Genomic DNA, 72,089 nt, shown 5'->3' on the forward strand with positions numbered 1-72,089 from the left:
ATCACACTGGGCCCATCCGCCCCGGGTTGTGCACTGTCTGATCTGACTGGGCCCCCGGGTTACACACTGTCTGATCTCACTGGGCCCCTGAGTTACACACTGTCTGATCTCACTGAGCCCTCCGGTTACAAACTGTCTGATCTCACTGGGCCCCCGGGTGATACACTCTCTGATCTTACTGGGCCCACCCCTGGGTTACTCTCTGTCTGATCTCACTCGGCCCACCCCCTGGTTACACACTGTCTGATCTCACTGGGCCCCAGTGTTTCACACTGTCTGATCTCACTGGGACCACCCCCGGATTACACACTCTCTGATCTCACTGGGACCACCCCCGGGTGACACACTGTCTGATCTCACTGGGGCCACCTCCGGGTTACATACTATCTGATCTCACTGGGACTCCGGGTTACACACTGTCTGAGATCACTGAGCCCTCCGGTTACAAACTGTCTGATCTCACTGGGCCCCCGGGTTACAAACTGTCTGATCTCACTGGGAACCTGGGTTACACACTGTCTGATCTCACTGGGACCACCCCCGGTTTGCACACTGTCTGAGCTCACTGGGCCCCCGGGTTACACACTGTCTGATCTCACAGGGCCCACCCCCGGGTTACACACTGTCTGATCTCACTGGGCCCCAGGTTACACACTATCTGATCTCACTGGGACCCCAGTTTTCTCACTGTCTGATCTCACTGGACACACCCCCGGGTTACATACTATCTGATCTCACTGCGCCCAGCCCCGCTCTACACACTGTCTGATCTCACTCAGCCCCCGGGTTGCATCCTGTCTGATCTCACTGGGTCCACCCCCGGGTTGCACACTGTCTGATCTCACTGGGCCCCCGGGTTACTCAGTGTCTGTTTCCACTGGGCCCCTGGGTTACACACTGTCTGAACTCACTGGGTCCACCACCGGTTTACACACTGTCTGATCTCACTGGACCCCCGGGTTACACACTGTCTGATCTCATTGGGCCTCCAGGTTACACACTGTTTGTTCGCACTGGGCCCACCCCCAGGTGACACACTGTCTGATCCCACTGGGCCCACACCTGGGTTACACAGTGCCTGATCTCACTGGGCTCGCGGGTTACACACTGTCTCATCACACTGGGCCCATCCGCCCCGGTTTGTGCACTGTCTGATCTGACTGGGCCCCCGGGTTACACACTGTCTGATCTCACTGGGCCCCCGGGTTACACACTGTCTCATCTCACTGGGCCCCCGGGTTACACACTGTCTCATCTCACTGGGCCCTTCCGCCCCGCGTTGCACACTGTCTGATCTCACTGGGCCCCAGGTTACACACTGTCTGATCTCACTGGGACCCCAGTTTTCTCACTGTCTGATCTCACTGGACACACCCCCGGGTTACATACTATCTGATCTCACTGCGCCCAGCCCCGCTCTACACACTGTCTGATCTCACTCAGCCCCCGGGTGCATCCTGTCTGATCTCACTGGGTCCACCCCCGGGTTACACACTGTCTGATCTCACTGGGCCCCCGGGTTACTCAGTGTCTGTTTCCACTGGGCCCCCGGGTTACACACTGTCTGATCTCACTGGGCCCACCCCCGGATTCCACACTTTCTGATCTCACTTGGCCCCCGGGTTACACAGTGTCTGTTTTCACTGGGCCCCTGGGTTACACACTGTCTGAACTCACTGGGCTCACCCCCGGTTTACACACTGTCTGATCTCACTGGACCCCCGGGTTACACACTGTCTGATCTCATTGGGCCTCCGGGTTAGACACTGTTTGTTCGCACTGAGCCCACCCCCGGGTTACACACTGTCTGATCTCACTGGGCCCCCGGGTTACACACTGTCTGAACTCACTGGGTCCTGGGTTACACACTGTATGATCTCACTGGGCCCCCAGGTTACACGCTGCCTGATCTCACTGGGCCCCCGGGTTACACACTGTCTCATCTCACTGGGCCCCCGGGTTACACACTGTCTCATCTCACTGGGCCCCCGGGTTACACACTGTCTCATCTCACTGGGCCCTTCCGCCCCGCGTTGCACACTGTCTGATCTCACTGGGCCCCAGGTTACACACTGTCTGATCTCACTGGGACCCCAGTTTTCTCACTGTCTGATCTCACTGGACACACCCCCGGGTTACATACTATCTGATCTCACTGCGCCCAGCCCCGCTCTACACACTGTCTGATCTCACTCAGCCCCCGGGTGCATCCTGTCTGATCTCACTGGGTCCACCCCCGGGTTACACACTGTCTGATCTCACTGGGCCCCCAGTTTACAAACTGTCTGATCTCACTGGGCCCCCAGGTTACACACTGTCAGATCTCACTGGGCCCAGTCCCGGGTTATACACTGTCTGATCTCACTGGGCCCACCCCAGGATGACACACTGTCTGATCTCACTGGGCCCCCGGGTGACACACTCTCTGATGTCACTCGGCCCACCCCCTGGTTACACACTGTCTGATCTCACTGGGACCACCCCCGGATTAGACACTGTCTGATCTCACTGGGCCCCCGGGCTACACACTGTCTGATCTCACTTGGCCCACTCCTGGGTTACACACTGTCTGATCTCGCTGGGCCCAACACCGGGTTAGACACTGTCTGATCTCACTGGGCCCTCGGGTTACACTCTTTCTGATCTCACTGCGAACACCCCCGGGTTACACACTATCTGATCTCACTGGGCACCCGGGTTACACACTGTCTCATCTCACTGGACCCATTCGCCCCGGGTTACACTCTGTCTGATCTCACTGGGACTCCGGGTTACACAGTTTCTGATCTCACTGAGCCCTCCGGTTACAAACTGTCTGATCTCACTGGGCCCCCGGGTTACATAGTGTCTGATCTCACTGGGAACCTGGGTTACACACTGTCTGATCACACTGTGCCACCATCGGTTTACACACTATCTGATCTCACTGGGCCCCCGGGTTACACACTGTCTGATCTCACTGGGCCTCCGGGTTTAAACACTGTCTGATCTCACTGGGCACCCGGGTTACACACAATCTGATCTCACTGGGCCTCCGGGTTTAAACACTGTCTGATCTCACTGGGCCCCCATGTGACACAGTGTCTGTTTTCACTGTGATCCAGGGTTACACACTGTCTGATCTGATTGGACCCACCCCCGTGTTACACACTGTCTGATCTCACTGGGCCCACCATCTGTTTACACACTGTCTGATCTCACTGGGTCCCCGGGTTACACACTGTCTCATCTCACTGGGCCCCCGGGTTACACACTGTCTCATCTCACTGGGCCCAATCGCCCCGAATTACACACTGTCTGATCTCACTGCGCCCAGCCCCGGTTTACACACTATCTGATCTCACTGGGACTCCGGGTTACACAGTGTCTGTTCTCACTGGGTCCCCGGGTTACACACTGTCTGATCTCACTGGGCCCCCGGGTTACACACTGCCTGATCTCACTGTGGACCAGGGTTACACACTGCCTGATCTCACTGGGCTCCCGGGTTACACACTGTCTGATCTCACTGGGCCCCCGGGTTACACCCTGTCTGATCTCACTGGGCTCCCGGGTTACACACTGTCTGATCTCACTGGGTCCACCCCCGGTTTACACACTGTCTGATCTCACTGGACCCACGGGTTACACACTGTCTGTTTCCACTGGGCCCCCAGGTTACACACTGTCTGATCTCACTGGGCCCCCGGGTTACACACTGTCTGATCTCACTGGGTCCACCCCCGGTTTACACACTGTCTGATCTCACTGGACCCACGGGTTACACACTGTCTGATCTCACTGGGCTCCCGGGTTACACACTGTCTGATCTCACTGGGCTCCTGGGTTACACACTGTCTGATCTCACTTGGCCCCAGGTTACAAACTGTTTAATCTCACTGGGCCACCGTGTTACACACTGTCTGATCTCAATCGCCGCTGGGTTACACAACGTCTAATCTCACTGGCTCATCCTCCCCGGGTTACACACTGTCTGATCTCACTGGGACCCCAGTTTTCTCACTGTCTGATCTCACTGGACACACCCCCGGGTTACATACTATCTGATCTCACTGCGCCCAGCCCCGCTCTACACACTGTCTGATCTCACTCAGCCCCCGGGTGCATCCTGTCTGATCTCACTGGGTCCACCCCCGGGTTACACACTGTCTGATCTCACTGGGCCCCCGGGTTACTCAGTGTCTGTTTCCACTGGGCCCCCGGGTTACACACTGTCTGATCTCACTTGGCCCCCGGGTTACACAGTGTCTGTTTTCACTGGGCCCCTGGGTTACACACTGTCTGAACTCACTGGGCCCACCCCCGGTTTACACACTGTCTGATCTCACTGGACCCCCGGGTTACACACTGTCTGATCTCATTGGGCCTCCGGGTTAGACACTGTTTGTTCGCACTGAGCCCACCCCCGGGTTACACACTGTCTGATCTCACTGGGCCCCCGGGTTACACACTGTCTGAACTCACTGGGTCCTGGGTTACACACTGTATGATCTCACTGGGCCCCCAGGTTACACACTGCCTGATCTCACTGGGCCCCCGGGTTACACACTGTCTGATCTCACTGGGCCCCCGGGTTACACACTGTCTGATCTCACTGGGCCCCCAGTTTACAAACTGTCTGATCTCACTGGGCCCCCAGGTTACACACTGTCAGATCTCACTGGGCCCAGTCCCGGGTTATACACTGTCTGATCTCACTGGGCCCACCCCAGGATGACACACTGTCTGATCTCACTGGGACCACCCCCGGATTAGACACTGTCTGATCTCACTGGGCCCCCGGGCTACACACTGTCTGATCTCACTTGGCCCACTCCTGGGTTACACACTGTCTGATCTCGCTGGGCCCAACACCGGGTTAGACACTGTCTGATCTCACTGGGCCCTCGGGTTACACTCTTTCTGATCTCACTGCGAACACCCCCGGGTTACACACTATCTGATCTCACTGGGCACCCGGGTTACACACTGTCTCATCTCACTGGACCCATTCGCCCCGGGTTACACTCTGTCTGATCTCACTGGGACTCCGGGTTACACAGTTTCTGATCTCACTGAGCCCTCCGGTTACAAACTGTCTGATCTCACTGGGCCCCCGGGTTACATAGTGTCTGATCTCACTGGGAACCTGGGTTACACACTGTCTGATCACACTGTGCCACCATCGGTTTACACACTATCTGATCTCACTGGGCCCCCGGGTTACACACTGTCTGATCTCACTGGGCCTCCGGGTTTAAACACTGTCTGATCTCACTGGGCACCCGGGTTACACACAATCTGATCTCACTGGGCCTCCGGGTTTAAACACTGTCTGATCTCACTGGGCCCCCATGTGACACAGTGTCTGTTTTCACTGTGATCCAGGGTTACACACTGTCTGATCTGATTGGACCCACCCCCGTGTTACACACTGTCTGATCTCACTGGGCCCACCATCTGTTTACACACTGTCTGATCTCACTGGGTCCCCGGGTTACACACTGTCTCATCTCACTGGGCCCCCGGGTTACACACTGTCTCATCTCACTGGGCCCAATCGCCCCGAATTACACACTGTCTGATCTCACTGCGCCCAGCCCCGGTTTACACACTATCTGATCTCACTGGGACTCCGGGTTACACAGTGTCTGTTCTCACTGGGTCCCCGGGTTACACACTGTCTGATCTCACTGGGCCCCCGGGTTACACACTGCCTGATCTCACTGTGGACCAGGGTTACACACTGCCTGATCTCACTGGGCTCCCGGGTTACACACTGTCTGATCTCACTGGGCCCCCGGGTTACACCCTGTCTGATCTCACTGGGCTCCCGGGTTACACACTGTCTGATCTCACTGGGTCCACCCCCGGTTTACACACTGTCTGATCTCACTGGACCCACGGGTTACACACTGTCTGTTTCCACTGGGCCCCCAGGTTACACACTGTCTGATCTCACTGGGCCCCCGGGTTACACACTGTCTGATCTCACTGGGTCCACCCCCGGTTTACACACTGTCTGATCTCACTGGACCCACGGGTTACACACTGTCTGATCTCACTGGGCTCCCGGGTTACACACTGTCTGATCTCACTGGGCTCCTGGGTTACACACTGTCTGATCTCACTTGGCCCCAGGTTACAAACTGTTTAATCTCACTGGGCCACCGTGTTACACACTGTCTGATCTCAATCGCCGCTGGGTTACACAACGTCTAATCTCACTGGCTCATCCTCCCCGGGTTACACAGTTTCTGATCTCGCCGGGCCCATCCTCCCTGGGTTACACACTGTCAGATCTCACTGGGCCCAGTCCCGGGTTATACACTGTCTGATCTCACTGGGCCCACCCCCTGGTTACACACTGTCTGATCTCACTGGGACCACCCCCGGATTAGACACTGTCTGATCTCACTGGGCCCCCGGGCTACACACTGTCTGATCTCACTTGGCCCACTCCTGGGTTACACACTGTCTGATCTCGCTGGGCCCAACACCGGGTTAGACACTGTCTGATCTCACTGGGCCCTCGGGTTACACTCTTTCTGATCTCACTGCGAACACCCCCGGGTTACACACTATCTGATCTCACTGGGCCCCCGGGTTACACACTGTCTCATCTCACTGGACCCATTCGCCCCGGGTTACACTCTGTCTGATCTCACTGGGACTCCGGGTTACACAGTTTCTGATCTCACTGAGCCCTCCGGTTACAAACTGTCTGATCTCACTGGGCCCCCGGGTTACATAGTGTCTGATCTCACTGGGAACCTGGGTTACACACTGTCTGATCACACTGTGCCACCATCGGTTTACACACTATCTGATCTCACTGGGCCCCCGGGTTACACACTGTCTGATCTCACTGGGCCTCCGGGTTTAAACACTGTCTGATCTCACTGGGCACCCGGGTTACACACAATCTGATCTCACTGGGCCTCCGGGTTTAAACACTGTCTGATCTCACTGGGCCCCCATGTGACACAGTGTCTGTTTTCACTGTGATCCAGGGTTACACACTGTCTGATCTGACTGGGCCCATCCTCCCCGGGTTACACACTGTCTGATCTCACTGGGCCCCACGCCTGTTTATATACTGTCTGATCTCACTGGGCCCCCAGGTTACACACTGTCTGATCTCACTGGGCTCCCGGGTTACACAATGTCTGATCTCACTGGACCCACGGGTTACACACTGTCTGATCTCACTGGGCTCCCGGGTTACACACTGTCTGATCTCACTGGGCCACCGTGTTACACACTGTCTGATCTCAATCGCCCCTGGGTTACACAACGTCTAATCTCACTGGCTCATCCTCCCCGGGTTACACAGTTTCTGATCTCGCCGGGCCCATCCTCCCTGGGTTACACACTGTCTGATTTCACTGGGCCCGCGGGTTACACACTGTCTGATCTCACTGGGCCCATCCTCCCCGGGTTACACACTGTCTGATCTCACTGGGCCCCACGCCTGTTTATATACTGTCTGATCTCACTGGGCCCCCAGGTTACACACTGTCTGATCTCACTGGGCTCCCGGGTTACACAATGTCTGATCTCACTGGGCCTCCGGGTTATACACTGTCTGATCTCACTGGGCCCACGTGGTACACGCTGTCTGATCTCACTGGGCCCATTCTCCCGGTGTTACACAGTCTGATCTCACTGGGCCCCCGGCGTACACACTGTCTGATCTCACTGGGCTCCCGGGTTACACACTGTCTGATCTCACTGGGCCCCCGGGTTACACACTGTCTGATCTCACTGGGCCCCCCGCCGGGTTCTATACTGTCTGATCTCACTGGGCCCCCCGCCAGGTTATATACTGTCTGAACTCACTGGGCCCCATCCTGCACGGGGTTACACACTGTCTGATCTCACTGGGTCCATCCTCCCCTGGTTACACACTGTCTGTTCTCACGGCGCCCCCGGGTTACCCGCTGTCTGATCTCACTGGGCCCCCGGGTTACACACTGTCTGATGTTGATGGCGACCCCCCCACCGGGTCAAACACTGGGCCCCGGGTTACAAACTGTCGGATAACAGTGGAAACCCTGGTTACACACTGTCTGATATCACTGGGCCCCCAGGGTTACACACTGTTTGATCTCACTGGGCCCCCAGGTTACGCACTGTCTGATCTCATTGGGCCCATCATCCCCGGGTTACACACTGTCTGATCTCACTGGGCCCATCCTCCCCGGGTTACACAGTGTCTGGTCTCACTGGGCCCCCGGGTTATACACTGTCCGATCTCACTGGGCCCCCGGATTACACACTGTCTGATCTCACTGGGCTCCCGGGTTACACACTGTCTGATCTCACTGGGTCCCAAGGTTACAGTGTCTAATCTCACTCGGCCATCATCCCCGGTTTACACACCGTCTGATCTCACCGGGGCCCCGGGTTACACACTTTCTGATCTCACTGGGCCCACGGGTTACACACTGTCTGATCTCACCGGGGCCCCGGGTTACACACTTTCTGATCTCACTGTGCCCCCGGGTTACACTGTCTGATCGCACTGGGCCCCTGGATTACACACTGTCTGATCTCACTGGGCCCCCCGCCGGGTTACGCACTGTCTGATTTCACTGGGCCCACGGGTTACACACTGTCTGATCTCACTGGGCACATCATCCGCGGGTTACAAACTGCCTGATCTCACTGGACCCATCCTCCTCGGGTTACACACTGTCTGATCGCAGTGGGCCCCCGGGTTACACACTGTCTGATCTCACTGGACCCCCGGGTTACACACTGTCTGATCTCACTGGGCCCCCGGGTTACACACTGTCTGATCTCACTGGTTCCCCCGCGGGGTTATATACTGTCTGATTTCACTGGGCCCACGGGTTACACACTGTCTGATCTCACTGGGCACATCATCCGCGGGTTACAAACTGCCTGATCTCACTGGACCCATCCTCCTCGGGTTACACACTGTCTGATCGCAGTGGGCCCCCGGGTTACACACTGTCTGATCTCACTGGACCCCCGGGTTACACACTGTCTGATCTCACTGGGCCCCCGGGTTACACACTGTCTGATCTCACTGGTTCCCCCGCGGGGTTATATACTGTCTGATTTCACTAGTCCTCCGGGTTACACACTGTCTGATCTCACTGGGCCCACGCTGTCTGATCTCACTGGGCCCATTCTCCCGGTGTTACACAGTCTGATCTCACTGGGCCCCCGGCGTACGCACTGTCTGATCTCACTGGGCTCCCGGGTTACACACTGTCTGATCTCACTGGGCCCACGCTGTCTGATCTCACTGGGCCCATTCTCCCGGTGTTACACTGTCTGTTCTCACTGCGCCCCCGGGTTACCCGCTGTCTTATCTCACTGGGCCCCCGGGTTACACACTGTCTGATGTCGATGGCGACCCTCCCACCGGGTCAAACACTGGGCCCCGGGTTACAAACTGTCGGATAACAGTGGAAACCCTGGTTACACACTGTCTGATATCACTGGGCCCCCAGGGTTACACACTGTTTGATCTCACTGGGCCCCCAGGTTACGCACTGTCTGATCTCACTGTACCCATTCGCCCCGGGTTACACTCTGTCTGATCTCACTGGACCCCCGGGTTACACACTGTCTGATCTCACTGGGCCCCCGGCTTACACACCGTCTCATCTCACTGGGCCCCCGGGTTACACACTGTCTCATCTCACTGGGCCCATTCGCCCCGGGTTACACACTGTCTGATCTCACTGGGCCCCCGGGTTACACACTGTCTGATCTCACTGGGCCTCCGGGTTTAAACACCGTCTGATCTCACTGGGCACCCGGGTTACACACAATCTGATCTCACTGGGCCTCCGGGTTTAAACACTGTCTGATCTCACTGGGCCCCCATGTGACACAGTGTCTGTTTTCACTGTGATCCAGGGTTACACACTGTCTGATCTGATTGGACCCACCCCCGTGTTACACACTGTCTGATCTCACTGGGCCCACCATCTGTTTACACACTGTCTGATCTCACTGGGTCCCCGGGTTACACACTGTCTCATCTCACTGGGTCCCCGGGTTACACACTGTCTGATCTCACTGCGCCCAGCCCCGGTTTACACACTATCTGATCTCACTGGGACTCCGGGTTACACAGTGTCTGTTCTCACTGGGTCCCCGGGTTACACACTGTCTGATCTCACTGGGCCCCCGGGTTACACACTGCCTGATCTCACTGTGGACCAGGGTTACACACTGCCTGATCTCACTGGGCTCCCGGGTTACACACTGTCTGATCTCACTGGGCCCCCGGGTTACACCCTGTCTGATCTCACTGGGCTCCCGGGTTACACACTGTCTGATCTCACTGGGTCCACCCCCGGTTTACACACTGTCTGATCTCACTGGACCCACGGGTTACACACTGTCTGTTTCCACTGGGCCCCCAGGTTACACACTGTCTGATCTCACTGGGCCCCCGGGTTACACACTGTCTGATCTCACTGGGTCCACCCCCGGTTTACACACTGTCTGATCTCACTGGACCCACGGGTTACACACTGTCTGATCTCACTGGGCTCCCGGGTTACACACTGTCTGATCTCACTGGGCTCCTGGGTTACACACTGTCTGATCTCACTTGGCCCCAGGTTACAAACTGTTTAATCTCACTGGGCCACCGTGTTACACACTGTCTGATCTCAATCGCCCCTGGGTTACACAACGTCTAATCTCACTGGCTCATCCTCCCCGGGTTACACAGTTTCTGATCTCGCCGGGCCCATCCTCCCTGGGTTACACACTGTCTGATTTCACTGGGCCCGCGGGTTACACACTGTCTGATCTCACTGGGCCCATCCTCCCCGGGTTACACACTGTCTGATCTCACTGGGCCCCACGCCTGTTTATATACTGTCTGATCTCACTGGGCCCCCAGGTTACACACTGTCTGATCTCACTGGGCCTCCGGGTTATACACTGTCTGATCTCACTGGGCCCACGTGGTACACGCTGTCTGATCTCACTGGGCCCATTCTCCCGGTGTTACACAGTCTGATCTCACTGGGCCCCCGGCGTACACACTGTCTGATCTCACTGGGCTCCCGGGTTACACACTGTCTGATCTCACTGGGCCCCCGGGTTACACACTGTCTGATCTCACTGGGCCCCCCGCCGGGTTCTATACTGTCTGATCTCACTGGGCCCCCCGCCAGGTTATATACTGTCTGAACTCACTGGGCCCCATCCTGCACGGGGTTACACACTGTCTGATCTCACTGGGTCCATCCTCCCCTGGTTACACACTGTCTGTTCTCACGGCGCCCCCGGGTTACCCGCTGTCTGATCTCACTGGGCCCCCGGGTTACACACTGTCTGATCTCATTGGGCCCATCCCAGGATGACACACTGTCTGATCTCACTGGGCCCCGGGTTACAAACTGTTTAATCTCACTGGGCCACCGTGTTACACACTGTCTGATCACACTGGGCCCATCCTCCCCGGGTTACACACTGTCTGATCGCTCTGGGCCCCCGGAATACACACTGTCTGATCTCACTGGGCTCCTGGGTTACACACTGTCTGATCTCACTGGGCTCCCGGGTTACACACTGTCTGATCTCACTTGGCCCCAGGTTACAAACTGTTTAATCTCACTGGGCCACCGTGTTACACACTGTCTGATCTCAATCGCCCCTGGGTTACACAACGTCTAATCTCACTGGCTCATCCTCCCCGGGTTACACAGTTTCTGATCTCGCCGGGCCCATCCTCACTGGGTTACACACTGTCTGATTTCACTGGGCCCGCGGGTTACACACTGTCTGATCTCACTGGGCCCATCCTCCCTGGGTTACACACTGTCTGATCTCACTGGGCCCCACGCCTGTTTATATACTGTCTGATCTCACTGGGCCCCCAGGTTACACACTGTCTGATCTCACTGGGCTCCCGGGTTACACAATGTCTGATCTCACTGGGCCCCCGGGTTACACACTGTCTGATCTCACTGGTTCCCCCGCGGGGTTATATACTGTCTGATCTCACTGGGCCTCCGGGTTACACACTGTCTGATCTCACTGGGCCCACGTGGTACACGCTGTCTGATCTCACTGGGCCCATTCTCCCGGTGTTACACAGTCTGATCTCACTGGGCCCCCGGCGTACACACTGTCTGATCTCACTGGGCTCCCGGGTTACACACTGTCTGATCTCACTGGGCCCCCGGGTTACACACTGTCTGATCTCACTGGGCCCCCCGCCGGGTTCTATACTGTCTGATCTCACTGGGCCCCCTGCCAGGTTATATACTGTCTGAACTCACTGGGCCCCATCCTGCACGGGTTACACACTGTCTGGTCTCACTGGGTCCATCCTCCCCTGGTTACACACTGTCTGTTCTCACTGCGCCCCCGGGTTTCCCGCTGTCTGATCTCACTGGGCCCCCGGGTTACACACTGTCTGATGTCGATGGCGACCCCCCCACCGGGTCAAACACTGGGCCCCGGGTTACAAACTGTCGGATAACAGTGGAAACCCTGGTTACACACTGTCTGATATCACTGGGCCCCCAAGGTTACACACCGTTTGATCTCACTGGGCCCCCAGGTTACGCACTGTCTGATCTCACTGGGCCCATCATCCCCGGGTTACACACTGTCTGATCTCACTAGGCCCATCCTCCCCGGGTTACACAGTGTCTGGTCTCACTGGGCCCCCGGGTTATACACTGTCTGATCTCATTGGGCCCCCGGGTTATACACTGTCCGATCTCACTGGGCCCCCGGGTTACACACTGTCTGATCTCACTGAGGCCCCGGATTACACGCTGTCTGATCTCACTGGGCTCCCGGGTTACACACTGTCTGATCTCACAGGGCCCTGGGTTATAAACTGTCTGATCTCACTGGGCCCCTGGGTTACACACTGTCTGATCTCAATGGGCCCCCGGGTTACACACTGTCTGATCTCACTGGGCTCATCATCCCGTGTTACACACTGTCTGATCTCACTGAGCCCCCGGATTACACACTGTCTGATCTCACCGGGTCCCCGGGTTACACACTGTCTGATCTCACTGGGCCCCCGGATTACACACTGTCTGATCTCACTGGGCTCCCGGGTTACACACTGTCTGATCTCACTGGGTCCCAAGGTTACAGTGTCTAATCTCACTCGGCCATCATCCCCGGTTTACACACCGTCTGATCTCACCGGGGCCCCGGGTTACACACTTTCTGATCTCACTGGGCCCCCGGGTTACACACTGTCTGATCTCACCGGGGCCCCGGCTTACACACTTTCTGATCTCACTGTGCCCCCGGGTTACACTGTCTGATCGCACTGGGCCCCCGGATTACACACTGTCTGATCTCACTGGGCCCCCGGGTTACACACTGTCTGATCTCACTGGACCCCCGGGTTACACACTGTCTGATCTCACTGGGCCCCCGGGTTACACACTGTCTGATCTCACTGGTTCCCCCGCGGGGTTATATCCTGTCTGATCTCACTAGGCCTCCGGGTTACACACTGTCTGATCTCACTGGGCCCACGTGGTACACGCTGTCTGATCTCACTGGGCCCATTCTCCCGGTGTTACACAGTCTGATCTCACTGGGCCCCCGGCGTACACACTGTCTGATCTCACTGGGCTCCCGGGTTACACACTGTCTGATCTCACTGGGCCCCCGGGTTACACACTGTCTGATCTCACTGGGCCCCCCGCCGGGTTCTATACTGTCTGATCTCACTGGGCCTCCCGCCAGGTTATATACTGTCTGAACTCACTGGGCCCCATCCTGCACGGGTTACACACTGTCTGATCTCACTGGGTCCATCCTCCCCTGGTTACACACTGTCTGATCTCACTGGGTCCATCCTCCCCTGGTTACACACTGTCTGATCTCACTGGGCCCCCAGGTTACACACTGTCTGATCTCACTGGGCTCCCGGGTTACACACTGTCTGATCTCACTGGGCCCCCGGGTTACACACTGTCTGATCTCACTGGGCCTCCCGCCAGGTTATATACTGTCTGAACTCACTGGGCCCCATCCTGCACGGGTTACACACTGTCTGATCTCACTGGGTCCATCCTCCCCTGGTTACACACTGTCTGTTCTCACTGCACCCCTGGGTTACCCGCTGTCTGATCTCACTGGGCCCCCGGGTTACACACTGTCTGATGTCGATGGCGACCCCCCCACCGGGTCAAACACTGGGCCCCGGGTTACAAACTGTCGGATAACAGTGGAAACCCTGGTTACACACTGTCTGATATCACTGGGCCCCCAGGGTTACACACTGTTTGATCTCACTGGGCCCCCAGGTTACGCACTGTCTGATCTCACTGGGCCCATCATCCCCGGGTTACACATTGTCTGATCTCACTGGGCCCATCCTCCCCGGGTTACACAGTGTCTGGTCTCACTGGGCCCCCGGGTTATACATTGTCTGATCTCATTGGGCCCCCGGGTTATACACTGTCCGATCTCACTGGGCCCCCGGGTTACACACTGTCTGATCTCACTGAGGCCCCGGATTACACGCTGTCTGATCTCACTGGGCTCCCGGGTTACACACTGTCTGATCTCACAGGGCCCTGGGTTATAAACTGTCTGATCTCACTGGGCCCCTGGGTTACACACTGTCTGATCTCAATGGGCCCCCGGGTTACACACTGTCTGATCTCACTGAGCCCCCGGGTTACACACTGTCTGATCTCACTGGGCTCCCGGGTTACACACTGTCTGATCTCACAGGGCCCTGGGTTATAAACTGTCTGATCTCACTGGGCCCCTGGGTTACACACTGTCTGATGTCGATGGCGACCCCCCCACCGGGTCAAACACTGGGCCCCGGGTTACAAACTGTCGGATAACAGTGGAAACCCTGGTTACACACTGTCTGATATCACTGGGCCCCCAGGGTTACACACTGTTTGATCTCACTGGGTCCCCAGGTTACGCACTGTCTGATCTCACTGGGCCCATCATCCCCGGGTTACACATTGTCTGATCTCACTGGGCCCATCCTCCCCGGGTTACACAGTGTCTGGTCTCACTGGGCCCCCGGGTTATACATTGTCTGATCTCATTGGGCCCCCGTGTTATACACTGTCCGATCTCACTGGGCCCCCGGGTTACACACTGTCTGATCTCACTGAGGCCCCGGATTACACGCTGTCTGATCTCACTGGGCTCCCGGGTTACACACTGTCTGATCTCACAGGGTCCTGGGTTATAAACTGTCTGATCTCACTGGGCCCCTGGGTTACACACTGTCTGATCTCAATGGGCCCCCGGGTTACACACTGTCTGATCTCACCGGGTCCCCGGGTTACACACTGTCTGATCTCACTGGGCCCCCGGATTACACACTGTCTGATCTCACTGGGCTCCCGGGTTACACACTGTCTGATCTCACTGGGTCCCAAGGTTACAGTGTCTAATCTCACTCGGCCATCATCCCCGGTTTACACACCGTCTGATCTCACCGGGGCCCCGGGTTACACACTTTCTGATCTCACTGGGCCCCCGGGTTACACACCGTCTGATCTCACTGGGCCCCCAGGTTACACACTGTCTGATAGCACTGGGCGCCAGGTTACACCTCACTGGGCCCATTCACCTCGGGTTACACACTGTCTGATCTCACCGGGGCCCCGGGTTACACACTTTCTGATCTCACTGTGCCCCCGGGTTACGCATTGTCTGATTTCACTGGGCCCACGGGTTACACACTGTCTGATCTCACTGGGCACATCATCCGCGGGTTACAAACTGCCTGATCTCACTGGGCCCATCCTCCTCGGGTTACACACTGTCTGATCGCAGTGGGCCCCCGGGTTACACACTGTCTGATCTCACTGGACCCCCGGGTTACACACTGTCTGATCTCACTGGGCCCCCGGGTTACACACTGTCTGATCTCACTGGTTCCCCCGCGGGGTTATATACTGTCTGATCTCACTGGGCCTCCGGGTTACACACTGTCTGATCTCACTGGGCCCACGTGGTACACGCTGTCTGATCTCACTGGGCCCATTCTCCCGGTGTTACACAGTCTGATCTCACTGGGCCCCCGGCGTACACACTGTCTGATCTCACTGGGCTCCCGGGTTACACACTGTCTGATCTCACTGGGCCCCCGGGTTACACACTGTCTGATCTCACTGGGCCCACCGCCAGGTTATATACTGTCTGAACTCACTGGGCCCCATCCTGCACGGGTTACACACTGTCTGATCTCACTGGGTCCATCCTCCCCTGGTTACACACTGTCTGTTCTCACTGCGCCCCCGGGTTACCCGCTGTCTGATCTCACTGGGCCCCCGGGTTACACACTGTCTGATGTCGATGGCGACCCCCCCACCGGGTCAAACACTGGGCCCCGGGTTACAAACTGTCGGATAACAGTGGAAACCCTGGTTACACACTGTCTGATATCACTGGGCCCCCAGGGTTACACACTGTTTGATCTCACTGGGCCCCCAGGTTACGCACTGTCTGATCTCACTGGGCCCATCATCCCCGGGTTACACACTGTCTGATCTCACTGGGCCGATCCTCCCCGGGTTACACAGTGTCTGGTCTCACTGGGCCCCGGGTTATACATTGTCTGATCTCATTGGGCCCCCGGGTTATACACTGTCCGATCTCACTGGGCCCCCGGGTTACACACTGTCTGATCTCACTGAGGCACCGGATTACACGCTGTCTGATCTCACTGGGCTCCCGGGTTACACACTGTCTGATCTCACAGGGCCCCCGGGTTACACACTGTCTGATCTCACTGGGCTCATCCTCCCGTGTTACACACTGTCTGATCTCACTGAGCCCCCGGATTACACACTGTCTGATCTCACTGGGCTCCCGGGTTACACACTGTCTGATCTCACTGGGTCCCAAGGTTACAGTGTCTAATCTCACTCGGCCATCATCCCCGGTTTACACACCGTCTGATCTCACCGGGGCCCCGGGTTACACACTTTCTGATCTCACTGGGCCCCCGGGTTACACACCGTCTGATCTCACTGGGCCCCCAGGATACACACTGTCTGATAGCACTGGGCCCCAGGTTACACCTCACTGGGCCCATTCACCTCGGGTTACACACTGTCTGATCGCAGTGGGCCCCCGGGTTGCACACTGTCTGATCTCACTGGACCCCCGGGTTACACACTGTCTGATCTCACTGGGCCCCCGGGTTACACACTGTCTGATCTCACTGGTTCCCCCGCGGGGTTATATACTGTCTGATCTCACTGGGCCTCCGGGTTACACACTGTCTGATCTCACTGGGCCCACGTGTTACACGCTATCTGATCTCGCTGGGCCCATTCTCCCGGTGTTACACAGTCTGATCTCACTGGGCCCCCGGGTTACACACTGTCTGATGTCGATGGCGACCCCCCCACCGGGTCAAACACTGGGCCCCAGGTTACAAACTGTCGGATAACAGTGGAAACCCTGGTTACACACTGTCTGATATCACTGGGCCCCCAGGGTTACACACTGTCTGATCTCACTGGGCCCCCGGGTTATACACTGTCCGATCTCACTGGGCCCCTAGGTTACACACTGTCTGATCTCACTGGGCTCATCCTCCCGTGTTACACACTGTCTGATCTCACTGGGTCCCAAGGTTACAGTGTCTAATCTCACTCGGCCATCATCCCCGGTTTACACACCGTCTGATCTCACCGGGGCCCCGGGTTACACACTTTCTGATCTCACTGGGCCCCCGGGTTACACACCGTCTGATCTCACTGGGCCCCCAGGTTACACACTGTCTGATAGCACTGGGCCCCAGGTTACACCTCACTGGGCCCATTCTCCTCGGGTTACACACTGTCTGATCTCACCGGGGCCCCGGGTTACACACTTTCTGATCTCACAGTGCCCCCAGGTTACACTGTCTGATCGCACTGGGCCCCCGGATTACACACTGTCTGATCTCACTGGGCCCCCCGCCGGGTTACGCACTGTCTGATTTTACTGGGCCCACGGGTTACACACTTTCTGATCTCACTGGGCCCCCCGCCGGGTTACGCACTGTCCGATTTCACTGGGCCCACGGGTTACACACTGTCTGATCTCACTGGGCACATCATCCGCGGGTTATACACTGTCTGATCGCAGTGGGCCCCCGGGTTACACACTGTCTGATCTCACTGGACCCCCGGGTTACACACTGTCTGATCTCACTGGACCCCAGGGTTACACACTGTCTTATCTCACTGGGCCCATCCTCCCCGGGTTACACACTGTCTGATCTCACTGGACCCCCGGGTTACACACTGTCTGATCTCACTGGGCCCCCGGGTTACACACTGTCTGATCTCACTGGGCCCCCGGATTACACACTGTCTGATCTCACTGGGCTCCCGGGTTACACACTGTCTGATCTCACTGGGCCCCCGGATTACACACTGTCTGATCTCACTGGGCTCCCGGGTTACACACTGTCTGATCTCACTGGGCCCCCGGGTTACACACTGTCTGATCTCACTGGGCTCCCGGGTTACACACTGTCTGATCTCACTGGGCCCCCGGATTACACACTGTCTGATCTCACTGGGTCCCCGGGTTACACACTGTCTGAGCTCACTGGGCTCTCGGGTTACACACTGTCTGATCTCACTGGGTCCCCGGGTTACACACTGTCTGATCTCACTGGGCCCCCGGATTACACACTGTCTGATCTCACTGGGCTCCCGGGTTACACACTGTCTGAGCTCACTCAGCCGCCGGGTACACACTGTCTGATCTAACGTGGCCCCCGGGTTACACTGTCTGACCTCACTGGGGCGTCGGGTTATACACTATCTGTGGAAGAAAGAATCTATGAATCTATGGCTTATGGTAAAGGGAAGGGTTAAATTCTGTTTTTGTTATATTTGAAGAAATAATAGGACTAGAACAACACCCACACTTTTTAGCCTTGAAACTTAGAAATGTAATTAAATGACTATCTGGTATTAAAAGAGAGTCTCCTGATATTCTGCTTATCCGACTGTGAACAGGGAGAAACTATGCAAGGACAGATAGAGTGTGTGCCTCCCGAGATGACCTTTGTACTCACGGAACTAATGAATAAGATTCATTTTCTATTTCTGTATTCTATTTCTGTGTAAAGATAGGGACAATTTGCTTGTACAGGAGAGTTTTCTGCCTTGGTACGGTCCAAGCAGGCTCTCCGAGATATCTCGCTTTTTAAATAAAATTCTCTCGAAGCACGACTCTGAAAGCCTCCGCCTGAGTTAATTTAACTTAGAAATTTCCTCGACAGATTCTGGCGTAGTCGGCAGGATCTCTCAAAACGAGATCCAAAAGAACTAAATTTAACTTCTAAGAGAAAAAGAGGAATTTTAAGGACCTTCCTAGCTGAAAGGAGGAAGGTGCCTAGGCCGTCCTAGCAAAAGGGGGACGGGCTGCCGAGATCCCCGAGAGGGTGAGGCATAAATTAAGGTAGCTACCGCAAAGAAGCTAAAATAACAAAAAGGCAAAAGGAGACCCCGAGCTGAGCGGAAAAGAGAACACCGGTGAGCGCTTTGTAAATTATTGTATATTTTGTAGGATTGTCCTAACTCTCATTTCAGAAAAGATCGCGAGACGTTGCACCCGGAAGAATGGGAAACGGCTCTAGTCGAGCAGGGCGCTCGCGCCCAGCTCCTAGAAAAGGAAAGAAAGACGACCTCTCAACTGAAAGAATGAAAGTACATCCTAAGACTGAGAAAAGAATCTGTAAGATAGCAAAGCAACGAGAGAAGGTAGGAGATCCCATTGTGCCGCCCGGCTCGCCGGCAGACACTGTAATTAAAGAAACAGGAGACGACAGATACGCGGTAACGTTTAGTAGCGATTTGTACGGTTGGTCTGACGGGGATTGGCCATATGGAGGAAGTTTTAAATTGTCCTTAATTGAGGAATGGAGACAGACCACCAAAGATGGGGCAGGGGACCCCACTTGGGATAAAGATTATATGGAGAATTGTTTTAAAAAATGGACAGAGGTGGCAAAGAGGCACCAGCCCCCTAAAAATAAAAAGAAAGAGGAGGAGGGCAAGGAGAAGCCCCCTCCCTCTTTCAGCCCCCCCGAGTGCCCCGATTATGACCGCTTCCCCTGTCGGCTGATATCCCCGTCTTCCAACCACCAAGCCGGATGATTGGCAGGAGATTATAGAAATAGTGGCCGCTCAGCTGGATCAGGCCTCTAGGCGACGAGTCCATCCACAAAACCCACTGGAAGATGAAAATGGAGATGGGGAGGCGGGGGGAGGAGTCGAGGATGATAGCACAATCCCTGGCCCAGGAATGAATACAAGGGCAACTGTAAGACAGACTGATTCCACCACTACCCCCACGACACAAGCCCCCCGTGTAATGATCGGAACAACGGCTGTCCTAAAGCCCTGGACACCGGGGGAAGCTCGGGATATGATATCAACCGCCCCTAATCCTGTTAAGAAGCCAGTAGCCTTTCAAAACTGGCTTGAGCAAACCTGTACCATTTATAACCCCCTCCCCGGAGATGTGAAATTATTACTGCAGGCAGCATATGGGTCCTCTTGGCAGGGGGTAAAAGATATGTTCCCTATACCCACCGGCGAAAACGGAGATTGGCGGGAAGATAATAAGGAAGAAGGAAATGAGTCCCGGGAACATTGGTTGCAGCACAGGGGCAAGGATGCCATACTAAAGGGAGCTAAAAAGCATGGAGATATAGGGGAAGTCACGCGCTGTCTGCAGAAAGCAGAAGAATCAATAATAGATTTTGCAGGCAGATCGAAAAATAGTTCGGACGAGCATGCAGGAATACCAATGGATCAAAATGAACCTTTGGCAGTGCAAACTTTGTTAAATTGTATGTTGCCGCAACACGCGAGAACCTATAAAATTAAGGCTTTGGACTGGAAAGGAAAAAGTTGGAAGGAAACAATTACAGTCTTGGCCAACATGGATAGGGAGGGACTATTCACCTATAAGGAAAATAAGGCTAAAACAGGTCAGTTTTCGTTCTCTAACCCCAACCCGCACCAATCAGCATAGGGATGCCCCGGAGGCTTAGTGGTACAGGCGGCAGCCCTCCGCTTATTGGCAGACATAGAAGAAAACCCTCTGGCAGTAGTAAAAGTAGGAGACACTTATGTGAAGTTCCTGGTGGATACCGGTGCTACTATGTCTTCTGTACCATCTTCTGTGTGATTACCTGTAAGCAACACCACCGACTTAAGTATGGGTGTGGCCGGTATCCCCATGAAAGAATTTTTATCTGAACCTACCAAATTGATAACTGAAGGACAATCAGTTAATGATGAGACTTTGATAGTCTCCAAAACAACACCTCTCCCTTTATTGGGAAGACAGACTTTGTGCAAACTAGGAGCCACAATTTATTGCACAAAGGAAGGAATGTTCATGGAGCTCCCTCCAAATAAAATCCATCAGTTCTTTAATGGGATTAAAGAAAAGAAAAGGGAGGATAACAAAGAAAAGGCTGCCCTCTATTGTTGGCAATTGAATGGCAACTTCTACTCCCCTTTGATACATGAAGTTATACAAAATTTAAAAGCTAAAATCGACCCTAATACTGAAGAATTGATGTATATAATTTTGACAAGCTTTGAGGCAGTTCAGCTTCACTGTACAGCCTGGTACACTCGACAAAAAGCTGAAACTTACCAGCGTCTGGTACAATCCTTTTTAAAAAAAGAAGAAATAGTAGAAGCTACGCACCGCATTTATTTTGGACCAGAAGGATTGGGGGTAGCCACTGACTTGACACCCTTACAGCAGCAGCTCCCTTTGGCACCAACATTATACTATCTGCTATACCACCAACAGCAACTGTCTTTACTGTGATAGACCTGTGTTCAGCTTTTTTTCTCCATCCCATTAAAACAAGAGAGTCAGTATCTGTTTGCTTTCACCCACAAGAAACAGCAGGACACATGGACCAGGTTGCCCCAAGGATACACCGAAAGCCCCGCAGTATATGCAGCAGCAGTAAAAAGAGACCTTGAAGACTGTTCATTATCAGGCCAGTCTGTGCTGTTGCAGTATGCGGATGATTTGCTTGTGGCTTCTCGCCACGGATACAGGTGCATGCAAGACTCCCTGAAACTGTTACAGCACCTATGTGAAAAAGGGCACAGAGTGTCATTACAAAAGTTACAATTTTGTCAGACTCAAGTCCAGTACCTGGGTTTTCACATATCTCAAGGGCAGAGGCAGCTAGGACCAGAAAGAATTCAGACAATTCAAAGTGCCACCATACCAAAGACAAAGAAGGATATCTTGTCATTTTTGGGGATGGTTGGGTACTGTAGACAATGGATCCCCGATTATCGAGAATGGGATGCGGTCCTAAGATCAGCTGCCCTAAATGATGCCCCACCCAAGGTGGAGTGGACCCCAGAGAGAGAGGAGGCATTTAAACAGTTAAAGAAAGCCATTACTAATGCTCCGGCGTTGGGACTTCCAAATTATGGTCAACCTTTTCAGATGTATGTGAATGAGAAAGAAGGATTTGCAACAGCAGTACTAACCCAAGAACATGGTGGGGGAAATAGACCAGTTGCTTATTATTCGGTTTTGCTGCCTCCAGTAGTAAGGGGAATGCCAGCATGTCGACGTGCTGTAGCTGCTACTGCGGTCATGGTGGAGAAGTCGGTACCTATTGTTTTGGATTATCCATGTGCTGTCATTACAGCCCATGCTGTGTTAGTACTTTTGAATTCAGCTGCCACACAACACTTTACAGCGTCTAGAAGAACAGGTTATGAAGTATTACTGCTGTCCCACCCTAACTATACCTTTCGACGTGCACCGGTAGTGAACCCAGCCACCTTTCTTCCTACTAAAGAAGTAGAGGATCCAGACCAGCATGATTGTCTGTTAACGGTGGAAATAGCCACCTTACCAAGACCAGATTTGCTCACAGAGCCCATGGACAATCCTGATCTTATTCTCTATACGGATGGATCATCGTACAGGCCGTCGGATGACTTGCTGTTGGCAGGCTATGCTATTGTAAGCCCCCACGAAACTGTTGAAGCATTCGCCCTGCCTCCCGGAACCTCGGCTCAGGCTGCTGAATTGTTTGCCCTCACTGGAGCTTGTATAATAGCTAAAGATCATACTGCTAATATCTATACTGATTCTAGATATGCAATCGGTGTGGTCCATGATTTTGGACAACTGTGGAAAAACAGAGGCTTTATCACCTCTGGTGGAAAGCATATTAAGCACTCTCAACTGGTGCTTAATCTATTAGACGCCATTCAGTTGCCAAGTAAGGTAGCCGTTATCAAATGTGCAGCTCACACAACCGGTGAGGATGAAGTATCAGTAGGAAATAGGAGGGCTGATGAAGCAGCCAAACAGGCCGCTTCGGCACAGGCAGACTGCCTTCAAGCAATCTCAGTTTCCCCTCCACAGGTACTTGACATCCAACAACTTAAAACAGCTCAACAACAAGTTACTATGCAAGAAAGAAGAACTTGGGAAAACCAGGGTTGTTTTCTCAAAAACGACATCTGGTGTCACCCTGATGGGCGAACTGTTTGCCCTAGATCTCTATTTTTGCCCCTGTCTCGCCTAGCACACGGTCAGGCTCACATGGGCAAAGGAGGGATGATACATGCTATTAATGCACAGTGGTATGCACCAGGAATAACAGTAGTAATTGAGAAAGTTGCTGGAACATGCCAAATTTGTCAACAAAATAACAGAGGTAAAACCCCTGCTGAATATGATCATCTACCCCAGCCAAGTATGCCCTTTGAAAATTTGCAAATTGATTTTGTCCACATGCCTCCAGTATCAGGTCTTAAGTACCTATTAGTCATAATAGACATGTTCACAAGGTGGGTAGAAGCGTATGCCACTAGGAGAGACGATGCCCGAATAGTAGTAAAAATTCTATTTAAAGAAATAGTACCAAGATATGGGATAACTATGGGAATCAACAGTGACAGGGGAACACACTTCACCGGAAAAATAGTGCAAAACCTTGCAGAAGCGTTAGGGTTCCAGTGGAAGTTACATATACCATATCAGCCACAGTCCTCGGGAATGGTAGAAAGAGTAAATGGGATAATAAAATCTACCCTTACCAAGGTATGTCAGGAGACTGGACTAAAGTGGCCAGAAGCCTTACTATTAGTATTGTATACAATGAGAAACCAGAAAAACCGAAACACTGGTTTGACACCACATGAAGCCTTATTGGGAAGACCAATGCCTACTGGTGTAAAACCACCACTGGCAGCTGAAAAAATAGCATTAATTTGGAATGATGAAAAATCACTAAAGTATGCTCAGGCCATGTGTGAAATAGCAAGGAGTCTGCATGAACAAATAAAGCAGACACAGGTGCCCCCGTCGGAAGGAAATATGCACCCTTTCAGGCCTGGAGACAAGTGTTGGTAAAAACATTAAACAAAGAATCCTTTTCTCCTAGGTGGAAAGGACCGTATTAGATAATTCTCAACACGAACCGCGCTGAAGTTGGAAAAGCATCCAAATTGGGTGCATGCAACCCATTGTAAATATTATTTTCCCGACGAAATACAGCCAAAAGAAAAGGCATTGAACCAGGACGCACTACGATTGCCTGACTAAGAAAAAGGCCATCTTCTCGCTGAAGAACTGTACCTGCTCTTGTATTAAATTAAATATTTGGACTTGAAAGTACTGCCCAAAAGTTCAGGAACGGATGTCAGAGCTATTTTGTGTGCCAGTTTGGGCCTTTATTATTTGGGTCACTGTTACTATCGCGTGGACGTGTTGTTATTGTAATGACTTAATTCAAGAGTGGTATAGAAACAAACAAGAAAGGGAAGATGGGAAGGGACTCTTGGAAAAATTATAAATGGACGTTAGGTATACTGATCATTTTAGTGACAGGGAACTCCCGGCAGGAGGAAGTCGTCCTAAAAGAAGGAAGAGTATGGAAGGGAAATATGGTATGGGAAAAAAGTAATAGTGCAAGGCAACAAGGCAATTTTATATGCCCAGTAGGCCAAAGTTGTAAAGTAGGGAATTTTACGGCACGATGTGAGGCATGTGGAATGAAGGAAGAAAGAGAGGAATTCCAGTTTATATTGGGGAAAGGGCATCAGTTGTTCATAGAATACCAGGCCGATGTGTGGATGAAGCGTACCCGGAGCACAGGGAAAAACAAGAGATGGGAGTACATAGGAGGGCCGGACGAGAGAAAAGACTTCCTCCGTTATTCATATACAAGTATGGTAGAAGGGCAGCGGATGTTGTGCATGAATAACACCCCGGTGAATGGAGGAGACCCATTCGTGGTAAAATGGTCAGTAAAAGAATCCGGGCACCCAGAAGACCGGGACATCTAAAAAGGATACTGACCACTTGCATCCCAGTGGTAAGATCCCCAGGTGTATTAAATCTAACAATACGAATTAAATATCCCCCAAAGAAAGAAGATGGTTGCCACACAACCAGTGTTAAGGTATCTTTTGAAAAAGAAAGACCCCAAAGAAAGAAACGGGATGTATTAGAGACTGTGTTAGGTGGAGTGGGAGCAGGAATAGGAGCATTGAACTCCATGGATATCGAGACCCTACAAAATAAAATCCAGGCCGTCGGAGGACTGGTAGGGGAAGATATAAAAATCAGAAATGCCTGGGATGAAGGATTACAGCAATTACAGATATCAGGTTACGTCATAAATGAAATGACCTGGCAACAGAATGAAGGGATAGAGAAGGAAATAGAGAACCTGATGAAAGAACAACAGGGAGTAAACAAGTACACCCATTGCCTGTTTAAAGAAATGATCAGACAGCTATTAAGAGCCGAATTAGAAAGGAAAATATTATCCTTCCATGCTAACACATGGGAAAGGTTGCTGGAAATTAACAAAAGGGATAAGCTTCTTAATTTAACCATTAACCCTCAAAAAAGATATACCAGTTGTAATTCAAAAGGATGTAACATTACTGTGGAGATAGTAAGTAAGACACGAAAAGAAATTTGGTGTCAGTTCCAAGTAATGCCCCAGCTGTTTGGACAGAACTTCTGGTACCCAGAATTTAAAGGAGATTGGGTCGATGAGAAGAATATGACACATTACCAGAGGGGATGTGCTAGGTGGCCATTCGTAATGGTATGTCCCTATCAGACCGCCATACACGAACCATGCTCACTGCAGCACTCCATTGGAGTATGTAAATGGGAATTAAAGCCAACAAATGACACTGATATTACGGAAATATCTGTCTATGCACAAGATTGAACCCTTACCCCCCATAATTAATCTGACCAGACTGCACAATTTGATACGGAATGACAAGATGGGACATATGCTGTGTGAGCCCCTCCGGGAGATGGGACATGTGCTGTGTGAGGGTCCTCCGGGAGATGAGACATGTGCTGTGTGAGCCCCTCCAGGAGATGGGACATGTGTTGTGTGAGCCCCTCCGGGAGATGGGACATGTGCTGTGTGAGCCCCTCCGGGAGATGGGACATGTGCTGTGTGAGTGTCCTCCGGGAGATGGGACATGTGCTGTGTGAGTGTCCTCCGGGAGATGGGACATGTGCTGTGTGAGTGTCCTCCGGGAGATGGGACATGTGCTGTGTGAGCCCCTCCGGGATTGGGACATGTGCTGTGTGAGTGTCCTCCGGGAGATGGGACATGTGCTGTGTGAGTGTCCTCCGGGAGATGGGACATGTGCTGTGTGAGCCCCTCCGGGATTGGGACATGTGCTGTGTGAGTGTCCTCCGGGAGATGGGACATGTGCTGTGTGAGCCCCTCCGGGATTGGGACATGTGCTGTGTGAGGGAACTCCGGGAGATGGGACATGTGCTGTGTGAGGGAACTCCAGGAGATGGGACATGTGTGTGCGAGCCCCTGGCCTGTATGTTTAATAACTCACTCTGAAATGCTTCCTACAGATTGGAAGGATGCTACTGAAGTCCCCATTTAAAAAAAAGAGACAAGGCAGACCCAGGTAATGAGAGGCCCATCAGTTTAACATCAGTAATAGGTAAGATGCTTGAAAGAATCATAAGGGATGCAATATATGAATACTTGGATAGGGAGGGACAGATTAGGGACACCACAATCCATAATAAAGAGTTCTTGTCTCATAACTCTAATTGTATTTTTTGAAGTTACAAAGTTGATGGATGAGGGAAGCCCAGTAGACATTGTCTACTTAGATTTCCAAAAACCTTTTGACAAGGTATTGCACAAGAGGCTTCTCGATAAGATCGGAGCCTCTGGTAGTGATAACATATTGAACTGGATACAGAACTGGCTGGCAGGATGTATGTAAAGAGCAGTTCTCTCTGGATTTGGATCTGTTTGGAGACCGGTCACCAGTGATGTCACGCAGGGATCAGTGTTGGGACCGTTGCTTTTCACTATTTTTATTAATGATCTGGATTTTGGGGTTGGGGGCACAATTTGCAAATTTGGAAATGATAGCAAGATCTGCGCGAGTGCTCGAACTGTAGAAGAGGCTCGTCTGATTCAGCCAGATCTTAAAGTGTTGGGCGACTGGCCTCATGACTGGAAAATGATGTATAATTTAGATAAGTTCAGTGTTATGCATGTGGGCAAATGCTCAACATTCATACACCCTCCAGGGAAAGGCATTAAAGATGGTGGAGATAGAAAGAGATTTGGGCATTCTAGTGCATACATCCTTAAAGGTACACGAGCAATGCGGTGCAGCAACAGCTGGAGCAAATAGGGTGTTGGGGTGTATCCATAGGACAATTGAGTATAAGCCGAGGAGTACTGTTTTGTCTGAGTACAAAACCTTAGTCAGGCTGCAGTTGGAATACTGTGTCCAGTTTTGGTCTCCTCACATGGTGGGTGATATTGAGGTTCTGGAAAGGGCCACTAGACTAATTCCAAGTCTAAAGCATCTTAGTTACCAAGATAGGTTAAAAGAGTTGGGACTCTTTACCTTAGAGCAGTGTAGAGTTAGGGCGATATGATTGAGGTTTATAAGATAATGGAGGTGAAAGAGAGTGTTCCAGCTGACCGTTTATTTCAATTAAGTAGGTTAGGCAGGACCAGGGGCACACATTTCAGTTGTATAAGGCTAGATCTCGGTTAGATGTCAGGAGTGGTTCTTTTCCCAGAGAATAGTAGACCTCTGGAACAAGCTGCCCTCTCATGTGGTGGATACAGACTCACTGAATTCCTTCAAGCAAAAGTTGGATTTGTTTCTGGCTGGGGTGAAGATCAACACTTCCGAAAGGTAGGTACTGCAGGGAATTTAATGCCCAGGGTGATCTCCTGGACTAGTTTCGATTGCTTAGATGGGTTGGAGAGGAATTTCCAGATTTTATTTTCCCAAATTGTCCTAGTGTTAGCGCGAATGTACCCTCCAACAATCACTCATCACTCAGGGTCAGTCCAAACATCAAAACGGTCTATTATGCCAGCGGAGAGATGATGCAACTGGTGGGTCCAGGTACACCTCTCTGCCGAACAAAGAGTTTCATGGATTGTTATATGTCTTACAACAGTTTACTACAGTTACATCAGCCCATTTCGGCCAGACACTATCCAATCATATTGATAATAGATTACATATAGATTCAAATAAACTAATAGAAGTGGTCTCTAACCATTAGATGACTGTGATTGTCTCATGTGTTACTAAGGATTATTCATGGTCTTGTGACATGGTCTGCAACGCCCCCCCCCTTCCTTATCTTACGTCCTTGAGTGCTGTCTTTGGGCAGTCTCCTTATCTTAGTCCTGTTATAGAGTCGTATTGTTCTAACATAAACCAGGACGTCTTGTCTGAGGCATGTCAGCCCGTTGATTAGGAACATCTGCAGAGCTCATGTGTATCCCTGTGTGAGAAAACAGCAGGGATACACATGAACAACAGCCTGGGTCCTTGTGCCCGGGAGATGGAGCATCCTGGGCATGAGGCTTTTCATCATCTTAGAATCAGAGAGTGGTTACAGCATGGAAGGAGGCCATTTGGCCCGTGGAGCCCATGCTGGCTCTCTGCAAGAGCTTCAGCTAAACCCACTCTAAATACTCTGTCCAGACCCCTCATGATTTTGAACACCTGTCAAATCTCCTCTCAATCTTCCCTGTTCTCAGGAGAACAACCCCAGCTTCTCCAGACTATCCACGTAACTGAAGTCCCTCATCCCTGGAATCATTCTCGTAAATCTTTTCTGCACCCTATCCAAGGCCTTCTCATATTTATTAAAATGAGGTACCCAGAATTGCTCCATCTCAGTCAATAAACTCCCTGCTGGAGTGGAACTAAACTACAGAACCAGTGGCAACCTGTTCAACCTTTGTCGTCTCCAGGCTAGGTACAACACCATCCACACCTGTTGTCGGACTACCGTATGCGGACAATGTCTATGTCGGCGCACATACAGAGGCTGAACGCCAAGTCATAGTCAACGTATTTACTGAGGCGTACGAAAGCATGGGCCTTACACTAAACACCCATAAGACAAAGGTCCTCCACCAACCTGTCCCCACCGCACAGCACTCTTCCCCCACCCCTCCCCCCACCCCCACCCATCAAGATCCAAGGTGCGACCCTGAACAACGTGGGCCATTTCCCATACCTCGGGAACCTCTTATCAACAAGAGCAGACATTGGCAACGAGATTCAACACCACCTCCAATGCACCAGTGCAGCCTTCAGCCACCTGAGGAAAAGAGTGTTTGAAGACCAGGCCCTCAAATTTGTGACCAAGCTCATGGTCTACAGGGCTGTAGTAATACCTGCCCTCCTGTATGGCTCAGAGACATGGACCATGTACAGTAGACACCAAGTCGCTGCAGAAATACCACCAACGATGTGTCCACAAGATTCTACAAATCCCTGGGAGGACAGACGCACCAACATTAACGTCGGCGACCAGGCCAACATCCCCAGCATTGAAGCACTGACCAGACGTGATCAGCTCTGCTGGGAAGGCCACATTGTTTGCATGCCGGACATGAGACTCCGAAAGCAAGTGCTCTCCTCGGAACTCCTTCATGACAAATGAGCCAAAGGTGGGCAGAGGGAACGTCACAAGGACACCCACAAAGCCTCCTTGATAAAGTGCAATATCCGCACTGACACCTGGGAGTCCCTGGCCAAAGACCGCCCTAAGTGGAGGAAGTGCATCCGGGAGGGCACTGAGCACCTCGAGTCTCACCCGCCGAGAGCATGCAGATATCAAGCGCAGGCAGCGGAAAGAGCATACGGCAAACCTGTCCCACCCACCCTTTCCCTCAATGACTATCTGTCCCACCTGTGACAGGGACTGTGGTTCTCATATTGGAGTGTTCAGTTACCCAAGGACTCATTTTTAGAGTGGAGGAAAGTCTTTGTCGATTCCGAGGGATTGCCTATGATGAGGAGACCAGCATCGCGAGAGCGGGCGGCACAGGAGGATAAAGGGCAGCGGCAGCGAGTGGGAGCGGCGGCAGATTGGAGGAGGCCAGCTGGTGCAGGGGCAGAAGGTAAACAAAGAATTAAAAAGAAATCGAAGTGTGACGTCACAGTCAAGCGGGTAAGTGATTGGCTGGTGGATTGGTGAGTATTTAATCTTTTTCTTTTTCTTTTTATTTCCTTAGCAACAAGAAACCTTGTCATTGTTGCCAAATTAAATTAATTCAGAGGTTAAGTCACAGCAGGGGAGCCCAGACCATTGTTATGCTCCTCCTGTGCTATGTGGATGCTTCCGGTGTCCCTGACTACGATATGTGCAGGAAGAGTATCCAGCTGCAGCTCCTGACAGACCGCATTGCAGCACTGAAGCTGCGAATGGATTCACTCTGGAGCATCCATGATGCTGAGGATGTCGTGAATAGCATGTTTAGTGAGTTGGTCACATCACAGGTAAAGGTTACTCAGGCAGATAGGAAATGGGTGACCATCAGGCAGAGCAGTGGAAGAAAGGTAGTGCAGGAGTCCCCTCCGGTAATCTCCCTCCAAAATAGATACACCATTTTGGGTACTATTAGGGGAGATGGTTCATCAGGGCAGGGCAGCAGCAGCCAAGTTCATGGCACCATGGGTGTCTCTGCTGCACAGCAGGGCAGGAAAAAGATTTGGAGAGCTATAGTGGTAGGGGATTCTATTGTAAGGGGAAGAGATAGACGTTTCTACGGCCGCAATCGAGTCTCCAGGATGGTATGTTGCCTCCTTGGTGCAAGGGTCAAGGATGTCTCGGAGCGGCTGCAGGGCATTTTGGAGGGGAGTTGTCATGGTGCATATAGCTATCAATGATAAAGGTAAACAATGGGATGAGGTCATACAAGCTGAATTTAGGGAGCTAGGAGTTAAATTAAAAAGTAAGACCTCAAAGGTAGTAATCTGAGGATTGCTACCAGTGCCACGAGCTAGTCAGAGTAGAACTATCAGGAGAGTTAAGAAGAATGCGTGGCTTGAGGAGTAGTACAAGAGGGAGGGATTCAACTTCCTGGGGCATTGGAACCGGTTCTGGGGGAGGTGGGACCAGTACAAACCGGACAGTCCGCACCTGGGCAGGACCGGAACCAATGTCCTAAGGGGAATGTTTGCTAGCGCTGTTGGGGAGGTTTTAAACTAATATGGCAGTGGGATGGGAATCTATTAAGGGAGACAGATGGAAGGAAAATGGGGGCAGAAGCAAATGGTAGAAAGGAGATAAGGAAAGCTGGAGGGCAGAGAAATCAAAGGCAAAAATCATAAAGGGCCACATTACAACATAATTCCAAAAGGAAAAAGAGTGTTAAAAAATCAAGCCTGAAGGCTGTGTGTTTCAATGCGAGGAGCATTCGTGATAAGGTAGATGAATTAACTGCGCAGATAGTTGTTAACGGATATGATGTAAATTATTGAGACATGGCTCCAGGGTGACCAAGGTTGTGACTCAACATCCAGGGGTATTCAATATTCAGGAAGGATAGACAGAAAGGAAAAGGCGGTGGGGTAGTGTTGTTGGTTAAAGAGGAGATTAATGCAATAGTAAGGAAGGACATTAGCTTGGTTGTCGAAACTGTATGGGTAGAGCTGCAGAAACCAAAGGGCAGAAAAGGCTAGTGGGATTTGTGTACAGACCACCAAACAGTAGTAGTGAGATTGGGGATGGCATCAACCAGGAAATTAGGGATGCGTGCAATAAAGGTACAGCAGTTATCATAAGTGACTTTAATCTACATATAGATTGGGCTAACCAAACTGGTTACAACACGGTGGAGGAAGTTTTCTTGGAGTGTATAAGGAATGGTTTTCTAGACCAATATGTCGATGAGCGAACTAGGAGAGCCGACCATCCTAGACTGGGTCTTATGTAATGAGAGAGGATTAATTAGCAATCATGTTGTGCGAGGCCCCTTGGGGAAGAGTGACCATAATATGGTAGAATTCTTCATTAAGATGGAGAGTGACACAGTTAATTCAGATACTAGGGTCGCAAACTTAAAGAAAGGTAACTTCGATGGTATGAGACGTTAATTGGCTAGGAGAGACTGGCAAATGATACTTAAAGGGTTAACAGTAGATAGGCAATGGCAGACAGTTAAAGATCACATGGATGAACTTCAACAATTGTACATCCCTGTCTAGTGTAAAAATAAAACGGTGAAGTTGGCTCAACTATGGTGAACAAGGGAAATTAGGGATAGTGTTAAATCCAAGGAAGAGGCATATAAAGTGCCCAGAAAAAGCAGCAAACCTGAGGACTGGGAGAAATTTAGAATTCAACAGAGGAGGACAATGGGTTTAAAAAAGGAGGGAGAGAGAAAACAGGGAATTATAGACTGGTCAGTCTGACCTCAGTAGTGGGTAAAATGATGGAATCAATTATTAAGGATGTCATAGCAGCGCATCTGGAAAATGGTGACATGATAGGTCCAAGTCAGCATGGATTTGTGAAAGGGAAATCATGCTTGACAAATCTTCTGGAATTTTTTGAGGATGTTTCCAGTAAAGTGGACAAAGGAGAACGAGTTGATGTGGTATATTTGGACTTTCAGAAGGCTTTCGACAAGGTCCCACACAGAGATTAATGTGCAAAGTTAAAGCACATGGGATTGGGGGTAGTGTGCTGACGTGGATTGAGAACTGGTTGTCAGACAGGAAGCAAAGAGTAGGAGTAAACGGGTACTTTTCAGAATGGCAGGCAGTGACTAGTGGGGTACTGCAAGGTTCTGTGCTGGGGCCCCAGCTGTTTACATTGTACATTAATGATTTAGACGAGGGGATTAAATGTAGTATCTCCAAATTTGCAGATGACACTAAGTTGGGTGGCAGTGTGAGCTGCGAGGAGGATGCTATTAGGCTGCAGAGTGACTTGGATAGGTTAGGTGAGTGGGCAAATGCATGGCAGATGAAGTATAATCTGGATAAATGTGAGGTTATCCACTTTGGTGGTAAAAACAGAGAGACAGACTATTATCTGAATGGTGACAGATTAGGAAAAGGGAAGGTGCAACGAGACCTGGGTGCCATGGTACATCAGTCATTGAAGGTTGGCATGCAGGTACAGCAGGCGGTTAAGAAAGCAAATGGCATGTTGGCCTTCATAGCAAGGGGATTTGAATACAGGGGCAGGGAGGTGTTGCTACAGTTGTACAGGGCCTTGGTGAGGCCACACCTGGAGTATTGTGTACAGTTTTGGTCTCCTAACTTGAGGAAGGACATTCTTGCTATTGAGGGAGTGCAGCGAAGATTCACCAGACTGATTCCTGGGATGGCGGGACTGACCTATCAAGAAAGACTGGATCAACTGGGCTTGTATTCACTGGAGTTCAGAAGAATGAGAGGGGACCTCACAGAAACGTTTAAAATTCTGACGGGTTTAGACAGGTTAGATGCAGGAAGAATGTTCCCAATGTTGGGGAAGTCCAGAACCAGGGGTCACAGTCTGAGGATAAGGGGTAAGCCATTTAGGACCGAGATGAGGAGAAACTTCTTCACCCAGAACCTGTGGAATTCTCTACCACAGAAAGTAGTTGAGGCCAATTCACTAAATATATTCAAAAGGGAGTTAGATGAAGTCCTTACTACTCGGGGGATCAAGGGTTATGGCGAGAAAGCAGGAAGGGGATACTGAAGTTTCATGTTCAGCCATGAACTCATTGAATGGCGGTGCAGGCTAGAAGGGCTGAATGGCCTGCTCCTGCACCTATTTTCTATGTTTCTATGTTTCTAATTAGGAGGGGGAAAATCGAGTATGAGAGTAAGCTTGCAGGGAACATAAAAAAGGACTGCAAAAGCTTCTATAGATGTGAAGAGAAAACGATTCGTGAAGACAAATGTAGGTCCCGTGCAGCCAGAATCAGGTGAATTTATAATGGGGAACAAAGAAATGGCAGACCAATTGAACAAATACTTTGGTTCTTTCTTCACTAAGGCAGCCACAAATAACCTTCCAGAAATACTGTGGGACCGAGGGTCTAGCGAGAAAGAAGAACTGAAGGAAATCCTTATTAGTCAGGGAATTGAGTTAGGGAAATTGATGTGATTGAAAGCCGATAAATCCCCAGGGTCTGATAGTGGGCATCCCAGAGTACTTAAGGAAGTGGATCTAGAAATAGTGGATGTATTGGTGGTCATTTTCCAACATTCTATAGACTTGGGATCAGTTCCTATGGATTGGAGGGTAGCGAATGTAACCCCACTTTTTAAAAAAGGAGGGAGAGAGAAAACCGGGAATTATAGACCAGTTAGCCTGACAGCAGTAGTGGGGATAATGTTGGAATCAATTATTAAAGACTTAATAGCAGCACATTTTGAAAGCAGTGACAGGATCGGTCCAAATCAGCATGGATTTATGAAACGGAAATCATGCTTGACAAATCTTCTAGAAGTTTTTCAGGATGTAACTAGTAGAGTGGACAAGGGAGAACCAGTGGATGTGCTATATTTGGAATTTCAAAAAGCTTTTGACAAGGTCCCACATAAGAGATTAGTGTGCAAAATTAAAGCACATGGTATTGGGGGTAATGTATTGATGTGGATAGAGAACGGGTTGACAGACAGGAAGCAAAGAGTAGGAATAAACAGGTCCTTTTCAGAATGGCAGGCAGTGACTAGTGGGGTGCCGCAAGGTTCAGTGCTGGGCCCCCAGCTATTTACAATATGCATTAATGATTTGGATGAAGGAATTGAATGTAATATCTCCAAGTTTGCAGATGACACTTAGCTGGGTGGCAGTGTGAGCTGTGAGGAGGATGCAAAGAGGCTGCAGGGTGAATTGGACAGGTTAGGTGAGTGGCCAAATGCATGGCAGACACGTTATAATGTGGATAAATGTGAAGTTATCCACTTTGGTGGAAAAAACAGGGAGGCAGATTATCTGAATGGTGACAGATTAGGCAAAGGAGAGGTGCAACGAGACCTTGGTGTCATGGTACATAGAAACATAGAAACATAGAAAATAGGTGCAGGAGTAGGCCATTCGGCCCTATGAGCCTGCACCGCCATTCATGGCTGAACATGAAACTTCAGTAGCCCATTCCTGCTTTCTCACCATACCCCTTGATCCCCCTAGTAGTAAGGACTACATCTAACTCCTGTTTGAATATATTTAGTGAATTAGCCTCAACAACTTTCTGTGGTAGAGAATGCCACAGGTTCACTGCTCTCTGAGTGAAGAAGTTTCTCCTCATCTCAGTCCTAAATGGCTTACCCCTTATCGTTAGACAGCGACCCCTGGTTCTGGACTTTCCCAACATTGGGAACATTCTTCCTGCATCTAACCTGTTTAAACCCATCAGAATTTTAAACGTTTCTATGAGATCCCCTCTCATTCTTCTGAACTCCAGTGAATACAAGCCCAGTTGATCCAGTCTTTCTTGATATGTCAGTCCCGCCATCCCGGGAATCAGTCTGGTGAACCTTCGCTGCACTCCCTCAATAGCAAGAATGTCCTTCCTCAAGTTAGGAAACCAAAACTGTACACATTACTGCAGGTGTGGCCTCACCAAGGTCCTGTACAACTGTAGTAACACCTCCCTGCCCCTGTACTCAAATCTCCTTGCTATGAAGGCCAACATGCCATTTGCTTTCTGAACCGCCTGCTGTACCTGCATGCCAACCTTCAATGACTGATGTACCCGGACACCCAAGTCTCGTTGCACCTCCCCTTTTCCTAATCTGTCACCATTCAGATAATAGTCTGTCTCTCTGTTTTTACCACCAAAGTGGATAACCTCACATTTATCCAGATTATACTTCATCTGCCATGCATTTGCCCACTCACCTAACCTATCCAAGTCACTCTGCAGCCTCATAGCATCCTCCTCGCAGCTCACACTGTCACCCAACTTAGTGTCATCCGCAAATTTGGAGATACTACATTTAATCCCCTCGTCTAAATCATTAATGTACAATGTAAACAGCTGGGGCCCCAGCACAGAACCTTGCAGTACCCCACTAGTCACTGCATGCCATTCTGAAAAGTACCCATTTACTCCTACTCTTTGCTTCCTGTCATTGAAAGTTGGTATGCAGATACAGCAGGTGGTGAAGGCGGCAAATGGCATGTTAGTCTTCGTAGCGACAGGAATTGAGTACAGGAGCAGAGAGGTCTTGCTGCTGTTGTACAGGGCCTTGGTGAGGCCACATCTTGAATATTGTGTACAGTTTTGGTCTCCTAATCCGAGGAAGGACATTCTTGCTATTGAGGGAGTGCAGCGAAGGTTCACCAGACTGATTCCTGGGATGGCAGGGCTGACATATGAAGAAAGACTGGATCGACTAGGCTTACATTCACTGGAATTAAGAAGAATGAGGGGGGATCTCATAGAAACATGTAAAATTCTGATGGGATTGGACAGGTTAGATGCAGGAATAATGTTCCCGATGTTGGGGAAGTCCAGAGCCAGGGGTCACAGTCTAAGGAAAAGGGGTAAGACATTTTGGACCGAGATGAGGCAAAACTTCTTCACTCAGAGAGTTGTGAACCTGTGGAATTCTCTTCCTCAGAAAGTTTTTGAGGTCAGTTCGTTAGATTATATTCAAAAGGGAGTTAGATGTGGCCATTATGGCTAAACGGATCAAGGGGTATGGAGAGAAAGCAGGAATGGGGTACTGAAGTTGCATGATCTGCCATGATCATATTGAATGGTGGTGCAGGCTCGAAGGGCTGAATGGCCTACTCCTGCACCTATTTTCTATGTTTCTTTGATTCTATGATGATGATAATGACGCAGAATTGGACACAGTACTCCAGTTGAGGCCGAACCAGTATTTTATGCAGGTTCATCCAAATATCCACACTTCTGTCCTCTATTCATGAAGCCTCGGATCTGATAAGCCTTTGTAACTGCTTTCTCAACCAGTGCTGCAACCTTCAGCAATTGGTGCACATATTCTCCTGGGTCTCTCTGTTCATGCACCCCTTTAAAATTGTACCCTTTAGTTTATATTTCCTCTCCTCTTTCCTCCTACCAAAATGTATCACTTTTGAACTTTTCTACGTTAAATTTCATCTGCCACATGTCTGCACATTCCACCAGCCTGTCTATGTCTTTCTGAAGTCTATCACCATCCTCCTCACTGTTCACTATACTTCCAAGTTTTGTGTCATCTGCAAATTTGGAAATTGTGCCCTGTACACCCAAGTAAAAGTCATTAATATAGATCAAGAAAAGCAGTGGTCCAAGTACTGACACCTGGGGAACACCACTTCCTCCAGTCTGAAAAATAACCGTTCACCACTACTTTGTGTGTGTCACTTAGCCACTTTTGTATCCATGCTGACACTGTCCCCGTTATTCCATGGGCTTCGATTTTGCTGGTATTGGTAACATGCCCAGGATCACTAAACACAAAACCCAGTCTGTTAATCACTTTCAGCTACTGGACTTAGCATGTACCCCACAGCGTCTCTTCTACCTTCAATATGTGAATAGAGCATCATGCCTGCAAATCTGGTTTAAGTTTATATCCACTCAGCAAATCTATTTAAGAAAAGCCTGTAGGCCGATGAGACACTGTTAAGGTGTCAGTGTGTTGCTGGTTTTCTTGGCATTTTGCCTGTAATGGACTCTGTATTTTGGTCTCCATATTTACGAAAGGGTATTCTTGCATTGGAGGCTGTTCAGTGAAGGTTCACGAGGTTGATTCCGGAGATGAGGCGATTGACTTATGAAGATAGATTGGGCCTAAGCACATTGGAGTTCAGAAGAATGAGAGGTGATCTTATCGAAACATAAGATAATGAGGGGGCTCAACAAGGTGGATGCAGAGAGGATATTTCCACTCATAGGGGAAAGTAAAACTAGGGGACATGGTCTTAGAATCAGGGGACACCCATTTAAAACTGAGACGAGGAATTTCTTCTCTGAAGGTTGAAAGTCTGTGGAATTCTCTGCTCAAAAGAGCTGTGGAGGCTGGGTCTTTGAATCTATTTAAAGCAGAGATAGACAGATTTTTGAGCGATTAAGGGAGTAAAGGATTATGGGAAGCAGGCAGGGAAGTGGAACTGAGTCCATGATCAGATCAGCCATGATCTTATTGAATGGCGGAGCAGGCTCGAGGGGCCAAATGGCCCACTCTGGCTCCTATTTCTTATGTTCTCATGTTCTAACTGAACATTTCACCCAGTGTAACCTTGTCTGTAATGAAATATGTGTCATTTAGTAAGCCTCAGGTCCTTGCTCATGTCTGCTGCAGATTCTGGAGATGAGGGGATTGACTTATGACGATAGGTTGAGCCTATACAATTTGGAGTTCAGAAGTATGAGGTGATCTTAGTGTGGCCCTGAAGGACTGTGTCCAGGCTGAAGTTCTGTTCCCTCTGTAAGATCCTCCCCCCAGATTGTCCTTTCTCAGCTCCAGCAAGGTGATGCTAAACACTCAGGTGGGAAAGACAAAAATCCACAGCAATGTGTTGAAAGCAACACTAATTTATGTGTCTATATCTCAAATATTAAACTCCAGTACAGTTACAGGAGTTATTAACATCAGCGTTACAGGAGTTATAAACCCCAACTGTCAGAATGAACACAATTCAGTCTGGGATGTGATTAACAGCAGCAATAACAGCAGAATCCAACCCCTGCAGTCAATTGTGAACTCGCTGGTGGCTCAGCAAGTGGGATGACCGAATGAATCCCTTCCCACACTCGGAGCAGGTGAACGGCCTCTCCCCAGTGTGAATTCGCTGATGTGTCAGCAGGACCGATGAGCTAGTGAATCTCTTTCCACAGTCAGAGCAGGGGAACGGTCTCTCCACAGCATGAACTCGCTGGTGTGTCAGCAAGTCGGATAACTGCGTGAATCCCTTTCCACACTCAGAACAGGTGAACGGCCTCTCGTGAACTCGCTGGTGTCTCAGCAGGTGGGATGACCGAGTGAATCCCTTTCCACATTCAGAGCAGCTGAACGGCCTCTCCCCAGTGTGAACTCGCTGGTGTCTCAGCAGGTGGTATGACAGAGTGAATCCCTTCCCACAGTCGGAGCAGGTGAACGGCCTCTCCCCAGTGTGAAGTCGCTGGTGTCTCAGCAGATGCTCTTTGCTTTTAAAACTCTTCTCACAGTCAGAACATTTAAAAGGCCTCTGCCCAGTGTGAACTCGCTGGTGTATCAGGAGGTGCTGTTTGCTTTTAAAACTCTTCTCACAGTCAGAACATTTAAAAGGTCTCTCCCCAGTGTGAACTCGCTGGTGTGTCAGCAGGTGGGATGACAGAGTGAAACCCTGCCCACATTCAGAGCAGGTGAACGGCCTCTCCCCGGTGTGAACTCGTTGGTGTGTCAGGAGGTGCTGTTTGCTTTTAAAACTTTTCTCACAATCTGAACATTTAAAAGGTCTCTCCCCAGTGTGAACTCGCTGGTGTCTCAGCAGGCTGCATGATGCAGTGAATCCCATCCCACAGTCGGAGCAGGTGAACGGCCTCTCCCCAGCGTGACCTCGCTGATGTGTCAGCAGGCTGGATAACTGAGTGAATCCCTTCCCACAGTCGGAGCAGGTGAACGGCCTCTCCCCAGTGTGACTTCGCCGATGTATTTCCAGCTGGGATGGGTAATTGAATTGTTTCCCACAATCCCCACATTTACATGGTCTCTCCCCAGTGTGACTGTGCTTGTGTCTCTCCAGGTTGGATGATTGGCTGAAGCCTTGTCCACACACAGAGCACGTGTACCGTTTCTCCCCACTGTGAACAGTGCCTTCTGCTTCCATGGTCAAAAGCTGATGATATTCCAGTCCCAATGGATCGAGTGACTGTCAGATCTTGGTGATGTTTGGTTTGAGCTTCCAGTCTACAAATCCTCCCCTTTTAACACCCTGTAAAATAAATTTCAAACAGGAAAAAGGGAGTGTGAGAGAGAACCCACAAAAACACAAAGGCAGGTTGTGAAATTGAGCTTAATGAATCTGTCATTTGTGGGGCCAGCACTAGAAAAAAGTGACCATGAAAGCTGCCGGATTGTCGTAAAAACACATCTGGGTCAGTACTGTCCTTCAGGGAAGGGAACCCACCTCCCTTGACAGTCCCACATGGGAAATTGTTGTTCCCACTGGGCCCAGAATTACTGGGGGTGAAACCCAGCAGCTTCTCCCCCTTCTCCACTCCAGCTCAAACTGATGCAACAAACAGACCCACACAGGAGGCCAGGGAGCGACTTCCACATCCAGCGCCCACCCTGACACAGAGCGGCTGGGAATTGCTGGGCCTGCTGTATAAACGCAAGTTGTTGTTTTCCTGGTGTGGGGGAGGTGCTGCCCCCGGGGTTTGCTGGTGCCGGGCCCGGCGGCTCTGACTCGGGGCCCGAGAGCCGCACTCGGTGTTGCCCGGGGCCCGGGAGCCGCACTCGGTGTTGCCCGGGGCCTGAGAGCCGCACTCGGTGTTGCCCGGGGCCCGAGAGCCGCACTCGGTGTTGCCCGGGGCCCGGGAGCTGCACTCGGTGTTGCCCGGGGCCCGAGAGCCGCACTCGGTGTTGCCCGGGGCCCGAGAGCTGCGATCGGTGTTGCCCGGGGCCCGAGAGCCACACTCGGTTAAAAAGGAGGCAGACAAAAAACAGGAAACTATAAACCTAACATCTGTGGTTGGGAAAATGTTGAAGAGTTCAATCTTAAAGAAGCATTAGCACGACATTTGGAAAAACATAATTCGGTCAGGCAGAGTCAGCATGGATTTATGAAGGAGAAGTTAAGTTTGACAAATTTGCTGCAATTCTTTGAGCATGTAACCAACAGGGTGGATAAAGTGGGTGTGGTGTATTTGGATTTCCAGAAGGCATTTGACAAGGTGCCACATAAAAGGTTACTGCACAAGATAAAAGTTCACGGGGTTGGTGTTAATATATTAGCATGGATAGAGGATTGGCTAACCAACAGAAAACAGAGAGTCGGGGTAAATGGTTCATTTTCCGTTTGCCAATCAGTAACTAGTGGGGTGCCGCAGGGAACGGTGCTGGGACCCCAACTATTTACAATCTATATTAACGACTTGGAAGAAGGGACCGACTGTAACGTAGCCAAGTTTGCTAGCGATTCAAAGATGGGAGAAAAAGCAATGTGTGAGCAGGACACAAATAATCTGCAAAAGCGAGTGGGCAATAATTTGGCAGATGGAGTATAATGTTGGAAAGTGTGAGGTCATGCACTATGGCAGAAAAAAAATCAAAGAGCAAGTTATTATTTAAATGGAGAATGATTGCAAAATGCTGCAGTACAGCAGGACTTGGGGGTACTTGTGCATGAAACACAAAAGGTTAGTATGCAGGTACAGCAAGTGATCAGGAAGCCCAATGCAATCTTGGTCTTTATTGCAAAGGGGCTGGAGTATAAAAGCAGGGAGGTCTTGCTACAGTTATACTGGCTATTGAGGAGGCCATACCTGGAATACTGCGTGCAGTTTTGGTTTCCATATTTACAAAAGGATATACTTGCTTTGGAGGAAGTTGAGAGAAGGTTCACTAGGTTGATTCCAGAGATGAAGGGTTGAGAAAAGGTTCAGGAGGTTGGGCCACCACTCATTGAATTCAGAAGAATGAATGAGAGGTGATTTATCGAAACGTATGAGATTATGAGGGGGCTTGACAAGGTGGTAGCAGAGAGGATGTTTCCACTGATAGGGGAGACTAGAACTAGGGGGCATAATCTTAGAATAAGAGCCCCCCCATTTAAAACTGAGGGGAGGAGGAATTTCTTCTCTGAGGGTCGTAAATCAGTGCAATTCGCTGCCTCAGAGAGCTGTGGAAGCTGGGACATTGAATATATTTGAGAGAGAGATAGACAGTGTCTTAACCGATAAGAGAATAAGGGGTTATGGGGAGCGGACAGGGAAGTGGAGCTGAGTCCATGATCGGATCAGCCATGATTGTATTAAACGGCGCAACAGGCTAGAGGGGCCATATGGCCTACTCCAGCTCCTATTTCTTATATTCTTATTTTCTTATATAGTGGGTGTCTGGTATGGAAGTGTGGATTTGACTCTGCATCTCTGGTATGTCCGGGGTCAAGGAGGCCTATAAAGGCTTGTCAGAGGAGGAGTTCAGGCAGTTGAGCAGCGCGAGTCCGGAGTCGAGGAGGCCTATAAAGGCTCATTGGAGGAGGAGTTTGGGCAGTTGAGCAGTGAGAGTCCGGGGTCGAGGAGGCCTATAAAGGCTCATTGGAGGAGGAGTTTGGGCAGTTGAGCAGTGAGTCTGGGGTCGGTGAGGCCTATAAAGGCTCATCGGAGGAGGAGTTCGGGCAGTTGAGCAGCGCGAGTCTGGGGTTGGTGAGGCCTATAAAGACTCGTCGGAGGAGGAGTTCGGGCAGTTGAGCAGTGCAAGTCCGGGTTCGAGGAGGCCTATAAAGACTCGTGTGCGGGAAGTGTGTCCACCTCCAGCTCCTGACGGACCGCATTGCGGCACTGGAGCTGCGGGTGGATTCACTTTGGAGCATCCACGATGCTGAGAGTGACGTGAATAGCACGTTTAGTGAGCTGGTCTTACCACAGGTAACGGGTACACAGCCAGATAGGGAATGGGTGACCAACAGGAAGAGCAGTGCAAGGAAGTTAGTGCAGGGGTCCGCTGCAGTCATCACCCTGCAAGACAGATACACCACTTTGAGTACTGTTGAGGGGGATGACTCATCAGGGGAGGGCAGCAGCAGCCAAGTTCATGGCACCGTGGCTGGCTCTGCTGCACATGAGGGCAGGAAAAGGAGTGGGAGAGCAATAGTGATAGGGGATTCAATTGTAAGGGGAATAGCTAGACGTTTCTGCGGCCGCAACCGAGACTCCAGGATGGAATGTTGCCTCATTGGTGCAAGGGTCAAGGATGTCTTGGAACGGGTGCAGGACATTCTGAAAAGGGAGGGTGAACAGTCAGTTGTCGTGGTGCATATAGGGACCAATGACATAGGTAAAAAACGGGATGTAGTCCTACAAAACAAATTTAGGGAGCTTGGAGTTAAATTTAAAAAGTAGGACCTCAAAAGTAATAACATCAGGATTGCTACCAGAGCCATGTGCTAGTCAGAGTAGGAATCGCAGGATAGCTCAGATGAATATGTGGCTTGAGGAGTGGTGCAGAAGGGAGGGATTCAAATTCCTCGGACATTGGAACCGGTTCTGGGGGAGGTGGGACCAGTACAAACCGGACGGTCTGCACCTGGGCAGGACAGGAACCAATGTCCTGGGGGGAGTGTTTGCTAGTGCTGTTGAGGAGGAGTTAAACCAATATGACAGCGGGTTGGGAACCTAGGCAGGGAGACAGAGGGAAATAAAATAGAGGCAGAAGCAAAAGATAGAAAGGAGAATAATAAAAGTGGAGGGCAGAGAAACCCAAGGCAAAAACAAAAAGGGCCACATTACAACAAAATTCTAAAGGAGCAAAGTGTGTTAAAAAGACAAGCCTGAAGGCTCTGTGCCTCAATGCGAGGAGTATTCGGAATAAGTTGGATGAATTAAATGCGCAGATAGCAGCTAACGGATACGATGTGATTGGCATCACGGAGACATGGCTTCAGTGTGACCAAGGCTGGGAACTCAACATCCAAGGATATTCAGCATTTAGTAAGGATACATAGAAACATAGAAAATAGGTGCAGGAGTAGGCCATTCGGCCCTTCTAGCCTAAACAGAAAGGAAAAGGAGGCTGGATGATGTTGCTGGTTAAAGAGGAAATCAATGCATTTGTAAGGAAGGGCATTAGCCTGGATGATGTGGAGTCGGTACGAGTGGAGCTACGGAATTCCAAAGGACAGAAAACGCAAGTGGGAGTTGTATAGACCATCAAATAATAGTAGTGAGGTTGGGGACAGCATCAAACAAGAAATAAAGGATGTGTGCAATAAAGGTACAGCAGTAATCATGGGCGACTTTAATCGACATATTGATTGGGCTAACCTAACTGGTAGCAATGCGGTGGAGGAGGATTTTCTGGAATGTATTAGGGATGGTTTTCTGCACCAATATGTCGAGGAACCAACCAGGGAGCTGGCCATCCTAGACTGGGTGATGTGTAATGAGAAGGGACTAATTAGCAATCTTGTTGTGCGAGGCCCCTTAGGGAAAAGTGACCATAATATGGTAGAATTCCTTATTAAGATGGAGCGTGACAAAGTCAATTCGGAAACTAGGGTGTTGAACATAAGGAAAGGTAACTTCGACGGTATGAATAGACTGGCAAAGGATACTTAAAGGGTTGATGCTGGATAAGCAATGGCAAACATTTAAAGATCACAAACTTCAACAATTGTACATCCCTGTCTGGAGTTAAAATAAAACGGGGAAGGTGGCTCAACCATGGCTAACAAGGGAAATTAAGGATAGTGTTAAAGCCAAGGAAGAGGCATATAAATTAGATAGAAAAAGCAACAAACCTGACCACTGGGAGAAATTTAGAATTCAACCGAGGAGAACTAAGGGTTTAATTAAGAGGGGGAAAATAGAGTACGTGAGGAAGCTTGCAGGGCACATAAAAACTGACTGCAAAAGCTTCTACAAATATGTGAAGAGAAAAAGATTAGTAAAGGCAAACATAGGTCCCTTGCAGTCAGATTCAGGTGAATTTATAATGAGGAACAAAGAAATGGCAGACCAATTGAACCAATACTTTGGTTCTGTCTTCATGAAGAAAGATTCAAATAACCTTCCGAATGTACTAGGGGACAGTGGGTCTAGTGAGAAGGAGGAACTGAAGGATATCCTTATTAGGCGGGAAATTGTGTAAGAGAAATTGATGGGATTGAAGGCTGATAAATTCCCGGGGCCTGATAGTCTGCATCCCAGAGTACTCAAGAACGTGGCCCTAGAAATAGTGGATGCATTGGTGATCATTTTCCAACAGTCTATCGACTCTGGATCAGTTCCTATGGACTGGAGGATAGCTAATGTAACACCACTTTTTTAAAAAGTAGGGAGAGAAAACGGGTAATTATAGACTGGTTAGCCTGACATCAGTAGTGGGAAAATGTTGGAATCGATCATTAAGGATGAAATAGCAGCGCATTTGGAAAGCAGTGACAGGATCTGACCGAGTCAGCATGGATTTATGAAAGGGAAATCATGCTTGACGAATCTTCTGGAATTTTTTGAGGATGTAACTAGCAGAGTGGACAAGGGAGAACCAGTGGATGTGTATTTGGACTTTCAAGAGGTTTTTGACAAGGTCCCGCACAAGAGATTGGTGTGCAAAATAAAAGCGCATGGTATTGGGGGTAATGTACTGGCGTGGATAGAGAACTGGTTGGCAGACAGGAAGCAGAGAGTCAGGATAAAAGTGTCCTTTTCAGAATGGCGGGTAGTGACTAGTGGAGTGCTGCAGGGCTCAGTGCTGGGACCCCAGCTCTTTACAATATACATTAACAATTTACATGAAGACTAGAGTGTAATATCTCCAAGTTTGCAGATGACACTAAACTGGGTGACGGTGTGAGCTGTGAGGAGGATGCGAAGAGGCTGCAGGGTGACTTGGACAGGTTCGGTGAGTGGGCAAATGCATGGCAGATGCAGTATAATGTGGATAAACATGAGGTTATCCATTTTGGGGGCAAAAACACGAAGGCAGAATATAATCTGAATGGCAGCAGATTAGGAAAAGGGGAGATGCAAGGAGACCTGGGTGTCATGGTTCATCAGTCACTGAAAGTGGGCACGCAGGTACAGCAGGTGGTAAAGATGGCAAATGGTAAAGGGGTCAGAGGGTCTAGTAAGGAGGAGGAACTGAGGGACATCTTTATTAGTCGGGAAATTGTGTTGGGGAAATTGATGGGATTGAAGGCCGATAAATCCACAGGGCCTGACGGACTGCATCTCAGAATACTTAAGGAGGTGGCCTTGGAAATAGCGGCTGCATTGACAGTCATTTTCCAACATTCCATTGACTCTGGATCAGTTCCTATCGAGTGGAGGGTAGCCAATGTCACCCCACTTTTTAAAAAAGGAGGGAAGAGAGAAAACAGGGAATTATAGACCGGTTAGCCTGACATCAGTAGTGGGTAAAATGATGGAATCAATTATTAAGGATGTCATAGCAGCGCATTTGGAAAGAGGTGACATGATAGGTCCAAGTCAGCATGGATTTGTGAAAGGGAAATCATGCTTGACAAATCTTCTGGAATTTTTTGAGGATGTTTCCAGTAAAGTGGACAAGGGAGAACCAGTTGATGTGGCATATTTGGACTTTCAGAAGGCTTTCGACAAGGTTCCACACAAGAGATTAATGTGCAAAGTTAAAGCACATGGGATTGGGGGTAGTGTGCTGACGTGGATTGAGAACTGGTTGGCAGATAGGAAGCAAAGAGTAGGAGTAAATGGGGACTTTTCAGAATGGCAGGCAGTGACTAGTGGGGTACCGCAAGGTTCTGTGCTGGGGCCCCAGCTGTTTACACTGTACATTAATGATTTAGATGAGGGGATTAAATGTAGTATCTCCAAATTTGCGGATGACACTAAGTTGGGTGGCAGTGTGAGCTGCGAGGAGGATGCTATGAGGCTGCAAAGTGACTTGATAGGTTAGGTGAGTGGGCAAATGCATGGCAGATGAAGTATATTGTCGATAAAGTGAGGTTATCCACTTTGGTGGTAAAAACAGAGAGACAGACTATTATCTGAATGGTGACAGATTAGGAAAAGGGGAGGTGCAACGAGACCTGGGTGTCATGGTACATCAGTCATTGAAGGTTGGCATGTAGGTACAGCAGGCGGTTAAGAAAGCAAATGGCATGTTGGCCTTCATAGCGAGGGGATTTGAGTACAGGGGCAGGGAGGTGTTGCTACAGTTGTACAGGGCCTTGGTGAGGCCACACCTGGAGTATTGTGTACAGTTTTGGTCTATTAACTTGAGGAAGGACATTCTTGCTATTGAGGGAGTGCAGCAAAGATTCACCAGACTGATTCCCAGGATGGTGGGACTGACCTATCAAGAAAGACTGGATCAACTGGGCTTGTATTCACTGGAGTTCAGAAGAAGGAGAGGGGACCTCATAGAAACGTTTAAAATTCTGATGGGTTTAGACAGGTGAGATGCAGGAAGAATGTTCCCAATGTTGGGGAAGTCCAGAACCAGGGGTCACAGTCTAAGGATAAGGGGTAAGCCATTTAGGACCGAGATGAAGAGAAACTTCTTCACCCAGAGAGTGGTGAACCTGTGGAATTCTCTACCACATAAAGTTGTTGAGGCCAATTCACTAAATATATTCAAACGGGAGTTAGATGAAGTCCTTATTACTAGGGGGATCAAGGGGTATGGCGAGAAAGCATGAACTCATTGAATGGCGGTGCAGGCTAGAAGGGCCGAATGGCCGACTCCTGCACCTATTTTCTATGTTTCTATGTTTCTATGGTATGTTGACCTTCATAGCTTAGGGATTTGAATTTAGGAGCAGGGAGGTCTTAATGCAGTTGTACAGGGCCGTAGTGAGGCCTCACCTGGAATGTTGTGTTCAGTTTTGGTCTCCTAATCGGAAGGATATTCTTGCTATTGAGGGAGTGCAGCGAAGGTTCACCAGACTGATTCCAGGGATGGCTGGACTGTGATATGAGGAGAGACTGGATCAACTGGGCCTTTATTCACTGAAGTTTAGAAGGATGAGAGGGGATCTCATAGAAACATGCAAGATTCTGACAGGACTGGACAGGATGCAGCAAGAATGTTCCCGATGTTGGGGAAGTCCAGAACCAGGGAACATAGTCTTAGGATAAGGGATAAGCCATTTAGGACTGAGATGATGAGAAACTTCTTCATTCAGAGAGTTGTTAACCTGTGGAATTCCCTGCCGCAGAGAGTTGTTGATGCCAGTTCATTGGATATATTCAAGAGGGAGTTAGATATGGCCCTTACGGTTAAGCGGATCAAGGGGTATAGAGAGAAAGCAGGAAAGGGGTACTGAAGGAATGATCAGCCATGATCTCATTGAATGGTGGTGCAGGGTCGAAGGGACTACTCCTGCACCTATTTTCTATGTTTCTATGTGGATGAGTGTTTTACTCTGTATGTTAGTTTCTGATACGAGAGCGTGGATTTTATCCTGTACTTGTCAACTTCTGGTAATTGCCTGTAGGTTTCATTCTGTATCAAAAAGGACCACATTACAACATAATTCTAAAAGGACAGAGAGTGTTAAAAAAACAAGCCTGAAGGCTCTGAGTCTCAAAGCGAGAAGCATCCGTAAAAAGGTGGACGAATTAACTGCACAGATAGCTGTTAACAGACAATATGTAATTGGGATTACAGAGACATGGCTCCAGGGTAACCAAAGCTGGGAACATTACATCCAGGGGTATTCAATATTCAGGAAGGATAGCCAGAAAGGAAATGGAGGTGGGGGTAGCATTAATGGTTAAAGAGGAGGTTAATGCAATAGTAAGGACGGACATTAGCTGGGATGATGCGGAATCGATATGGGTAGAGCTGCAAAACACCAAAGGGCAGAAAACGTTAGTTGGGGTTGTGAACAGACCACCAAACAGGAGTAGGGAGGTTGGGGATGGCATCAAACAGGAAATTAGGGATGCGTGCAATAAGGGTACAGCAGTTATCATGGCTGACTTTATTGATTGGCTAACCAAACTTGTAGCAATACTGTGGAGGAGGATTTCCTGGAGTGTATAAGGGATGGTTTTCTAGACCAATATGTCGAGGAACCAACTGGAGAGCAGGCCATCCTAGACTGGGTCCTGTGTAACGAGAGGGGATTAATTAGCAATCTGGTTTTGCATGGCTCCTTGGGGAAGAGTCACCATAATATGATAGAATTCTTCATTAAGGTAGAGAGCGACACAGTTAACTCAGAGGCTAGGGTCCTGAACTTAAAGGAAACTTCGATGGTATGAGACGTGATTTGGCTGGGATAAATTGGCGAATGATACTTAAACGGTTGACGGTGCATAGGCAATGACAGACATTTAAAGATCACATGGATGTATTACAACTATTGTACATCCCTGTCTGACATAAAAATAAAACCGGAAAGGTGGCTCAACCGTGGCTAACAAGGGAAATTAGGGACAGTGTCAAATCCAAGGAAGTGGCATATAAATTGGCCAGAAAAAGCAGCAAACCTGAGGACTGGAAGAAATTTAGAATTCAGCAGAGGAGGACTAAGGGTGTAATTAGGAGGGGGAAATAGGATACAAGTGTAAGCTTGCAGGGAACATAAAAAACTGACTGCAAAAGCTTCTATAGATATGTAAAGAGAATAAGATTAGTGAAGTCTAATGCAGTCCCCTTGCAGTCAGAATCAGGTGAATTCATAATGGGGAACAAGGAAATGGCAGACCAATTGAACAAATACTTTGGTTCTGTCTTCACTAAGGAAGACACGAATAACCTCCCAAAAATACTAAGGACCGAGGAGCTAGCGGGGAGGAGGAACTGAGGGAAATCCTTATTAGTCAGGAAATGTTTGTCGGGAAACTGATAGAACTGAAGGCCGATAAATCCCCAGGGCCTGATAGTCTGCATCCCAGAGTAGTTAAAGTGGCTCTAGAAATAGTAGATGCATTGGTGGTAATTTTCCCAAATTCCATGGACTCTGGATCAGTACCTATGGATTGGAGGGTAGCTAATGTAACCCACTTTTTAAAAAAGGAGGGAGAGAGAAAACAGGGAATTATAGGCCGGTTAGCCTGATATTGGTGGTGGGGAAAATGCTGGAATCAATTATTAAAGATATAATAGCAGAGTATTTGGAAAACAGTGACAGGATCGGTCCAAGTCAGCATGGATTTATGAAAGGGAAATCATGCTTGACAAATCTTCTAGACGTTTTTGAGGATGTAACAATAGAGTGGATAAGGGAGAACCAGTGGATGTGGTGTATTTGGAATTTCAAAAGGCTTTTGACAAGGTCCCACACAAGAGATTAGTATGCAAAATTAAGGCACGTGGTATTGGGGGTAATGTGTTGACATGGAGGGAGAACCAATTGGCAGACAGGAAGCAAAGAGTGGGAATAAACAGGTCCTTTTCAGAATGGCAGGCAGTGACTAGTGGGGTGCCGCAAGATTCAGTGCTGGGATCTGTTATTTACAATATACATTAATGATTTAGACGAAGGAATTTAATGTAATAGCTCCAAGTTTGCAGATGACACTAAGCTGGGTGGCAGTGAGAGCTGTGAGGCGGATGCTAAGAGGCTGCAGGGTGACTTGGACAGGTTAGGTGAGTGGGCAATTGCATGGCAGATGCAGTATAATGTGGATAAATGTGAGGTTATTCATTTTGGTGGCAAAAACAGGAAGGCAGATTATTATCTGAATGGTGACAGGTTAGTAAAAGGGGAGGACACCTGGATGTCATGGTATATCAGTCACTGAAGGTAGGCATGCAGGTGCAGCAGGCAATAAAGAAAGCAACTGGCATGCTGGCCTTCATAGTGAGGGGATTTGAGTGAAGGAGCAGAGAGGTCTTACTGCAGTTGTACAGGGCCTTGGTGAGACCACATCTTGAGTATTGTGTGCAGTTTTGGTCTCTTAATCTGAGCAAGGATGTGCTTGCTATTGAGGGAGTGCAGCGAAGGTTCACCAGATTAATTCACGGGATGGCAGCACTGACATATGAAGAAAGACTGGATCAGCTAGGCTTACACTCACTGGAATTTAGAAGAATGAGAGGGGATTTCATAGAAACATATAAAATTATGACAGGACAGGTTAGATGCAGGAAGAATGTTCCTGATGTTGGAGAAGTCCAGAACCAGGGGTCACAGTCTAAGGATAAGTGGTAAGCCATATCGGACTGAAATGAGGAGAAACTTTTTCACCCAGAGAGTGGTAAACCTGTGCAATTCTCTATCACAGAAAGTAGTGGAGTCCAGTTCGTTGGATATATTTAAGAGGGAGTTAGATTTGGCCTTTACAGCTAAGGGGATCAGGGAGAGAAAGCGGGAGTGGGGTACTGAAGTTGCATGATCAACCATGATTATATTGAATGGCAGTGCAGGCTCGAATGGCCTGCTCCTGCACCTATTTTCTATGTTTCTATGTATCTTTCCATTCCTGGTGTGTGAGTGTGTATTTTGCGCTGTATGTGTCCATCTGATTCTACTGCTCCATGTGGTTGTAAGATTCACAATGTAACTCTGCCACTTCGGATCACTGTGGGACTGACAGCTTCTGCTGCCTGTGACAATAGGATTGAGGCCAGTTCTGTCTCTCTGCGGTCTGTGAGTGATAATCTACTTACTGTGTGTGAGAAGGAGCTGCCTGCACGGTTCCTTGTGTTCTGGGTGGAAGAAAGATCACATTTGTTCTGGCTGAAGAATTTTGCTCTGAGAATAAGGCGAGAACATTAGTTCTAAGATATGGATGCAGGGGAGAATATGATGTACCTGAGGGAGCGACAATGTATCTCTCGATCACCAGCAACATGGTTCTGGAGAACTCAGTTCACCGAAACAATATAAGCGGTCTTTAAAATATCTTCTCCCACACTCCTCTCCTGGTGCCTGCAATAGATGCACTTTGTGAAACTCCCCACATCCTCACTGTCAGGCTGTGTTTCCACTGCTCACTGTCCGGCTGTGTTTCCACTGCTCACTGTCCAAGAAGAACAGACACGGTGAGATTGGAACTGAATCAGGAACATTCACTACTGATTTGGGGAAAGAAAGCAGTAATGATTTGAAAGAGCGAGGTGGTTTACTTTCTCTGTTACCTTACACTGTCCACACACAGCCCGAGAATGGCCTCTCCCTTCCCCCACTCACTCCATGTTCCGGAACAAGTTCCTGCTTCACTCTGCCTCTTACACACAGCCCCCGACGGAACTAAACCAGGAACATTCACGACTGGTTTGGAGAGAGAAAGCAGCAGATTGTAAATAGCAGATTCTGCCCATTCTGTCTCCCTTACCCTGGACACACGCTGTCCACACACAGCCCGAGAATGGCCTCTCCCTTCCCCCACTCACACCACACACTGAGACTGGTTCTTGGTCCACTCTGCCCCTTACACACAGCCCCCGACTCCCCCAGGACTCAATGCCGATCTCTGAGCCCAGCTGCGGACACGCTCCCAAAGCGCTGCGCTGCTGCCTTACCTCGGGGCCGCGGTGTCTCCATTCCCGGCTGTTTTAAACCATCTTCTTCTGCTCACTGAGTGAATGGCGATCACAGGCAGGGCTGGGGGAGGGGAGGGCGCATGCGCTCTTCTGCGCACTGGAAATCGACACGGGGGCGGGGCTTATTCGCGCATGCGCACCTCTCTGCACTAATTCAGCCTATAAAAATCAAAGTGCACTTTTCCCAATTTAGTTTTATGAGAATCTGAGCAAAGGAACTAGGCCTGGGGGGAAAGGACAGAGAATGATTAAAGCTGGGAGCCTTGTCCCTTGGAGATGCTCAATTTGGGATCATTCCGTGCAGGGTATTTCTCGCCATGAGCCCGTCTTCACAAAGCAATCCTGCAGCAACATCGGAGGGACGAGGGAGTGGGAGTGTTTGTTGTTACCGTGCAGGATTTAATATCTGACAGAAACAGTCCGAGATCAGTTTAATTAGAGTAAAACACTCGGTCACTGAGAGTAATACCGAACGGCCCTGAGCTGCAGGATTGCAGAGATTACAACAGGCCGGTGAGGGTTAAATGTGGGCCATTGTTTCTCTCACTCTCTGACACTGTCCCGCAGTGTGGGATTAATAATGTGTCTGTCTCTGGTACAATATCAGTGAGAGAGGAGACTGCATCTTCTGTCTCTCCAATGGGAACTTTCAGGATAAAACGGGACTTCACAGGTCAATCTGGAACTGATACTGTGCATGTCTTTCTGTGTCTCACCGCCCTACCTCGCACTCTCCTGTCTCTCGCTCAGCCCTCTCCCCTCGCTCTGTCTCTCTGTTGCTATCCGCTCTCTCTTGTACTGGTTGTGAAGGCGGATACTGTTATATAGCGTGACGTGGAAACACTGTTGGACGTGTAAGACTGATAATGTCTCTTTTTCTCTCTTTGGTGCAATACGTGAATGTGTGGCACTGTTACTGAGCGTAATATGGAGACACTGATACAAAGTGTCTGCCTCTCTGTCTTTTCCGCTGGTGCTGTACATAAATATGGAATACTATTACTGAGCTTAAGATGGAGACACATTTCGGAAGTTTAAGACTGATACTGTGTCTGTCTCTCTCTCTCTCTCTCTCCCTCTGATAGCCATCTCTGGGTGTTGAGTATGGGATGGATAGGACACCAGTTACTGTTATATGTCCCTCATTTTCGGAGGACAGAGAGAAAAAGAGAGGCCGCAGGGGCGGTGAGCTCATCATTTGTATTTTCATGTTAGTCAAACATATTTCTGCACTCGAACAATATCACAACTTAAAGCAGAGATGGGTTAAGCCAGCCACAGCTGTGATTGGCTCCTGCCCCTGAATCTGGGAACAGACACTGTGAGGAGCGCCGGCCTCAGAGTGTTGAACATTTACTGAGCTGGGAAACTACAACTGACCTGAGAATCGGCAGCACAGTCGAGCGGAGAGGAAAACCTGTGCTGGGAACTGTAAATCTGGGAACAGTTTGTGCTGTGAATGTGCAGATTTCAACATTGTGTGAGTGAGAGTGTGTTAAAGGGGCGGGCGGGTTAGACTAATGTCACTGTGTTTGTGTGTCCGCTCTCATCGCCGGATTTCAGAGTCCCTCTTGTGTAAAATTCAAAGATTTCCCTGTCACAGGATCGCCCTGCTGCCCTGCTCAGGCCTGAAGCGGGAATTAAACAGAAAGTTTGATTTGATTTCAAATTTCAGTCGAAAAACAGAAAATATCCGCGATCGGGTGAGAGAGCGTGACCAGTGCAGCAATGAAACGGGTTTCAATTGAAATTGCTGCCTTCCATTCGGATGGAACTTTCTCGACAGCAAACATCCCGGTCTTGGGGTCAGAAAGAGGCCAGTCTGGGAATCGGAAGGTCCCGAGTTGAATTGGAATCGGAGAGTTAGTGAGGAGAGAGAAACACAGAGAGGCTGGAGGGGCGGGGAGCTGACTGCAGGATGTCTCCGCCCCGTCCGCTCGCTGCATTTAAGTTGCTCTGTGTCGCCGCCTCTCGTTTCATTTCTGACCCAGCTCTGACTGTCAGAGAGATTTTCCACAGAGTCGCGGACATGACTGATACTGCAGCCGCCGACACGGCCCTTCCTGCCGCCGCCGCTCAAACCAAGGCTCCCAGCAAGAAGAAGATGGCAACTCCCCGCTCCAAGCCAGCCGGTCCCAAGTTTGGCGAACAGATCCTCAAGGTTGTGGCCGATGGCAGCGATCGCAAGGGGATGTCCCTGGCCGCGATAAAGAAGGCTCTGGCGGCCAAATGAGTCGATGTGGTGAAGCGCGGGTCCCAGATCAGGTTCAGTATCAAGAGGAATGTGACAAATGGCTCCCTGAAGCAGATCAAGGGCACGGGCGCCTCGGGATCCTTCAAAGTTACTGAGAAGGAAACCCCGGGGAAGAGGAAGCTTGCAGGGAACATTAAGACGGACTGCAAAATCTTCTATAGATATGTAAAGAGAAAAAGGTTAGTAAAGACAAACGTAGGTCCCCTGCAGTCAGAATCAGGGGAAGTCATAACTAGGAACAAAGAAATGGCAGACCAATTGAACAAGTACTTTGGTTCGGTATTCACTAAGGAGGACACAAACAACATTCCGGATATAAAAGGGGTCAGAGGGTCTAGTAAGAAGGAGGAACTGAGGGAAATCCTTATTAGTCGGGAAATTGTATTGGGGAAATTGATGGGATTGATGGCCGATAAATCCCCAAGGCCTGATGGACTGCATCCCAGAGTACTTAAGAAGGTGGCCTTGGAAATAGCGGATGCATTGCCAGTCATTTTCCAACATTCCATTGACTCTGGAGCAGTTCCTATGGAGTGGAGGGTTGCCAATGTAACCCCACTTTTTAAAAAAGGAGGGATAGAGAAACCAGGGAATTATAGACCGGTCAGCCTGACATCAGTAGTGGGTAAAATGATGGAATCAATTATTAAGGATGTCACAGCAGTGCATTTGGAAAAGAGGTGACATGATAGGTCCAAGTCAGCATGGATTTGTGAAAGGGAAATCATGCTTGACAAACCTTCTGGAATTTTTTGAGGATGTTTCCAGTAGAGTGGACAAGGGCGAACCAGTTGATGTGGTGTATTTGGACTTTCAGAAGGCTTTCAACAAGGTCCCACACAAGAGATTAATGTGCAAAGTTAAAGCACATGAGATTGGGGGTCATGTGCTGACGTGGATTGAGAACTGGTTGTCAGGCAGGAAGCAAAGAGCAGGAGTAAATGGATACTTTTCAGAATGGCAGTCAGTGACTAGTGGGGTACCACAAGGTTTTGTGCTGGCCCCCAGCTGTTTACATTGTACATTAATGATTTAGATGAGGGGACTAAATGTATTATCTCCAAATTTGCGGATGACACTAAGTTGGGTGGCAGTGTGAGCTGCGAGGAGGATGCTACGAGGCTGCAGAGTGACTTGGATAGGTTAGGTGAGTGGGCAAATGCATGGCAGATGAAGTATAATGTGGATAAATGTGAGGTTATCCACTTTGGTGGTAAAAACAGAGAGACAGACTATTATCTGAATAGTGACAGATTAGGAAAAGGGGAGGTGCAACGAGACCAGGGTGTCATGGTACATCAGTCATTGAAGGTTAGCATGCAGGTACAGCAGGCGGTTAAGAAAGCAAATGGCATGTTGGCCTTCATAGCAAGGGGATTTGAGTACAAGGGCAGGGAGGTGTTACTACAGTTGTACAGGGCTTTGGTGAGGCCACACCTGGAGCATTGTGTACAGTTTTGATCTCCTAATTTGAGGAAGGACATTCTTGCTATTGAGGGAGTGCAGCGAAGGTTCACCAGACTGATTCCCGGGATGGCGGGACTAACATATCAAAAAAGACTGGATCAACTGGGCTTGTATTCACTGGAGTTCAGAAGAATGAGAGGGGATCTCATAGAAACGTTTAAAATTCTGATGGGTTTAGACAGGTTAGATGCAGGAAGAATGTTCCCAATGTTGGGGAAGTCCAGAACCAGGGGTCACAGTCTAAGGATAAGGGGTAAGCCATTTAGGACCGAGATGAGGAGAAACTTCTTCACCCAGAGAGTGGTGAACCTGTGGAATTCTCTACCTCAGAAAGTTGTTGAGGCCAATTCACTAAATATATTCAAAAAGGAGTTAGATTTACTCCTTACTACTTGGGGGATCAAGGGGTACGGTGAGAAAACAGGAATGGGGTACTGAAGTTGCATGTTCAGCCATGAACTCATTGAATGGCGGTGAAGGGCCAAATGGCCTACTCCTGCACCTATTTTCTATGTTTCTTAAGTGGGAAGGAAAGTGAAGAAACCTCCAGCCAAGAAATCTCCAGCCTGTCATGTATTCAACTATCATTGTAACCCATGTAGAGGCTGACCTAAGTTGTACGCCTTGAGAACATTGACCACAAGGGGGTGAACTTGTGGGAGACACTCCTAACCTGGACTTTCAGGTTTAAAAGTGGAAGCTCCATCCACCTTTATCACTCGAGTCTTGGTAATAAAGGTAACTTGTCACAGAGTGACCCTCTCTCAAGTATGGGCCTCGTGTGCATTTATACTGTATAGTAAGGACATATCACAGCCAAGAAATCTCCAGCCAAGAAATCTCCAGCCAATAAACCAGCACTAAGCTAACGAGCACCAAGAAGGCGCCAACGGCAAAAAAGACAGCGAAAGCACCGGCTGGGAAGAAGGCGACAGCGAAGAAGCACAAGAGGCCCAAGAAGGCCACAGGCGGCCAAAAAGGTGGAGAATCCGAGGGCCAAGGCCACACCCAAATTAGCAAAGACCAAGAAAGCAGCGGCCAAAAAGTAAATAAAAAGGGCAACTTGTAAACATCTGAAGCCAAAGGCTCTTCTCAGAGCCACTCAGGCCTCTCAGACAAGAGCTGATCCCGGAATCAACTGATCCCTGTCCCGAGGCCGGGCTCAGATTCCAGATAAAATTCATCGAAAATGATCCCAGGATCCCTGACACTGGCTGCACCCACCATTCCCGCAGTGTCTGCACCCACTCCTCCCCAAGAGTCTGCACCCACCCCTCCCCCAGTGTCTGCACTCACTCCTCCCAGAGAGTTTGCACCCACCCCTCCCTCAAGAGTCTGCACCGACCCCTCCCCCAGAGTCTGCACCGACCCCTCCCCCAGAGTCTGCACCCACCCCTCCCCCAGTGTCTGCACCCACCCCTCCCCCAGAGTCTGCATCCACCCCTCCCCCAGTGTCTGCATGCATCTCTCCCACAGAGTCTGCATCCACCACTCCCTCAGAGTCTGCACCGATCCCTCCCCCAGAGTCTGCATCCACCCCTCCCCAGTGTCTGCATGCATCCCTCCCCCAGAGTCTGCATCCACCCCTCCCCCAGTGTCTGCATGCATCCCTCCCACAGTGTGTGCATCCACCCCTCCGCCAGTGTCTGCACCCACCTCTCCGCCAGTGTCTGCACCACCCCTCCCCCAGTGTCTGCACCCACCTCTCCCCCAGTGCCTGCATCTACCCCTCTGCCAGTGTCAGCATCCACCCCTCCCCCAGTGTCTGCACCAAATCCTCCCCCAGTGCTGCACCAACCTCTCCCCCAGTGTGTGCACCAACCCCTCCCCCAGTGTCTGCACCCACCCCTCCCCCAGTGCTGCACCAACCTCTCCCCCAGTGTGTGCACCCACCCCTCCCCCAGTGTGTGCACCCACCCCTCCTCCAGTGTCTGCACCCACCCCTCCCCCAGTGTCTGCACCCACCACTCCCCCAGTGTCTGCACCCACCCCTCCCCCAGTGTGTGCACCCACCCCTCCCCCAGTGTCTGCACCCACCCCTCCCCCAGTGTCTGCACCCACCCCTCCCCCAGTGTGTGCACCCACCCCTCCCCCAGTGTCTGCACTCACTCCTCAAAGAGAGTTTGCACCCACCCCTCCCTCAAGAGTCTGCACCCACACCTCCCCCAGAGTCTGCACCGACCCCTCCCCCAGAGTCTGCACCCACCCCTCCCCCAGTGTCTGCACCCACCCCTCCCCCAGAGTCTGCATCCACCCCTCCCCCAGTGTCTGCATGCATCTCTCCCACAGAGTCTGCATCCACCACTCCCTCAGAGTCTGCACCGATCCCTCCCCCAGAGTCTGCATCCACCCCTCCCCAGTGTCTGCATGCATCCCTCCCCCAGAGTCTGCATCCACCCCTCCCCCAGTGTCTGCATGCATCCCTCCCACAGTGTGTGCATCCACCCCTCCGCCAGTGTCTGCACCCACCTCTCCGCCAGTGTCTGCACCACCCCTCCCCCAGTGTCTGCACCCACCTCTCCCCCAGTGCCTGCATCTACCCCTCTGCCAGTGTCAGCATCCACCCCTCCCCCAGTGTCTGCACCAAATCCTCCCCCAGTGCTGCACCAACCTCTCCCCCAGTGTGTGCACCAACCCCTCCCCCAGTGTCTGCACCCACCCCTCCCCCAGTGCTGCACCAACCTCTCCCCCAATGTGTGCACCCACCCCTCCCCCAGTGTGTGCACCCACCCCTCCCCCAGTGTCTGCACCCACCCCTCCCCCAGTGTCTGCACCCACCACTCCCCCAGTGTCTGCACCCACCCCTCCCCCAGTGTCTGCACCAAATCCTCCCCCAGTGCTGCACCAACCTCTCCCCCAGTGTGTGCACCAACCCCTCCCCCAGTGTCTGCACCCACCCCTCCCCCAGTGCTGCACCAACCTCTCCCCCAGTGTGTGCACCCACCCCTCCCCCAGTGTGTGCACCCACCCCTCCTCCAGTGTCTGCACCCACCCCTCCCCCAGTGTCTGCACCCACCACTCCCCCAGTGTCTGCACCCACCCCTCCCCCAGTGTGTGCACCCACCCCTCCCCCAGTGTCTGCACCCACCCCTCCCCCAGTGTCTGCACCCACCCCTCCCCCAGTGTGTGCACCCACCCCTCCCCCAGTGTCTGCACTCACTCCTCAAAGAGAGTTTGCACCCACCCCTCCCTCAAGAGTCTGCACCCACCCCTCCCCCAGAGTCTGCACCGACCCCTCCCCCAGAGTCTGCACCCACCCCTCCCCCAGTGTCTGCACCCACCCCTCCCCCAGAGTCTGCATCCACCCCTCCCCCAGTGTCTGCATGCATCTCTCCCACAGAGTCTGCATCCACCACTCCCTCAGAGTCTGCACCGATCCCTCCCCCAGAGTCTGCATCCACCCCTCCCCAGTGTCTGCATGCATCCCTCCCCCAGAGTCTGCATCCACCCCTCCCCCAGTGTCTGCATGCATCCCTCCCACAGTGTGTGCATCCACCCCTCCGCCAGTGTCTGCACCCACCTCTCCGCCAGTGTCTGCACCACCCCTCCCCCAGTGTCTGCACCCACCTCTCCCCCAGTGCCTGCATCTACCCCTCTGCCAGTGTCAGCATCCACCCCTCCCCCAGTGTCTGCACCAAATCCTCCCCCAGTGCTGCACCAACCTCTCCCCCAGTGTGTGCACCAACCCCTCCCCCAGTGTCTGCACCAACCTCTCCCCCAGTGTGTGCACCAACCCCTCCCCCAGTGTCTGCACCCACCCCTCCCCCAGTGCTGCACCAACCTCTCCCCCAATGTGTGCACCCACCCCTCCCCCAGTGTGTGCACCCACCCCTCCCCCAGTGTCTGCACCCACCCCTCCCCCAGTGTCTGCACCCACCACTCCCCCAGTGTCTGCACCCACCCCTCCCCCAGTGTGTGCACCCACCCCTCCCCCAGTGTCTGCACCCACCCCTCCCCCAGTGTCTGCACCCACCACTCCCCCAGTGTCTGCACCCACCCCTCCCCCAGTGTGTGCACCCACCCCTCCCCCAGTGTCTGCACCCACCACTCCCCCAGTGTCTGCACCCACCCCTCCCCCAGAGTCTGCACCCACCCCTCCCCCAGTGTCTGCACCCACCCCTCCCACAGAGTCTGCATTCACCTCTCCCCTAGTGTCTGCACCCACCCCTCTGCCAGTGTCTGCACCCACCTCTCTGCCAGTGTCTGCACCCACCTCTCCCACAGTGTCTGCATCCACCCCTCCCCCAGTGTGTGCACCTACCCCTCCCCCAGTGTGTGCACCCACCCCTCCCCCAGTGTGTGCAACCACCCCTCCCCCAGTGTCTGCACCCACCCCTCCGCGAGTGTCTGCACCCACTCCTCTGCCAGTGTCTGCACCCACCTCTCCCATAGTGTCTGCATCCACCCCTCCCCCAGTGTCTGCATCCACCCCTCCCCCAGTGTCTGCACCCACCCCTCCGCCAGTGTCTGCACCCACCCCTCTGCCAGTGTCTGCACCCACCTCTCTGCCAGTGTCTGCACCCAGTACTCCCCCAGTGTCTGCACACAACCCTCCACCAATGTCTGCACCCACTCATTATCCAGTGTCTGCACCCACGCCTCTCTCCAGTGTCTGCACCCATGCCTCCCTCCAGTTTCTGCACACACCCGTCCCCCAGTATCTGCACCCAGCCCTCCCTCCAGTGTCTGCACCCACCCCTCCCCCAGTGTCTGCACGCACTACCCTCCCTATTGTCTGCACCCACCCCTTTCGCAGTGTCTGCACCTATCCATCCACCTCTCGCAGTGGCTGCACACACCATCCCTCAGTGTCTGCATCCACCCCGCCCCCAGTGTCTGCACGCTCCCCTCAGTGTCTGAACTGACCCCTCCCCCAGTGTCTGCACCCACCCCCCCACGGTGTCTGCACCCACCGATCCACCGGTGTCTGCACCACCACACCCCCAGTGCCTGCACCCAAACCTCCCCCAGTGTCTGCACCCACAGCTGCCACAGTGTCTGCACATGCCTCTCCCCCACTGTGTGCACACACCTCTCCCCCAGTGTCTGCATCCAACCCCTCCCCCAGTGTCTGCAACCAGCCCTCCCCCAGTGTCTGCAACCAGCCCTGCCTCCTGTGTCTGCACACACCCCTCCCCCAGTGTATGCACCCACCCCTCCCCCAGTGTATGCACCCACCCCTCCCCCAGTGTCGGCACCAACCCCTCGCCCAGTGTCTGTACCCTCCCCAGTGTCGGCACTCACCACTCCCCCAGTGTCTGCACCACCCCTTCCCCCAGTGTGTGTTTCCACCTCCCCCAGTGTCTGCCTCCAACCTTCCCCCAGTTTCGGCACAATCCCTCCCCCAGTGACTGCACCCACCCCTATCCCAGTGTCTGCAGCCACCCCTCGCCCAGTGTCTGCAGCCAACGCTCCCCCAGTGTCTGCGCCCTCCATGCAGTGTCAGCACCCACCCCTCCTCCAGTGTCTGCACCCTCCCCTCCCCAAGTGTCTGCACCCAACCCTCCCTCAGTGACTGCACCCACGTCTCCCCCAGTGTCTGTACCCACCCTTCCACCAGTTTCTGCACCCAACCCTCCCCCAGTGTCTGCACAACGCCTCCCTCAGAGTCTGCACCCACCCTTCCCCCTATGTCTGCAACCACCCCTCCCCCTGTGTTTGCACCCATCCCTCCCCCAGTGTCTGCACCCACCCCTCTCCCGTTGTCTGCACCCACGCCTCCCCCAATGTCTCCACCCACCCGTCTCCCAGTGACTGCACCCACCCTCCCCCAGTGTCTGCACCCACCCATCTCCCATTGTCTGCACCCACCCATCCCCCGTTGTCAGCACCCATCCTCCCCAAGTGTTTGCTCCCACCCCTCCCCCACTGTCAGCACCCACCCCTCCCCCACTGTCTGCAACTACCCCTCTAAAAGTGTCTGCACCCACCCCTCCCCCACTGTCTGCAACTACCCCTCTCCCAGTGTCTGCATCCACCCCTCCCCCAGTGTCTGCATGCAGCCCTCCCACAGAATCTGCAACCAGCCTTCCGCAAATCTGCACCCACCCCACCACCAGTGTCTGCACCCAACCCCCAGTGTCTGCACCCACCCTTCCTCCAGTTTCGGCACCTTCCCCTCTCCCAGTGTCTGCACCAACCGCTCCCTCAGTGTCAGCACCCACCCCTCCCCCAGTGTCTGCACCCACCCTTCACCAGTGTCTGCACCCCACCATTCGATCAGTTTCTGCACCCAACCCTCCCTCAGTATCTGCACAACCCCCCCCTCAGTGTCTGCACCTATCCTTCCCCCAGTGTCTGCACCCACCACCCGACATTGTCTGCACCGACCCCTCCCACTGTATCTGCAGCAACCCCTCCCCCAGAATCTGCATGCAACTCTCCCCCAGTGTCTGCATCCATCCCTCCCCCAGTGTATGCACACATCCCTCCCCCAGGGTATGCAGCCACCCTTCCAAAGTGTCTGTACCCAACCTTCCCCCAGTGTCTGCACCCATCCCTCCCCCAGGATATGCACCCACCCTCCCAAAGTGTCTGCACCCACCCCTTCCACAGTGCCTGCACACATCCCTCCCACAGTTACTGCACCCATCATCCCCCATTGTCAGCTCCCACCCCTCCCCCACTATCAGCACCCACCCCTCCCCCACTGTCTGCACCCACCCATCCCCCATTGTCTGCACCCATCCTCCCCCATTGTCAGCTCCCACCCCTCCCCCACTGTCAGCACCCACCCCTCCCCCAGTGTCTGCACCCACCCCTCCCCCAGTGTCTGCACCCAACCCTCCGCCAGTGAAAGCACGCATCCCTCCTCCAGTGTCTGAACCCATCCCTCCCCAAGTGTCTGAACCCATCCCTCCCCCAGTGCCTGCACCAACCCTCCCCCAGTGTCAGCACCCACCCTCCCCCAGTGTCAGCACCCACCCTCCCCCAGTGTTTGCATCCACCCCTCCCCCAGTGTCTGCATGCAGCCCTCCCCCAGTGTCTGCACCCACCACTCCCCCAGTGTCTGCACCCACCCCTCCCCCAGTGTGTGCACCCACCCCTCCCCCAGTGTCTGCACCCACCACTCCCCCAGTGTCTGCACCCACCCTTCCTCCAGATTCTGCACCTTCACCTCTCCAATGTCTGCACCAACCGCTCCCTCAGTGTCAGGACCCACCCCTCCCCCAGTGTCTGCACCCTTCCTTCCCCAGGTGTCTGCACCTACCCTTCCCCCAGTGTCTGCACCCACCACCCCACATTGTCTGCACTGACCCCTCCTACTGTATCTGCAGCCACCCCTCCCCCAGAATCTGCACGCACCTCTCCCCCAGTGTCTGCATCCACCCCTCCCCCAGTGTCTGCATCCACCTGTCTTCCAGTGTCTGCATCCACCCATCCCCCATTGTCTGCACCCACCCCTCCCCCAGTGTGTGCACCCACCCCTCCCCCAGTGTCTGCACCCACCCCTCCCCCAGTGTCTGCACCCACCACTCCCCCAGTGTCTGCACCCACCCCTCCCCCAGTGTGTGCACCCACCCCTCCCCCAGTGTCTGCACCCACCCCTCCCCCAGTGTCTGCACCCACCACTCCCCCAGTGTCTGCACCCACCCCTCCCTCAGTGTGTGCACCCACCCCTCCCTCAGTCTGTGCACCCACCCCTCCCCCAGTGTCTGCACCCACCCCTCCCCCAGAGTCTGCACCCACCCCTCCCCCAGTGTCTGCACCCACCCCTCCCACAGAGTCTGCATCCACCTCTCCCCTAGTGTCTGCACCCGCCCCTCTGCCAGTGTCTGCACCCACCTCTCTGCCAGTGTCTGCACCCAGCACTCCCCGAGTGTCTGCACCACCCCTCCGCCAGTGTCTGCACCCACACCTCTGCCAGTGTCTGCACCCACCTCTCTCACAGTGTCTGCATCCACCCCTCCCCCAGTGTGTGCACCTACCCCTCCCCCAGTGTTTGCACCCACCCCTCCCCCAGTGTGTGCAACCACCCCTCCCCCAGTGTGTGCACCCACCCCTCCCCTAGTGCCTGCACCCACCCCTCCGCGAGTGTCTGCACCCACTCCTCTGCCAGTGTCTGCACCCACCTCTCCCATAGTGTCTGCATCCACCCCTCCCCCAGTGTCTGCATCCACCCCTCCCCCAGTGTCTGCACCCACCCCTCCGCCAGTGTCTGCACCCACCCCTCTGCCAGTGTCTGCACCCACCTCTCTGCCAGTGTCTGCACCCAGTACTCCCCCAGTGTCTGCACACAACCCTCCACCAATGTCTGCACCCACTCATTATCCAGTGTCTGCACCCACGCCTCTCTCCAGTGTCTGCACCCATGCCTCCCTCCAGTTTCTGCACACACCCGTCCCCCAGTATCTGCACCCAGCCCTCCCTCCAGTGTCTGCACCCACCCCTCCCCCAGTGTCTGCACGCACTACCCTCCCTATTGTCTGCACCCACCCCTTTCGCAGTGTCTGCACCTATCCATCCACCTCTCGCAGTGGCTGCACACACCATCCCTCAGTGTCTGCATCCACCCCGCCCCCAGTGTCTGCACGCTCCCCTCAGTGTCTGAACTGACCCCTCCCCCAGTGTCTGCACCCACCCCCCCACGGTGTCTGCACCCACCGATCCACCGGTGTCTGCACCACCACACCCCCAGTGCCTGCACCCAAACCTCCCCCAGTGTCTGCACCCACAGCTGCCACAGTGTCTGCACATGCCTCTCCCCCACTGTGTGCACACACCTCTCCCCCAGTGTCTGCATCCAACCCCTCCCCCAGTGTCTGCAACCAGCCCTCCCCCAGTGTCTGCAACCAGCCCTCCCTCCTGTGTCTGCACCCACCCCTCCCCCAGTGTATGCACCCACCCCTCCCCCAGTGTATGCACCCACCCCTCCCCCAGTGTCGGCACCAACCCCTCGCCCAGTGTCTGTACCCTCCCCAGTGTCGGCACTCACCACTCCCCCAGTGTCTGCACCACCCCTTCCCCGAGTGTGTGTTTCCACCTCCCCCAGTGTCTGCCTCCAACCTTCCCCCAGTTTCGGCACAATCCCTCCCCCAGTGACTGCACCCACCCCTATCCCAGTGTCTGCAGCCACCCCTCGCCCAGTGTCTGCAGCCAACGCTCCCCCAGTGTCTGCGCCCTCCATGCAGTGTCAGCACCCACCCCTCCTCCAGTGTCTGCACCCTCCCCTCCCCAAGTGTCTGCACCCAACCCTCCCTCAGTGACTGCACCCACGTCTCCCCCAGTGTCTGTACCCACCCTTCCACCAGTTTCTGCACCCAACCCTCCCCCAGTGTCTGCACAACGCCTCCCTCAGAGTCTGCACCCACCCTTCCCCCTATGTCTGCAACCACCCCTCCCCCTGTGTTTGCACCCATCCCTCCCCCAGTGTCTGCACCCACCCCTCTCCCGTTGTCTGCACCCACGCCTCCCCCAATGTCTCCACCCACCCGTCTCCCAGTGACTGCACCCACCCTCCCCCAGTGTCTGCACCCACCCATCTCCCATTGTCTGCACCCACCCATCCCCCGTTGTCAGCACCCATCCTCCCCAAGTGTCTGCTCCCACCCCTCCCCCACTGTCAGCACCCACCCCTCCCCCACTGTCTGCAACTACCCCTCTAAAAGTGTCTGCACCCACCCCTCCCCCACTGTCTGCAACTACCCCTCTCCCAGTGTCTGCATCCACCCCTCCCCCAGTGTCTGCATGCAGCCCTCCCACAGAATCTGCAACCAGCCTTCCGCAAATCTGCACCCACCCCACCACCAGTGTCTGCACCCAACCCCCAGTGTCTGCACCCACCCTTCCTCCAGTTTCGGCACCTTCCCCTCTCCCAGTGTCTGCACCAACCGCTCCCTCAGTGTCAGCACCCACCCCTCCCCCAGTGTCTGCACCCACCCTTCACCAGTGTCTGCACCCCACCATTCGATCAGTTTCTGCACCCAACCCTCCCTCAGTATCTGCACAACCCCCCCCTCAGTGTCTGCACCTATCCTTCCCCCAGTGTCTGCACCCACCACCCGACATTGTCTGCACCGACCCCTCCCACTGTATCTGCAGCAACCCCTCCCCCAGAATCTGCATGCAACTCTCCCCCAGTGTCTGCATCCATCCCTCCCCCAGTGTATGCACACATCCCTCCCCCAGGGTATGCAGCCACCCTTCCAAAGTGTCTGTACCCAACCTTCCCCCAGTGTCTGCACCCATCCCTCCCCCAGGATATGCACCCACCCTCCCAAAGTGTCTGCACCCACCCCTTCCACAGTGCCTGCACACATCCCTCCCACAGTTACTGCACCCATCATCCCCCATTGTCAGCTCCCACCCCTCCCCCACTATCAGCACCCACCTTTCCCCCACTGTCTGCACCCACCCATCCCCCATTGTCTGCACCCATCCTCCCCCATTGTCAGCTCCCACCCCTCCCCCACTGTCAGCACCCACCCCTCCCCCAGTGTCTGCACCCACCCCTCCCCCAGTGTCTGCACCCAACCCTCCGCCAGTGAAAGCACGCATCCCTCCTCCAGTGTCTGAACCCATCCCTCCCCAAGTGTCTGAACCCATCCCTCCCCCAGTGCCTGCACCAACCCTCCCCCAGTGTCAGCACCCACCCTCCCCCAGTGTCAGCACCCACCCTCCCCCAGTGTTTGCATCCACCCCTCCCCCAGTGTCTGCATGCAGCCCTCCCCCAGTGTCTGCACCCACCACTCCCCCAGTGTCTGCACCCACCCCTCCCCCAGTGTGTGCACCCACCCCTCCCCCAGTGTCTGCACCCACCACTCCCCCAGTGTCTGCACCCACCCTTCCTCCAGTTTCTGCACCTTCACCTCTCCAATGTCTGCACCAACCGCTCCCTCAGTGTCAGGACCCACCCCTCCCCCAGTGTCTGCACCCTTCCTTCCCCAGGTGTCTGCACCTACCCTTCCCCCAGTGTCTGCACCCACCACCCCACATTGTCTGCACTGACCCCTCCTACTGTATCTGCAGCCACCCCTCCCCCAGAATCTGCACGCACCTCTCCCCCAGTGTCTGCATCCACCCCTCCCCCAGTGTCTGCATCCACCTGTCTTCCAGTGTCTGCATCCACCCATCCCCCATTGTCTGCACCCACCCCTCCCCCAGTGTGTGCACCCACCCCTCCCCCAGTGTCTGCACCCACCCCTCCCCCAGTGTCTGCACCCACCACTCCCCCAGTGTCTGCACCCACCCCTCCCCAGTGTGTGCACCCACCCCTCCCCCAGTGTCTGCACCCACCCCTCCCCCAGTGTCTGCACCCACCACTCCCCCAGTGTCTGCACCCACCCCTCCCTCAGTGTGTGCACCCACCCCTCCCTCAGTCTGTGCACCCACCCCTCCCCCAGTGTCTGCACCCACCCCTCCCCCAGAGTCTGCACCCACCCCTCCCCCAGTGTCTGCACCCACCCCTCCCACAGAGTCTGCATCCACCTCTCCCCTAGTGTCTGCACCCGCCCCTCTGCCAGTGTCTGCACCCACCTCTCTGCCAGTGTCTGCACCCAGCACTCCCCGAGTGTCTGCACCACCCCTCCACCAGTGTCTGCACCCACACCTCTGCCAGTGTCTGCACCCACCTCTCTCACAGTGTCTGCATCCACCCCTCCCCCAGTGTGTGCACCTACCCCTCCCCCAGTGTTTGCACCCACCCCTCCCCCAGTGTGTGCAACCACCCCTCCCCCAGTGTGTGCACCCACCCCTCCCCTAGTGCCTGCACCCACCCCTCCGCGAGTGTCTGCACCCACTCCTCTGCCAGTGTCTGCACCCACCTCTCCCATAGTGTCTGCATCCACCCCTCCCCCAGTGTCTGCATCCACCCCTCCCCCAGTGTCTGCACCCACCCCTCCGCCAGTGTCTGCACCCACCCCTCTGCCAGTGTCTGCACCCACCTCTCTGCCAGTGTCTGCACCCAGTACTCCCCCAGTGTCTGCACACAACCCTCCACCAATGTCTGCACCCACTCATTATCCAGTGTCTGCACCCACGCCTCTCTCCAGTGTCTGCACCCATGCCTCCCTCCAGTTTCTGCACACACCCGTCCCCCAGTATCTGCACCCAGCCCTCCCTCCAGTGTCTGCACCCACCCCTCCCCCAGTGTCTGCACGCACTACCCTCCCTATTGTCTGCACCCACCCCTTTCGCAGTGTCTGCACCTATCCATCCACCTCTCGCAGTGGCTGCACACACCATCCCTCAGTGTCTGCATCCACCCCGCCCCCAGTGTCTGCACGCTCCCCTCAGTGTCTGAACTGACCCCTCCCCCAGTGTCTGCACCCACCCCCCCACGGTGTCTGCACCCACCGATCCACCGGTGTCTGCACCACCACACCCCCAGTGCCTGCACCCAAACCTCCCCCAGTGTCTGCACCCACAGCTGCCACAGTGTCTGCACATGCCTCTCCCCCACTGTGTGCACACACCTCTCCCCCAGTGTCTGCATCCAACCCCTCCCCCAGTGTCTGCAACCAGCCCTCCCCCAGTGTCTGCAACCAGCCCTCCCTCCTGTGTCTGCACCCACCCCTCCCCCAGTGTATGCACCCACCCCTCCCCCAGTATATGCACCCACCCCTCCCCCAGTGACGGCACCAACCCCTCGCCCAGTGTCTGTACCCTCCCCAGTGTCGGCACTCACCACTCCCCCAGTGTCTGCACCACCCCTTCCCCCAGTGTGTGTTTCCACCTCCCCCAGTGTCTGCCTCCAACCTTCCCCCAGTTTCGGCACAATCCCTCCCCCAGTGACTGCACCCACCCCTATCCCAGTGTCTGCAGCCACCCCTCGTCCAGTGTCTGCAGCCAACGCTCCCCCAGTATCTGCGCCCTCCATGCAGTGTCAGCACCCACCCCTCCTCCAGTGTCTGCACCCTCCCCTCTCCAAGTGTCTGCACCCAACCCTCCCTCAGTGACTGCACCCACGTCTCCCCCAGTGTCTGTACCCACCCTTCCACCAGTTTCTGCACCAAACCCTCCCCCAGTGTCTGCACAACGCCTCCCTCAGAGTCTGCACCCACCCTTCCCCCTATGTCTGCAACCACCCCTCCCCCTGTGTTTGCACCCATCCCTCCCCCAGTGTCTGCACCCACCCCTCTCCCGTTGTCTGCACCCACGCCTCCCCCAATGTCTCCACCCACCCGTCTCCCAGTGACTGCACCCACCCTCCCCCAGTGTCTGCACCCACCCATCTCCCATTGTCTGCACCCACCCATCCCCCGTTGTCAGCACCCATCCTCCCCAAGTGTCTGCTCCCACCCCTCCCCCACTGTCAGCACCCACCCCTCCCCCACCGTCTGCAACTACCCCTCTAAAAGTGTCTGCACCCACCCCTCCCCCACTGTCTGCAACTACCCCTCCCCCAGTGTCTGCATCCACCCCTCCCCCAGTGTCTGCATGCAGCCCTCCCACAGAATCTGCAACCAGCCTTCCGCAAATCTGCACCCACCCCACCACCAGTGTCTGCACCCAACCCCCAGTGTCTGCACCCACCCTTCCTCCAGTTTCGGCACCTTCCCCTCTCCCAGTGTCTGCACCAACCGCTCCCTCAGTGTCAGCACCCACCCCTCCCCCAGTGTCTGCACCCACCCTTCACCAGTGTCTGCACCCCACCATTCGATCAGTTTCTGCACCCAACCCTCCCTCAGTATCTGCACAACCCCCCCCTCAGTGTCTGCACCTATCCTTCCCCCAGTGTCTGCACCCACCACCCGACATTGTCTGCACCGACCCCTCCCACTGTATCTGCAGCAACCCCTCCCCCAGAATCTGCATGCAACTCTCCCCCAGTGTCTGCATCCATCCCTCCCCCAGTGTATGCACACATCCCTCCCCCAGGGTATGCAGCCACCCTTCCAAAGTGTCTGTACCCAATCTTCCCCCAGTGTCTGCACCCATCCCTCCCCCAGGATATGCACCCACCCTCCCAAAGTGTCTGCACCCACCCCTTCCACAGTGCCTGCACACATCCCTCCCACAGTTACTGCACCCATCCTCCCCCATTGTCAGCTCCCACCCCTCCCCCACTATCAGCACCCACCCCTCCCCCACTGTCTGCACCCACCCATCCCCCATTGTCTGCACCCATCCTCCCCCATTGTCAGCTCCCACCCCTCCCCCACTGTCAGCACCCACCCCTCCCCCAGTGTCTGCACCCACCCCTCCCCCAGTGCCTGCACCCAACCCTCCGCCAGTGAAAGCACGCATCCCTCCCCCAGTGTCTGAACCCATCCCTCCCCCAGTGTCTGAACCCATCCCTCCCCCAGTGCCTGCACCAACCCTCCCCCAGTGTCAGCACCCACCCTCCCCCAGTGTCAGCACCCACACTCCCCCAGTGTTTGCATCCACCCCTCCCCCAGTGTCTGCATGCAGCCCTCCCACAGAATCTGCACCCAGCCTTCTGCCAATCTGCACCCACTCCACCACCAGTGTCTGCACCCAACCCCCAGTGTCTACACCTATCCGTCCCCCAGTATCTGAACCCACCCTCCACCAGTGTCTGCACCCACCCTTCCTCCAGTTTCTGCACCTTCCCCTCTCCAATGTCTGCACCAACCGCTCCTTCAGTGTCAGGACCCACACCTCCCCCAGTGTCTACAACCACCCTTCACCAGTGTCTGCACCCCACCATTCGATCAGTTTCTCCACCCACCCCTCCCTCAGTATCTGCACAACCCCTCCCTCAGTGTCTGCAGCCACCCCTCCCCCGGTGTCTGCACCCTTCCCTCCCCAGGTGTCTGCACCTACCCTTCCCCCAGTGTCTGCACCCACCACCCCACATTGTCTGCACTGACCCCTCCTACTGTATCTGCAGCCACCCCTCCCCCAGAATCTGCACGCACCTCTCCCCCAGTGTCTGCATCCACCCCTCCCCCAGTGTCTGCATCCACCTGTCTTCCAGTGTCTGCATCCACCCATCCACCATTGTCTGCACCCATCCTCCCCCACTGTCAGCACCCACCCCTCCCCCACTGTCAGCACCCACTCCTCCCCCACTGTCTGCACCCACCCTTCCTCCAGTTTCTGCACCTTAGCCTCTCCCAGTGTCTGCACCAACCGCTCCCTCAGTGTCAGCACCCACCCCTCCCCAGGTGTCTGCACCTACCCTACCCCCAGTGTCTGCACCCACCACCCCACAGTGTCTGCACCGACCCCTCCCACTGTATCTGTAGCCACCCCTCCCCCAGAATCTGCACGAACCTCTCCCCCAGTGTCTGCATCCACCTGTCTTCCAGTGTCTGCACCCACCCATCCCCCATTGTCTGCACCCATCCTCCCCCACTGTCAGCTCCCACCCCTCCCCCACTGTCAGCACCCACCCCTCCCCCAGTGTCTGCACCCTCCCCTCCCCCAGTGTCTGCACCCACCCCTCCCCCAGTGTCTGCACCCAACCCTCCGCCAGTGAAAGCACCTATCCCTCCCCCAGTGTCTGAACCCATCCCTCCCCCAGTGTCTGAACCCATCCCTCCCCCAGTGTCTGCACCAACCCTCCCCTTGTGTCTGCACCCACCCCCCCCCAGTGTCAGCACCCACCCTCCCCCAGTGTCAGCACCCACCCTCCCCCAGTGTTTGCATCCACCCCTCCCCTAGTGTCTGCATGCAGCCCTCCCACAGAATCTGCACCCAGCCTTCCGCAAATCTGCACCCACTCCACCACCAGTGTCTGCACCCAACCCCCAGTGTCTACACCTATCCGTCCATCAGTATCTGAATCCACCCTCCACCAGTGTCTGCACCCACCCTTCCTCCAGTTTCTGCACCCACCCCTCCCTCAGTATCTGCACAACCCCTCCCTCAGTGTCTGCAGCCACCCCTCCCCAGGTGTCTGCACCCTTCCCTCCCCAGGTGTCTGCACCTACCCTTCCCCCAGTGTCTGCATCCACCCCTCCCCCAGTGTCTGCATGCAGCCCTCCCACAGAATCTGCAACCAGCCTTCCGCAAATTTGCACCCACCCCACCTCCAGTGTCTGCACCCAACCCCCAGT

At 52.7% G+C, this 72,089-nt stretch overlaps 1 protein-coding gene across 4 annotated transcripts; it reads right to left on the reverse strand.

The window, feature by feature from the left end:
* Nucleotides 1–38,796: 38,796 nt before the first annotated feature.
* Nucleotides 38,797–52,480, reverse strand: LOC139229890 (zinc finger protein 256-like). Of its 4 annotated transcripts, none has more exons than XM_070861520.1 (3): nucleotides 52,383–52,480; nucleotides 51,528–51,612; nucleotides 38,797–40,191 (listed from the first exon to the last, which is right to left on the reverse strand). In XM_070861520.1, exon 3 carries the CDS (start codon nucleotides 40,084–40,086, stop codon nucleotides 38,971–38,973), a length of 1,116 nt encoding a protein of 371 aa, XP_070717621.1. In that variant the 5' UTR covers nucleotides 40,087–40,191; nucleotides 51,528–51,612; nucleotides 52,383–52,480; the 3' UTR covers nucleotides 38,797–38,970. The 4 variants fall into 4 exon arrangements, with proteins under 4 accessions (XP_070717621.1, XP_070717623.1, XP_070717624.1 ...); XM_070861522.1 differs by lacking the exon at nucleotides 51,528–51,612 and adding an exon at nucleotides 51,673–51,880; XM_070861523.1 differs by lacking the exon at nucleotides 51,528–51,612.
* Nucleotides 52,481–72,089: the final 19,609 nt, after the last annotated feature.

The sequence above is a fragment of the Pristiophorus japonicus genome, chromosome 19 (genome assembly GCF_044704955.1).
Source record: "Pristiophorus japonicus isolate sPriJap1 chromosome 19, sPriJap1.hap1, whole genome shotgun sequence".
In the NCBI taxonomy this organism is placed as follows: domain Eukaryota; kingdom Metazoa; phylum Chordata; class Chondrichthyes; family Pristiophoridae; genus Pristiophorus; species Pristiophorus japonicus.

Excerpts from the sequence above, each read along its gene's own strand:
- LOC139229890 (XM_070861523.1), bottom strand. The coding sequence starts at position 40,086 with ATGGAAGCAGAAGGCACTGTTCACAGTGGGGAGAAACGGTACACGTGC.